Source organism: Carya illinoinensis, chromosome 8 (genome assembly GCF_018687715.1).
Source record: "Carya illinoinensis cultivar Pawnee chromosome 8, C.illinoinensisPawnee_v1, whole genome shotgun sequence".
Classification (NCBI taxonomy): domain Eukaryota; kingdom Viridiplantae; phylum Streptophyta; class Magnoliopsida; order Fagales; family Juglandaceae; genus Carya; species Carya illinoinensis.
This window is the reverse complement of record NC_056759.1, coordinates 26,643,101-26,715,189: the sequence shown is the minus strand read 5'-3', so window position 1 is coordinate 26,715,189 and position 72,089 is coordinate 26,643,101. Positions and strand designations below refer to the sequence as shown.

At 35.3% G+C, this 72,089-nt stretch overlaps 3 protein-coding genes and 3 pseudogenes across 5 annotated transcripts in view; 1 reads left to right on the top strand and 5 right to left on the bottom strand.

Moving 5' to 3' along the window:
* Positions 1–1,510, bottom strand: part of LOC122274236 (thiosulfate sulfurtransferase 18) — a 2,832-nt gene extending 1,322 nt beyond the window's left edge. The window contains exon 1 of one of the 2 annotated variants that reach the window (XM_043083255.1): positions 1,485–1,510. In XM_043083255.1, the coding sequence (XP_042939189.1) occupies positions 1,485–1,501 (17 nt within the window). In that variant the 5' untranslated portion in view covers positions 1,502–1,510. Of the gene's footprint in view, positions 117–1,484 lie in introns of those variants that run through there. The other variant, XM_043083254.1, reaches the window with a different exon arrangement.
* Positions 1,511–27,473: 25,963 nt separating this feature from the next.
* LOC122319337 lies at positions 27,474–34,209 on the bottom strand (annotated as a pseudogene).
* Positions 34,210–37,807: 3,598 nt separating this feature from the next.
* Positions 37,808–38,976, bottom strand: LOC122274558 (annotated as a pseudogene).
* Positions 38,977–43,174: 4,198 nt separating this feature from the next.
* LOC122274557 lies at positions 43,175–44,217 on the bottom strand. Its single transcript, XM_043083584.1, has 2 exons — positions 43,758–44,217; positions 43,175–43,593 (listed from the first exon to the last, which is right to left on the bottom strand). The coding sequence occupies exons 1-2, from the start codon at positions 44,215–44,217 to the stop codon at positions 43,175–43,177; spliced, it is 879 nt and encodes a 292-aa protein (XP_042939518.1).
* A 14,109-nt stretch (positions 44,218–58,326) lies between these two features.
* On the top strand, positions 58,327–59,169 carry LOC122274556 (annotated as a pseudogene).
* Positions 59,170–59,617: 448 nt separating this feature from the next.
* LOC122318345 (potassium transporter 5-like) lies at positions 59,618–65,203 on the bottom strand. Of its 2 annotated transcripts, none has more exons than XM_043135618.1 (9): positions 64,596–65,203; positions 64,406–64,504; positions 63,684–63,889; positions 63,332–63,557; positions 62,133–62,381; positions 61,713–62,024; positions 61,190–61,357; positions 60,835–61,089; positions 59,618–60,677 (listed from the first exon to the last, which is right to left on the bottom strand). In XM_043135618.1, the coding sequence occupies exons 3-9, from the start codon at positions 63,870–63,872 to the stop codon at positions 59,755–59,757; spliced, it is 2,322 nt and encodes a 773-aa protein (XP_042991552.1). In that variant the 5' UTR covers positions 63,873–63,889; positions 64,406–64,504; positions 64,596–65,203; the 3' UTR covers positions 59,618–59,754. The 2 variants fall into 2 exon arrangements, with proteins under 2 accessions (XP_042991552.1, XP_042991553.1); XM_043135619.1 differs by having other exon boundaries at positions 63,684–63,886.
* Positions 65,204–72,089: the final 6,886 nt, after the last annotated feature.

Sequence of the window (72,089 nt, the reverse complement as noted above, 5' to 3'; positions counted from 1 at the left end):
GCACTTGGATTTTCAGATCTGCAGGCTGTTTCCTCGGTTTGCCCCCAAAAACCAGCTGAAGAGAGAGAACGTGGGCTGGCCTGCAGCTGTTTCCAAACTCCCATGTTTCAGACTTCCTGTAGAAAGACGTGGATAAGGACCGGGTACCGAAGCTTAAGGTATTTTTGGATTTAAAAATTATCTAAATTTATTTTATTTTATTTTATCTCATTTAATTGTTATAAATTATTTTAAATTTTCATATAAAATATAATAAATAATTTAAAATTTTTAAGTTTTAAAATAAAAATAATATTATAATAATATTTTATTTAATTTTTAACATTTATTTCATTTTAGCTCAAAAAATTTCTGATAATATTAGTCTTATAATTTCATATTAAAAAATGTCTCAAATGGGTTAAACGAATATTCCAAAAACTACCAATATCATAAGCAGAATGCTTTCAATAAAACAGGAATCCATGACATCATGCTTACTATTGCCAGATAACTCGTTTGAAAAAGACTTCTGTTTAAATAATGTTGTTTTTCTCTCTGTGGTTGCTTTCGGTTAAGAAAGTAGTTAGCATTTCAAGCATTCAAAGGCCCTAACATTCTAACCATGAATTAGTATGCAATATCTTTTGAAGGAACAGAAAAAAAAAAAAAAAAAAAAAAAAAAGAAGAAGCGCCCATATGTGAATGGCATTTTTTTTTTTGCAAAAACGGTTTGAGTTATAAGAACATATAATTACTATGATACACATTGGCAATTAGGTTTTCTTTTTCTCTTTTGCTTTTGGGTAAGTAGTTTGATGAGCATTTTTAGCATTTAATGCACTCAACTTTGCAACTATATATCATTATGCGGGACATGTCATGTCAGATGTACCTATCAAAATAAAGTTGATATTTTGTTTTAAGATATATAAATTTTACACATTTCTTATAAAAAAAATATAAAATATGAGATTCATATAAAAAAATAATTTTTTTAAAAATAGATTAGACTCTTTTTTAAAGAGAGTGATCATAACTTACACATTCTAAAATTGTATCTAAAACGACTCTTTTTCAAAATAATAAAAAAAAACAGTCTTAAAATGTCACATTAGTCTAACTGTGAATGTCACAAAACTTGAATAAGCCAAACGTTTGAAAAGAGAATCAGTATCTGTGTTAGGAAGACAAAATTATCTCAATCCATCTCAAATCAATCATTGATAATTTTTTAACTTTTTATAAAAATTTAAAAATCATTTTAATGCATTTTATATATTTAAATACATATCTTAATCTATTTATACTCAAACAAAACTAAATAAAATCTTTAGCTGCATGAACATCAACGGTTACAACTTCTGCTCCCGAGCTACAAAAGACAAGGAGGAGAAGAAACAGAACACGAGGGAGCATAGCCGACGAAAAATCCATGTTAAAATTCTAAAGTGAAAGTTCTGAAACAATCCTGTACTGTGTGTATCAGAGAAGATGAAATCAACCTTTCTAAAGAGCCCATTTAAATAGACTCTGTTTATTTACTATATAGCACTTGGATTTTCAGATCTGCAGGCTGTTTCCTTGGTTTGCCCCCAAAAACCAGCTGAAGAGAGAACGTGGGCTGGCCTGCAGCCGTTTCCAAACTCGGCTCGTCTTTCAGATTTTCAGTAGAATGGTTACGTGGATAAGGACTGGGTAGTGGCCGGGTACTGATGCTTGAACTTGTTTGGATCGAGAAATTATCTGAATTTATTTTATTTTATATTATATAATTATTATAATTTTTTTTAAATATTTATAAAAGTATAATAAATAATTTAATATTTTTAAATTTTAAAATAAAAATAATATTAAAAAAATATTTTATTTAATTTTTAACTTTTATTTTATCTCATCTCATTTCAATTTACTGTACAAATCACACCCTCAATGTTATAGACTTGTAATGTCATATTCAAGAATGTCTCAATTGGATTAAACGAATAATCCAAAATCTACCAATATCATAAACAGAATGGTTCTAATAAAACAGGAATCCATGTCATTGCCACATAACTCGTTTGAAAAAGCAAGGGCTTTGATTTGAGGACTGATCTAGGGATCCACCGAGACTCCCACCCACCCGCCCCCCACCAAATTATGTTTTAGTTTAATTTACCCATTTCCCAAATGTGAAAGTACCCCTTTATTTATAAATAATGTTGTTTTTTCTTTTTTGGTTGTTTTCGGGTAAGAAAGTAGTGAGCATTTCAAGCATTTAAAGGCCCTAACTTTGTAACTATGCAATAGTATGCAATATCTTTTGAAGAAAAAAAAAAAACCCCTATGTGAATTTGTAAGGGTATGAAGGGAAAGTTAGTTAATAACGAGAAGAAAGAAGCCAGAAATTGAAGGGTTAAATGGTGCTCTTCAGTAATAAGTGAAACTGTGCATTTTAAAGTGATGAAGGGAGTCTGTCGTGGGGATTAAACGGTACATAATGAGTAAGTGATACTGTGCGTTTTCAATAGGAAGGGAAATAATGGTTTTAACTGTAAGGGAATCGATTTGGGTAGGGTTTTCATTGTAAAACATTGATGTTTTGTTCTTTAACTAGTATAAAAGATTGAAGCTAGTGTAATGCGATTTCATTTCCTATTCTTTAACTAGTATAAAAGACTGAAGCTAGTGTAATGTGATTTCATTTCCAAGTTAGTTTTGGAGGTTGGAGGTTCCTTGAAAGCCTCTTCCAAGAATCAAGAAAGTGATAATTGGGTTTCATTCAATCTGTTCTTGTTTGTGCATGTGGTTTTTGTGTAGTGTTAATCAATTTCTTGGTAATCTGTAGAATACCCATTACAATTTGTATCAGCAGCCATCGATTTTGTGATGGCAGAAGGCGCACGAGGAGCTCTGGGAGTTCAACAAGAAGGGTCACAAAGGCAGCAGGACATGGTCCAGAAGTAATTGGATAGTCATCAACAGGCCATTACAGGTATGTTTGAAAAATTACAAGAAGTTTTTGATGTGCTTGGTTCTTTGGTTGAGTCTTTACATGTTAATTCTGAAAGGGAGGTAGTTAATGAGCTTAGAAATCATGAAGATAGGACTGTTAAGAGAAGTTTTCGTTTGGAATTTCCAAGATTTAGTGGTAGTGATTCTATTGGACGAGTCATTAAAGCGAATCAATATTTTGATTGTTATCAAACACCATTTCATCATAAGTTGATGGTGGCATCTTTTCATATGGAAGGCGAGGCATTGGTTTGGTACCAAACTATCTTGAGTTTGTGACAATTCAATTCTTGGGAGTCCTTGGTTGTTGCAATGCAAGTTTGATTTGGGCCATCATCATATGATGACCCAATGGAGGCATTAACCAAGTTAAAGCAGACTGCTTCTGTCACTGTGTATAAATCACAATTTGAATCTTTGTCGAATAGATTACAAGGCTTGTTTGATAGGCATCTACTCAATTGCTTTGTGAGTGGGTTAAAAGATGAAATCAAGTTGGATGTGAAGATGTTTAATCCACTCAACGTTGGTGCTGCATTTGGGTTAGCAAAAATCCAAGAAGAGTACCTATTTGCTGTTAATAAGACATGGAGAGGGTATTCAATAGCAAGTGAGTCTGTGCTAGAGGCTAATAAAGTGCAAAGACCCCCTTTAGCAGTTAAGAAAGTTTTCTCTTCATAAATGGATAAAAAAGAAAGAAGACCCTTTGCTACCATTGCGACGAAAAATGGAATCTTGCACATGTCTGTAAGTCCCCTAAAGTATATCTGTTGCAGGTGGAGAACATGGATGATAAGTCGTTAGAAGTTGAGGAGGTTGTGACTGAACCTCTAGTGACCAAAGAACAGTTGGTGACAGAAGATGGAGAAGGATTGGAAGTGTCCATTCGTGCAATTTTCTGGTTGTTTTACAAGTAATGCCATGAAACTGCTAAGGAGAGTAGGAAGTTGTGTGTTGGAAATCTTGGTAGATTCAAGAAGTACACATAATTTTCTAGATCCACTAGTGGTGCAGACTGCAAAATTAAAAATACATGATGATTTGAAGTTACAAGTGAAAGCAGCTAATGGGGACTAGCTGATTAGTGGTGGAAGATGTGAGGAAGTCATTAAAGTTTAAGATTCTAGGTTCAGAGTTCCTTTTCATGTTCTGACCCTAGGAGGATGTGACATGGTCTTGGGAGTTCAATTGCTCAAGACTTTGGGGCCCATCAACTGAGATTTTAATTCAATGTATATGCATTTTTTAGTGGACAGTTCGAAGGTAACCTTGGATTGGTTGAAGTATGAGGGAATAAGGGTACAAAATGGGGAAGGCAGCCTCAAGTCATACTTGGTGAGACAACAGGGGTGGTTTTTACAAGTGAGGGCTAAAGATCAGAATCCAAAACCCGCAAGTTAGGTGAAGGAAGTGGAAGACTTGTTGCAAGAATTCAAACAGGTATTGGTAGAACTTGTTGGATTACCCCTTAACAGGGCATTTGATCATAATATTCCTCTTAAGGAGGGAACTGGTCCTATTTCTGTCAACCTTATAGGTATCCTCATTATCAAAAAATTGAGATTAAGAACATTCTTCAAGAGTTTTTGAAAACTAGAGTGGTTAGACCTAGTCAGAGCCCTTTTTCATCACCAATCATTCTTGTTAAGAAATCAGATGGTTCATGGGGGATGTGTGTGGACTATCGAGCTTTGAATCAGGTAAGAATCAAAGACAAATTTCCTATTCCTGTCATTGATGAGCTACTTGATGAATTGTTTGGAGCATCAGTTTTTTCTAAACTTGATTTGAGGTCTAGATATCACCAGATTCGTGTGAAAGATATTGACATTGAAAAAACAGCCTTTAGAACTCATGAGGGCTATTATGAGTTCTTAGTGATACTTTTTGGGCTTACTAATGCCCCTGCAACATTTCAAGAGTTAATGAATGATGTGTTTAAACCTTTTTTAAGAAGGTTTGTCTTGGTATTTTTTTATGACATTCTGGTCTATAGCAGAAATTTGGTAGATCACATTTCACATCCTTGAGCAGTTTTAGAAGTTTTGAGGTAGCATAGTTTATATATAAAGATGTCTAAGTGTAGGTTTGCAATGCAAGAAGTTGATTACTTGTAAGCTTGAGTTCATGGTTGAATTCTGGTGTCAAAGTTGATCCTTCTAAGCTTGAGTTCATGGTTGAATGGCCCATTCCAAAATCCTTGAAAGCCTTAAGAGGGTTCCTCAGCCTCACTAGCTATTACAAAAAATTTATCAAGAACTATGGATCCATTGCTGCTCCTTCAACGGTTTTATTAAAAAAGAATTGCTTCCATTGGACTGAAGAGGCATTTCAGGCTTTTCAGAAAATTGAAAGAGGTTGTTACTAATCCATGAGTACTTCGATTGCCTGATTTTTCTAAAAGCTTCACCATCAAATGTGATGCTTCTAGTATTGGTTTGGGGGCTGTATTCATGTAGGAGGGTCAACCTATTGCTTTTTATAGTAAGGCATTGAAGGATAAGGCACTGATTTTGTCTACCTATGAAAAGGAGTTGCTAGCTCTTGTTTCTGCTGTAGCTAAATGGAGACCCTATATGTTTGGGGGCAGGGGGGGTTTCAAGTAAAGACTGATCAGCAGGCTCTCAAATGCTTATTGGAGCAAAGGGTGGGTACATAAACTCAACAGAAATGGCTTTCCAAGCTATTAGGGTATGATTTCACCATTAATTACATTAAAAAAGAAAAAAAAGAAAAAGAAGAAGGAAAACAAAGTGGCTGATGCCCTTTCCAAGAAGTCTGAAGAGCAGTCAGCAACCTTAGCACTCATTACTTTTCCTACTTCTCTGTGGATAGAGGATTTAAAACAAAGCTATCAGCTTTGCCCCTTCACTCAAGAGATTTATGAGAAGTTGCAACAAGGATTTGAGGGTCCTAAACATTTTACCTTACAACAAGGCTTGTTGTTATGGGAGGGGAAGATTGTGGTGGTCTCAGATTCGACTTCCAAGACTAAGGTCTTGTACCACATTCACAATAGTCCTTAAGCTAGTCACATGGTTATCATAAAACATTACATAGGGCCAAACAATATTTTTATTGGAAAGGGATGCACAGGAATGTAAAGGCATTAGTAAGAGAATGTGAAATTTGTCAAGCATGCAAGCATGAAAATGTACATCTAGTTGGCCTCTTGCAGCCATTACCTATACCTTATTCACCATGGGCAGATATTTCCATGGATTTTATTGAAGGTTTAACTTTTTCAGGGGGTTATACTGTAATTTTTATTGTGGTGGATAGGTTCACCAAGTTTGGCCATTTCTTTCCATTGGCACATCCTTATTCAACAAGTAAAGTGGCTCATGTTTTTTCTCTGGTATCTTTAAGCTACATGGATTACCTAAATCCATTGTGTCAGATAGAGATGCAATCTTTTCTAGTCATTTCTGGAAGGAGTTGTTTAGATTGCAAGGCACTTCACTCAATTTCAGTTTTGCTTATCATCCACAATTCAATGGGCAAACTGAAGCCTTGAATGAGGTTGTTGAAGGTTATTTGAGGTGCTATACTAGTTACGAGCCTAAGGAGTGGAGTTTGTGGCTTCCTTTGGTTGAATGATGTTATAGCACCACTTGTCATTCCTCAATTAAAATCTGTTCCTTTGAAGCATTGTGTGACTACTTACCCCTCAAATTAGTTTCTTATGTAATAGGAACTTCTATCAATCCTGCAGTAGATCAACAACTCAGATCCAGAGAGCAGCTTTGGTTGATGTTGAGGAAAAACTCAGATTAGTTTCTTGGGTTGGTTTTTAAATTGATTGCGGGTTCAAGGGATTTCAATTTGAAAACCAACCCAAGAAAGCCAACATCAAGTCAAAGAAATTCTAGACTCGTTGAAAATTTGTTTCAAGAACCTAGATTACAGGGAAGAACGCCACAAAGGTTTTTACCTTTGATAAGTTCAAAAGTTCATTTAAGAACAAGAAGAGATAAACTCAACTCACAAAAAAAATTCATTCAATAGTCAAAAGAATGTAATGGGCGGCTACAATGAGTTAAATAACCCATCTCCCAAAGATAGGAGCGCAACATAAGGTCTTCCCAAAAAGCCCTAGGCCGGCCCCCTCTAATGTATATACATAAAAATTTTCCATAAAACCCTAGTTCATAAAAATAAGACATATGTGGGCCAAACATTCTCAAGCCCAAATATTCTAACCTAATTTCTATACTTAATAAAAACATACCTATTTAATGAATTAAACAAATAAAAAGCCTTCAATTACATAACATAACAATAGGCCTAAATAATAGACCCTAAGTCATGTTGCCCTATTCCATAGCTTGTATTACATGAATCAAAACTGATTTTTATTCTTTCAAGCCTAACTTGAATGTTAGATTCTTGCTAGCTTCATCCCAAGTGGATCGCACAAATTTTTGCATTACTTCGTTGATCTTCTTAGCTCTTGATCTTGTAATTGGCCCATATAGAACATGCAAAGGATTTTTAAGACTCGATCCATTTTGATGCCCATCACCAACTGCATGACCAACTCACTAGACTAAAGATGAGGGATTAGCCCAAGGCATCCTAGGCTCTCTCCCTGTGGAATGGAGGCCTAGTCTCTCCACGACATAGCTTGAGTTCTTAAGAGTTCCACCAGATTGGGATAACTCAACTATGTAAAGAAGGTCAGGTCTGCTTACAAATTTTCCATGGTGTCGTCAATGTCATCTCTCATCCAACGCGCTCCCTAAAAAGTACACAAAATATATGTGTGAGGAATAAATGAAGGAAAGCAAAGGAAACAAAATCAACAAGGGCCAACAAGGATAGCCAAGTATTGTGTCTCCATGAAGTTGCCCCAATCCTTGTCTCCATGGGCAAGGTTGATGAGAAGATTAGGGGCCCATCAGACCCACCAAGCCGATCAATGAAAAAGTGAAGGAAAAGTAGAAAGACAAGGTGCACGATAGAACACTGAAGAAAAATGCACATTTATTTGCAATCAAAGTCTTTACAAAGAGAAAAAAAAAAAGGAAAAAAATTAAATCTTCACAAAGAATATTACAATGCAAGAAACATAAATAAAGCTACGAAAGAAGGGCATCGAGATCTGCCTCGAGCGCAGCGGGGTCGACCTTAGGATCGTCAGGAGGAGGCTCAGGAGCTTCAGAGTCAGGAAGAAAGGCATCAGGGATCTTGTCTCAGCCCAAGTTGTAGCTGTGCTCAAGGGTATCAAGGTCTGGAGGGAGATCACGGATGTCAAGGTCTCTTAAGTGTGCCTCAAGCGCCCTCAAATCCACTTGAGGGTTCTCCAAGACGTGGTCCCATGTCCTCTTGAGGCCTTTAATGTACCCGTAAGCCCAAGCTTGGTTGCGACCGAATATGGCCAACCTCGACTATCCCTCTAATTGGGGAACGACTTCTTGGACCTATAACATGTCTCTCCGCAAGTCCTCGATGACTACGCCCTACATAGCTACCATTTGTTGGGTTTTCTCCAACTCCTTCAATGTTTGAGTAGCCGATAGTGAGTCCTCACACCCTTTTAGAGCATTTGAGAGGGACTGACATTCTTCCCCCAGCTGCGTGAGTCATTGAGCCTCAGAGTCTTGGTAGCCCCTCAACTCAGCATTCTTTTCTTGAATTGGGCTCAATGACTCCTTGAGGATTGTCACCTAGTGGTCAATTTATCAATTGACTCATGGGTAGAGCTGGTTGCCGCCAATGCAGTTATGACGTCATTGCGAGCCAACTCGACCTACTCCTTCGTCGTGGCTAGCTTAGTCTTCAAAGTCTTTTGCCACTGGCGAAGGTGTTCGATCCACTCTTGGCTCTGTGTATGGCCAAGCTAGGCAGCTGCCAGATCAATCTTTAGCAGCAAACACCAACAAGGTCAAAATGGGAAAAGAAAAAAGAGGAAAAAAAGGGAAAGAGATAGATCGACGAGTGAAAGTGACCTCGAAGAAGAAGTCCATTAGAGACTTAGTCACCTGTTCCAAAGACTCTATCCGAGCTCCCCCTACTTCAGAGCGAGTGGAGAGAGGGATATCCTCCACTAAGTAATCCTTAGGAAATGGCCACATGGTCACCTCCACATCCTCAACTGCACTTGCGGCCCCTTTAGTAAGGCCGATAATTGAAGAATGAGAAGGGCCCTTAGGGTTGGAAGGTTGCTCCTCCCTGAGATTTGAGTGCTCTCACTAGAAGTGCATGGGCCTCTTTCCTCGGCCCTATTTCCATGACCACCTCCATCTTGACAACTAGTGAGTTGACGGCAGGCGATTGAGAGATTGGAGCAATTGGCGCTTCAGCTGCGTGGTTAGAGACCGCAACCAAGTTCAACTCAACTTCTTCCCTAGAAGCTCTCTCGACCAGCTTCTCAATAGAACCCACCGCATGCTCAACAATTATGAGGACAAGAGTGAGACCCTCTTCTGAGGTTTGTGCAAAAGGGGGATCAATTAAATGCACATTCTCTCATTTGGATTAGGACCTTTGGCATGATTGTTAGTAGTGCCCTTAAAGACTTGACCCTCGATGGTGGATTGTGTAGTAGAGGGGGGAGAAGGGATCATCTCTACATCCACCTCGAGAAGAGGCTCCACTAGGGTCGATCAACGAGGAGTCAGCACCAGGAGGGCCCCATAAAAGTGCAACAAGAGTACATTGGCCCCTCGGGACATCCTACAAGGGCTTGTTGATGCGGCTGGAGTTGCAGGGCCTACCATCGCCATGGGCTCTATGACTACAGCAACTGCGGATGGAGGAACAACTAGCACGTCTGGAATGTCTCTCCCCTGCCTTTTTGAAGGATTCAAAGGCTGAATGGAAGGAGTTGGCGGCGGGATAGGTGTCATAGGTGGTTGTACCTCAACCACCTTTTATGACTGTCATAGAGGAAATTGAGGAGGGGACTCTAGGTGCCCTATCCCTCTTGTTGCGGGGCTTCTTCCCCTTGTCTATGTGGGGAGGGCTAGGGGAATGATTCCTCGCTAGGGTGGCTTTCAACCACATAGGAATGGTACGATCATCAAAGATAGTATGGTTTTTTTTTTTAGGGGGGGTGCAGATATGCCATTATATTTTCCTCCTCAAGAAGGGCTTCTAAGAGGACAAAGTCTGGGCGGTTCTTTACCCATTCCTTAACAATGGCGATGCAGCACAACTCGTCGGGAGAAACCATCGGTAGTACTGCTTTGTCATTGGGGACAACCCCCATATGGCCATGACCAGGAACTCCTCGCAATTTATCTGCTCGGCTAGAAATTTCAATCCTCAACCCAACATGAAAAAAAACTTGTTGGTCCAATTGTTGACCTTGCGATAGCGCGGTTCCAAAATGACGGGGACATGCATCACCCTAAGCTGCAAAGATTCCTCCCATGTTTTATAGATTGTGAGTGAGGAGAAATTTGCTACCAATGAGGTTAGCATGCTCTGAGTTTAACTTCAACAATGCGCGCTACCATAGATAGCAATAGCACATCAGGATCCTCCAGGCGTTCGGGTGAAGTTGAGAGGGTGCGAGGAAAGGGTAGCTTCAACCCATAGGAAAACATGTTGGGGAATAGGGCAACATCTAAATCAAAACCCTCGTCCCTGATGACCCGTTCCCATGGCCCAGGGATCTTGAAAACCATATTCTTTAGAACATGATAGGTGGAAATTAGCAATGACAAGAACTCAGGGGCAACCTTCGAGTGCCAATGGTAACTTGCATAGGTTTGCTTCTCAATGTGGATCTCAGCCCGTCTAACTCCCTATGAATGTTGGACTAAACAGTCTTCTTGGAAGCCATTAAGGGTAAGAACAAGAAAGGTGACAGGAAGAAGGAGGAGTCAAGTGGAGAATAATGAGAAAACTGGGACACAAGAAGAATGCAAATGTGGTAAATGGGGAACGAGAAGACAGGGTGTAACTTATAAAGGGAAGTAACGGTTGGCTTTCCGCCCCCATGAATTAGACGTGGGATATGGAACAGTTCAAATCTAGCAAAACTCGCGGCATGATGCGACCTGGTGGAGCTACTTGACACCATCAATGCAGAAGAGACAGAAGAAACATAATCAAGTGCTGAAATTCAACCATAAGAAAATGTGCCAATAAAGTCGGGAAGGGAACCGTCGCACATTGCATTAAATGACGAAAAGACCAAGTAAGGATGCCTTAGGAGCGAACACGTGGAAGAGCTGAGAAGCGAAATGGTTGCCCCTTCCGAGAAGAGAGGATATCAAACAATAATAGCTATGGGAAGACATGAAGACAAAGGCAAGAAGAAATTCCCATCGGACTAGTCCAATAGGAATTAGCGAGGTAACTGTGGAAATTTCTCCCATCGGGCCGAAGGCCTAGAAGACGAGCCCAAACATGTGGAGCCTAGCAGGATAGAATTCCCTATGTTTGGGTTATAGCCATAATCATGCAAGAAGCCCCCAAAACGTAAGGAAGGATATGACACATCACCTCGACACTCCCCTATGATGACTAGTCTCAGATAGCACCGAATAGATAGGTAGGCAGAAAACACAGGGAGCCATTGATCTACTGAAAGGTAAAGGAGGAGAAGTTTGATGGCATACACCCGCAGGATGGAAGGGACAGGGAACCACGCCGCATTAAAGGAATTTAACTAAAGGAACTGTTAAGGGAACGTATTCCCCTGACACAGGATATGGGTGGTTGACTACTCGAAACCTAGTATAAAAGCTAATCCCCAAGTATGAAGAACTCTCTTTTTCTAATTCTTCTATTCTCTTGCATAGACTATTAAGGTGATACTAGCTTAAGCATCAGAGACTCCCTAACCTGCACCAACGCCCTCAATTCTCTGCATTTTCTTTAAGTGTACAAACCCAAAATCGAAGACTTGAGTCGCTTGGAGCCTGGCCTGAGAGTGTGCGAAACACGATGTTAACAATATGCATATATTGGATTTACCCACACATATATTTATTAGCTCATGTCGTACGTGTCTTGATTGTGTGGCCTTTAATTAACATGAGGGCATAATTACTATGCGTAGCATCACATTAAAATCAAAGTACTCTCCTTTTTTCGTTCTAACAAGATCACCACATTAAAAAAATCACCACATGTGAATGATACCACATACATAGCCCGTCGGCCATATTGACATTGTGATCCTATATATACATAGTTAGTCAATCATGCCAACTTTGAGATAATTATATTTAACGTGTTACACTGCCAAAACCAAATCATATATGGCACTGGCCCTAACATAAATAGTACTATGTAATATAGCTAGCCCAATCAATGCAACCGTTGACATAATTAACGATCGAGTGACACCCAAAATCAAAATTATATATATTGGATTTGCCCTACTTAATTACTCTATTGAGTCTTAAGATGAGTAACAAAGATATATGCATGTATTTCCTTTCACATGAACTTCAACACTAAATTATTGCAGTAAACACGGATATACATCAATTCAAACGTGGAATACCATGTACATATCCCAGCCACAGCCCTTTGCTCGAAAAAAAAACTTGGGACACTTTTTAGCTTCCAGTCTTTGCCATGACTAAAAAACACCGTAGTCAACATGTAAGCCTCAAAAGCCCACAAGACATCATGTGCAGTGTGCACAAGGAGACTACTAGTACAACTTTATCACTATATGAATAATATCATACCTCCTATCTTTCACAATTCTCATACACATCCATCCTCAAGCATCCAAAACTTTACTGTTCATTTACTAAGATTAAGTTTTCATATATTAACCTCTAAATCTTTCTTTCGGAACCATTAAAGTTAAAAAACTTTCACTCTCTCGATCAAAGATGAACGAACTTTCACACTACTGTACATTTTGATCATTTTTGTCATCTCTGCAGCCATCTTAATGCGCAACATGGAGGCAACCAATATACTATGTCAGGATTTGAGTAGCTCTAATTATCAAGCTGCTGGGACATATAAGTAGGCAAAGTACACCATGTCATGTTGGCTACAATGATTGCCAACTGGGCCAAGTGATAAACGCAGCAGTCACTAATAAGTTTTATAGGATCAAGATCTTATCAAGTTCTTATATGAACTTAAGGGCCTCCAGTTTAGATAACAATATGAGAGAATCTTCTTCCTTTCCATTCTATGTAGACATATGTATGGGCTTATACTATTGTCAGGTACTACAAGCTTTAGTCACTACAACAAAAAATTGATTTTGGGACGATTTTGGTTTGGGACAAAATGAAAATCGTCCCAAAAAGTTAGATTTTGGAATGAAATATGAGTTTCATTCCCAAAAGATGATGGATTGTCTAGACCATTCGAACGGTCTAGTTAGGGACGAAATATTTTGTCCCAAATTAGTTAAACATTCAAACACTAAATATATACCATTCGAACGTATAAATTTTACGTTCGAACGTAATTTTGGTGCGTTAAGTCAAATTGTTTTAGAGGGAAACTGATTTTATAGTTCGAACGTTAATTTTTTATTTTTTATCGTTCGAACGGTGACCAGGGGTAACCAATTTTTTATTTTTTTATTTTTTTGTAGAATTATATTTATATTAACTAGTAAATATAAGAAATTGGTTAATTAAATAATAGGAATAATATAAATTAATAATTAGTTTAGAAAATATAAAATAATACTATTTCAGAGTTAAATACTGAATTTACAAAATACAAAATATTGTCCATACTTAAAACAAAAACTAAAAAAAAAAAAAACAGAAGGTACCAATTAAGACCCAAGTCTTTGCACACTTCCTCGACTGCAGCTATACGTTCCTTTATTTGTGTCAGTTGAGTACAGATGGTGACCTGAGTCGTAGACATGGCATCAATCTGTGTACGAAGCACAGACACAGTAGAATGGATCTCCGTATGCACTGCATCAATCACCGCTATTGTCTTTCGTTGATCCCTGCACGCACAATCTATGCCATCTCCTCACGAGTAACATTGTTTACTGATGCCTCGACCTATGTGGATGCCCCAGCAGCTGATACTCCACGATCTCCCAGCTCTGCATCTCTTTGAGGATCAACCTGATCTGGAACATGTCCACGAAGATGCAGTCTCGAGTGACACATGCTGTGTGAGAGGGTGGTGCTGTTTATCAGTCCCATCGGCTCCCGTTTACGCTCGGCAATATCAGGCACAACACCAGCAAACAGTAGAAATCGAGTGATCAGGATTCCAAACGGAAGTATATCCATCGAAATGTACCGAGACTCTGATCGAATCCTATCGAATATATACCCCACCAAGTTGATAGGAATGCCATGAGTGACCCGTATCATAAATTTCATCCGATCAATGCCAACCTCTGTCTTGTGCTGCCGAGGGTCAATGTTGTTGGCAATTATCAAATTCAAAATCTTGAAGAAAGAGGATAAATCTACCTGTTTGATGCTCTTCATCCCGTCATACGGTGGAGCATCTGGACCAACAACCAAATACCTCACCTCATGATCAACAAGGGTATTGACCTCATCAGTATAAACTGATGCCTCCTCCTCAGTTGTCTTCGCCTCAGCTGAAGGATCAGACTTTCTAGGCACCACATTCGGATATGCATCTGGCAACATAGGAATACCGAGATGCTCAACAAGTAGTAGCCGTGAAAATACAACAGGTACTCCTCGGACAGAGATCCTATAGGCCCCTCCGTCATCGAGGCTGGCACTATCGAGCTCTCTATAGAACTCAATAACAATATCAATATAGGAGATTGGCTCCCATGCTTCCTCTCGTGCATTTAGGATAGGTCCCTAACCACGATCACTGAAGACTGTTGGCAGTGAATGACCTTCCCAGACAAGACTCTGGAAATCAGAAATCTTTACTGGTCGCTCCAGTGAAACAGTCCTCTCCCTAACCGGACCACTACTAGTCTCACTAAGATTGCGTTGCTTACGTCCCGCCCTAGAAGAAGACATTATAATCAACCTGAAATTTACAATTAAAAATTAGATACACAATATTAACAATAAAAATACATTAAATAACTATTCACAGTACACATCAAGGAGTAACAATTTAATAAAGTGAGACATTGTGAACAAAATAACTTTTAATAAATAATATCACTTTATTTAATATTAATGTGATTAATATTAATAGAAACATTAATATTAAATTTTATATTTTTAAATTATGGCATTAATTTTATTATAATATAGAAATTATTTTTAATTAAAATTGATTGGAACTATAATATGGAAAAAAAATAATTAACAAATATTACTAAAATAGGTTATACCGTTCGAACTTTTGGAATAGTGATCGAACTGTAAAACTGTACATTTGAACGTGTAAAACAACGTTCGAATGTTTAACGTTTACCGTTCGAACACTCAACGTAGAGGTTGAATGGTCCATCTAATGTTCGAACGTCTAAATGAATGGTCGAACGGGTTACTACTTGGCCCAAACGTTTGAACGTCTCAAACAACGTTCAAACATTCAAATACCGTTCGAACGGTTTGGATGAACGGTCGAATGGTTGGGATGAACGTTTGAACACCCAACCAAACGTTCAATCGGTTAGTGAATATCGTTCAAACGCTTTCTGTAGCGTTCAAACGATATTCAAATCGATTTGGTTTCCAAGCCGAGTTGACTCAGCCATTGAAATCCATGGAATCCTTCGATTTCATAGATTTTTCACCCAAATAAATCAAATGCAAAGCTAAATAAATATTCATACAAAGGATTAAAGCAAATCTACGGTGAGTATTGATGGAAAAATGAGTTTATCCTAATTCAAACAAATAATCCATCAAAACCTAAATATAAATGATAAAATGCTTTGAAAAAGAAGAATACCGGTGCGTAGATCGATTGGCTTCAAGTGGGTACTGTTTACGTCAGAGAAGACGGCATTGAATGGAGGAGAACGTACGAAATGCACACGTTTGGCTTTCGTGAAAATGATGTCCGCAGCAATTTATATATGCAATACCGTTCGAACAGTATTAACTTACCGTTCGAACGTATTAACTATAATTTATTGCCTAATTACGGTTATTATTAAAAGATTTGTTTATTATAGTAATAATTTTTCATTATTACTATATTTATTATTTATAATATAGTATATAGTATATTTTCATTTAGGAGATAATATTATATTATATTATATTAACTTATATATAGTATTGGGAATATGATGTAGTATAATATAGTATACTATATAGAGTTCTCTATATAATAATATTAGGTAACATATAATAGTGTTATGGTAAATGCATGTTATGAGTTGTTTAGTATATTAACCTAATTATATTTTAGTTATAAGCTAATTAACTAACACTTTCTATTCTAGCACTATAGATGACATTATATTATATGATAGTATATATGTTATATATATTAGGACATATTAACATATTAACATATATAGTAATATTTGATTTTAATATATAATCAAGCATATATATATTATAGCTATTGATGTCAAGTTGTTCATTAAATTAAACAAAAAAATTGTATGTCAATTGTTCTTTAAATCAAACTAAACAATCGTATGTCAAAGAGACTCTGCAGTGAAGTGCGGTCTCTGAGATAAGATATGCATTTTTTAAAAATAATTTTTAATCATTGTCTCCGAGATAAGAAGCTTGTAAGTATTCTCTCCATCTTATTTAGTAATTTAACATTATTATTTTACTTGACATATCAAATTTGTAAACCTAATCAGATAAAAAACAGTTCATTTCGATTACATAGAATGTTTTAAGTTTTGTACTCTCGGAAAGAAATGCACTTTAATTTGATTCAGTTTGGCTTGGAACTTTTATAGGACATTAGTAGCTATAATCTAGTGCAAATCTAATTTTTAATCGAATAAAAATTTACACTGAATCTGAGTTCGAACATCGTTCGAACGTGTACTATTATGCGTTCAAACGTTTTTGTACTCGGGATATTAACGTTCGAACGTAATATTTCACGTTCGAACGTTAAAATCACAGGGAAAAACTTCCCGCAAAATAATTTCATGTTCGAACGGTTAGTAAGTTACCGTTTGAACGTAAATGTTCTACATTTAGACCACAACACCTCACAATCTTGCGCTCGCCTCACCGCTCCCAAAATAGCTCCTAGTTCATTTCCCATATAACCAGCGCCATTCTCTCTCAATCCAGCCTCTAAATATTATTTGCATTCATCCATCTCGTATATTTTTGGATTAAGGGGTTATTTTTACTGTTTTTTGAAGAGCTTTTTCAAGGTTTTGGGCATTACGTATACTCTTGCAATTTCATCTATCAAAACCAGGTATTTATGCTATCTTTGACTCATTTTAGTTTGAATATAAGTGTTTTCGTTTGCTGCACTGAGTTTGTGATATTGTGTGCTTTCGTTTGATGTAATGAGTTTAATATATGTTGAGATTTTCAGAGGTTGAAGACGACTGGAATCTGTTTTAGACCTGTTCAAATGGTACATGTTTACCATTCGAACATGTGTCATATGTTCGAACGGTCAAGTTCACTGTTTGAACGTTATGTTGGTCAGTGTTAAAATGTTAATTACAAATTAGAATATCCAAGTTAATCTTGAAATCTATTAATTTCAATATTAATTAAACTATAAATAATTAAAATTCAATAATAATTAAATATTTAATTTTTAAATTAAGTATTTGAATTTAGTTTAATTGTCAAATAATTAAGAGTTTATAATTCAACATATACTTAAAATTTAAATTAATCAACTGAATTTAAAAAAAAAACAAATAATTAAGATTTAATATTACTTAAATACTTAATATTCTCCATTAATGAATTGAAGTTTAATTAAAATACAAATAGTTAAGAATTAATAATACTTAAATACAAATATTCTAGATTTAATAATACTTAAATACTAACTATTTAAATTAATAAATTTAAAGTTTGGAATTAAAATACAAATAGTTAATTCCAATAATATTTAAATAGTGACTATTTAAATTAATAAAATTATAGTTTGGAATTACAATACAAATATTCTAGATTTAATAATATTTAAATAGTAACTATTTAAATTAATAAAATTAAAGTTTGGAATTACAATACAAATAGTTAAGATTTAATAATATTTAAATAGTAACTATTTAAATTAATAAAATTATAGTTTGGAATTACAATACAAATATTCTAGATTTAATAATACTTAAATAGTAACTATTTAAATTAATAAATTTAAAGTTTGGAATTAAAATACAAATAGTTAAGATTTAATAATATTTGTTTACTAACTATTTAATTTAATCAATTGACTTTTAATTAGCATATTTTGCATTGTTTGTAGGATACATGTTAGCATATCTTGTATTGCTTGTTCATCAAAATAAACCTTAGAACCATTCGAGAGTTATCAATCTGGATGAATTGAGATTGATTGTGATGACCCGCTTTTACGTGTATTTTCACTGAAGGGTTTTTTTTAATTTAATTAATATATTAGTTTATTTATTTTAAATTAATGTGTTTTAATTGGTTTTTAATTTATTTGAGGTGGTGTTTAATTTATTTTAGTCGTTTTACGGTTTTTAATATCGTTTTCGGCGGATCTGTTTTTGGTTTCCGGAGTGAGGATTGGATCTCATTTCTTTTCTTTTCTCTTTTTCTTTTTCCCTTTTCCTTTTTCTTTTTATTCTTTTATTCTTTTCTTCCTTTTTTCTTCCTCTCCCCGCGCAACACTTCTCTCTTTTCTCCTTCCCGTTGCTGCCCCTTTGACCGCCCAGTTCTCTGCCGTCCGGCCACCATTTAGTGCACCGCCACCACCATTCTCTTCTCCCTCCACCATAGATCATCCCCACCAATTTTCAGAGCCATCGGACCAGCCGTTAGCCTTCGAGAGCCGCCGGAAGTCGCTGCACCTGCTCTATTTTTGCCCCTGTCGCCGGTTGCTTTCGCAGCCTAGAACCACCGCTCGCCGGCGGCGTGGCCTACACCACCCACCCAGTTTTCTTCCCCTCTCACCGGTGAACATCTCCACCAAATTTCACCTCCATCCGAGCCACCGTTAGCCGCCACGAGCTCCTCCAAGCCATACAGTTTTTCACCGTTTCCGGCGCCGTCGCACTACCTCTGGCCACCATCTTTTCACAGCTTCTTCCCCTACCTCTTTCCGACCTAAACCACCCATTTCCGGCCTCGATCCGTTGTCGGAGCAGCTCCCATGAGCTCAACTCCGTTCAGCCCCTTTTTGGCATTCAATCGCTATTTCCACCACCACCCACGGCCAAAACTCATTTCCCTTAGCTTCATAAATATCTCAAGGCCATTCCCTATCAATCCCGAGCCTTGGTTTGTCCTCGTTCAAAAGTGGGTATTTTACAACCCACGGCCACAGTGAATTTGCACTGTTACGTTGCTTTCCTTTCGCCGTTTGCAATGCCGAATGTTTTCTAAAAATACCATATAGCGCTGTAAGTATTTTTCAAACCCTACTTTTAGATTTAAATATATTTTGCTCATTCAATAATTATTTATCTATTGGTTGGCTGATTCCGGACTGAGTCCGAGGAGTTCGGGGGTCGGATGGATGGAGGACAGAGTTGCTTGTTTTATTAGTTTATGGATGGGTGTTTATTTTTGTGCATTGATATCGCATTTACATGGTGTATGCACATGCATTTTTATTTAATTGAGAAAAGCCTGTTTTATTGGCGTAAGTGGATTTTCGGGTGCGTGTGTATCACGACCTTAAGCCGGGATGGGGTATTATCTCGGTGGAGCTCCTCTGGTCACTCGGGAGCGGAATAAACTGAGTGACGTCCCCTGAGTTGTCGCTGGGCGATGACGGGAGCGGGGGCTAGGGGATGCTTGGCTATGAACGCACCGGGCGCGGAACCGGGCATCGCTCTACGCACCGACTCCGTGGCCCTTCGCTGGCGAGGGCTAGAGGATGCTTAGCTACGAACGCGCGAGGTGTGGAACTGGGCATCGCTCGTTAGGTGTCACATGCGTGGTCATAACCTGTGGTGTGGCATTGGAGCCAGGGTGTGCGGATGACCCCTGGGGGAGGTCATGGTGCATACGGATTAATTGGATAATGGGTTGAGATGGATATGGGCCAAATGTGACTTTTGGCATGATATTTGGAAATGATATATTTTTGGGCCAAATGGAATTTTTGGTGTGCGTGTAAAAAAATATGTTTTTATGGGTTTTGAGATGTGGTTTATGAGACATGTGCATTGGGCATACTTCATGCATATTGTTTGAGTTTTATATGTTTTTATCTAGTGGTGTTTGGATTTTACTTACCTGCGGCGCCATTTTTTGGTTCCATAGATTTTGGTGCAGGGTTCGAGGAGGAGGAGGAGGCTGAGCCCGAGGATGCAGCTCCGCCGGAGTTTTGAGTTGAAGTTGTGCTTTGTAGCTGTTTTTAAAACTATATTTGTGTTATGTAATATTTTATTTATGTATGTTTTAAACAGCTTGTATTATATTAAGAAAAATTCTAATACTTAGTTATATGACTTTCGTTATCCGCTGCGTTTCCTTTTGCACATTTGTTGCTCTTACACACACTTGGCACTCGTCTTAGGGTGGTGACCCGGGTTGTCATCATCCGGACGTCTCGATTTCCTCGTGTCCGTACGTGGGGATTTGGGGGCGTCACATTGATAACTCTTGAATTGTCCAGAGTGGACAGTTTGGAATTGTAAGATCATTCTCGCAAACTATCGATCTATATTTGTTATACGTCCAGCATTAAGATTTTAGTATATTCATTCATCCCTTGTTCTCTGGATATGCATGATGGTGATGGTGTATGGACGTGTTAAACGTCGGTGCACACAACTAGACGAGCATATTTGGAGAACTATGGGGAGATGCTGCCGAAATTTTGTTGGACGTGACAGATTATAGAGGATAGGTTTGTGACTATGATCTTACAATTCCAAGTGGGATAGGACCAACTACCCGGTGTAAGGTGGCATACTCCTTGATTGATACATGATACATGCTTGTTTGTTGATGCACACATGATTGTTTGTAATGAAGATAGTCAAGATGGATAAGAGTTGGATGCAAGTTAGCGATCGATTGGGTCAGAAGTACAATGTATATGCTGAAGGTGTTAAGAAATTCTTAGAATTTGCATTGGGTACATGTGATAGTGATGGGCGTATTAGATGCCCATGTAAAGAATGCAGGAATTTGCACTCTTATAAGATAGACTTGGTGAGAGAGCATCTGTTTGTGAAAGGTATTGACGGGGGTTATACTGATTGGGTCTTACACGGTGAACCATATTCAACTTCATTCGATGTTCCACATGAAAAAGAAGAGATCGATGAAGATGTACAACCATATGTTGTTGGAGATGAATATGATAAAGATATGGAGGAAATGTTAGGTGACATCGGTGCGGGAATGTTTATGAATGAAGGTGGCACGGACACATCAAGTTCAAATGATGGGGGTCATAATACTTTTGCACGATTGTAGAATGATTCACAACGTGAGCTATATCCAGGATGCAGAAGACACAGTAAGTTGTCATTTACCGTAAGACTGCTTTACATAAAATCAATGTGCCGATTATCAATTAAGGCTGTCAATATGTTACTCGAGTTGTTTAAGGAGGCACTTCCATCAGATAATACTTTACCTCGTAACTTCTATGAAGCAAAAAAATTGAAACGAGGACTTCGATTTGATTACAACGTAATACATGCATGTAAGAATGACATCATATTATTTTGGCAAGAGAATGAGTAGTTGAACGAATGTCCCATATGCTACGAATCAAGATGGACATCTGACAAACAAAATGTGCCGCAAAAGGTAGTATGCCACTTTCCATTGACACCTAGATTACAACGATTATATATGTCTCGTGCAATGGCTGCAGACATGATATGGCACTCATCAGCCAGAGTTAGAAACGATGATATTTTATCACATCCTGCTGACTCCCAGGTGTGGAAGGAATTTGATAAGGAACACCCATGGTTTGCAAAAGAACCACGTAATGTGAGACTTGGGTTGGCAACAGATGGATTTAATCCGTTTGGGAACATGAGTACTAGTCATAGTACTTGGCCAGTTGTACTTATGCCGTATAATCTACTACCGTGAAAGTGTATGAAAGATCCATATTTCATGATGAGTTTGCTCATTCCAGGTCCAAGATCATCGAGAAATGATATAGACATACACTTACATCCATTGATTCCAGAATTGAAAGATTTGTAGAGAATGGGGTTGTCACATTTGATTCATCAATAGGCAAGTCGTTCAAGAAGCATGCTGCCTTTTTATGGATAATAAATGATTTTTCAGCTTATGGAAACTTGTCATGTTGGAGTACTAAGGGGAAAATGTCATGTCTAACTTGTAACAAACATACTAAATCTGAATGGCTCACTTACGGGAGAAAATTATGTTTCATGGGTCATCGTCGATTTCTACCTGGTGATCATAGATGGTGGGGAAATTCACAAATGTTTGATGGTACTGTTGAATGGGGCCAACCTCCACCATATTTGTCTGGTGAAGATTTACTTGCACAATTTGTAGATGTTGGTTGTAATGAATTTGGTAAAAAAACATCGAAAGAGAAAACGAGCTACATTTGAGTTGAATTGGACTAAGAAGAGTATATTTTTGGATCTTCCATATTGGTCAAAGTTAAAATTACGGCATAGTCTTGATGTTATGCATATTGAAAAAATTTTTATGCGAATTCGTATTGGGAACATTGATGTCAATTGAAGGAAAAATGAAGGATACATTAAACTCAAGGAAGGATTTGAAGCGGTTGGGAATAAGACCGGAAATGCAATTGCAAGAAAATGGTTCGTCCGTTTACATGCTGATTGGGTAATATACATTGTCAAGGAATGAAATGGCTACTTTTTGTGAGTGGATAATGAAAATTAAATTACCGGACGGTTATGCCTCAAATTTGACAAGGTGTGTGTGAACAAATGATTGGAAAATAACTGGGTTAAAAAGTCATGATTGTCATGTCCTTTTGCAGCGTATCTTTTCTATTGGTATCCGTGGGTACTTGACTAGAGACGTGCGTGTGGCTTTGATTGAGTTGGGTTTATTTTTCAAAGACTTATATGCACGGACATTAAATGTAGAAGCTTTGGATCGAATGGAACTGGAAATTTCCATAATATTGTATAAATTAGAAAGTATTTACCCACCGTCATTTTTCGATGTCATGGTTCATCTAGCCGTCCATTTGCCACGTGAGGCTCGACTTGTAGGACCAGTTCAGTATAGATGGATGTATCCCATTGAATGATTCCTTGGGAAGTTGAAACGAACAGTTGGTAACAAGGCTCACCCAGAAGGATCAATTGCAGAAGCATATATTGATGATGAGTGACATACCTTCTGTTCCAAATATTTCCATGGAATTGACACTAGGTTTGATCGGCCAGAAAGAAACTTTGATGTTGACAGAGCAAGACAATGAAATGTGTTTTTCGTGTTTTCCCAACAAGTACGTCCACTTGGTGCAGTGCGTGCTTATGACTTATATTGAAGAGAGTTTGAGAAAGCTCAGTGGTACATGCTGAACAACTGCCCTGACATAGAGAATTACTTGAAGTAAGTACTAATCTTTTCTTAATTTAATATTCGCTCATTTATTTTCGCAAAATTCTAAGAATATAAAATACATGTGGTAATCATCAATTTCAGTGATCATATTAACATGCTCAAGGAACTAGGAGTAAATAATATAGACCAGAAACATGAAGAGAAGTTCCCGAGATGGTTTGAACAATGGGTAATGACATTACATATGCTTTCCTCATCCAATACATCAGAAAATATTGATTGTTTTTTTTAGTGATATAATAGAAGCTTTACTCAATATGTAGGTTGTACAAATGCATGCCAATAATCCAAACGATATATCAGATGAACTGTATGCATTAGCGCGTGGCCCATCGAGAGATGTGCTACAAGATATTCTGCATGTATTTCTCGGGGAAGTAGGTATCAAACAGTAGATCGAGATCATTATAGGAAAATACAAAATAGTGGTGTCCTAGTTGAGGGAACTCATGATGGAAAAAATATTGATTTTTATGGAGTGATTGTTGATATAATTGGAATGAAATATTTGGGGGAGCTTGCAGTGTATCTGTTTAAGTGTGATTGGTGGGATTTAAGCAATCCTCGAACTGGAGTCCGTGATGATGAATATTTTTTGAGTATTAATACATCAAGAAAATGGTACGAGGATGATCCAAATATTTTAGCTTCTCAAGTATCTCAAGTATTTTACTTAGATGACCCGAAGTTAGGAAATCAATGGCGAGTAGTACAAAAATATTCTCCAAGAAATATATATGATGTTATCCCTCAGGCAGAAGGGCGAGATGAAGAAGAAGATGATGCCTCTACTCAAGAAGCATACCAAGAGAGTCAGCCCGTCTTTAATTTGTTTGTGGATTTGAGCCAGTATGAGATGATTCTATTGAATAGAGAAGATATTGTGGCTGAAATTGTTGATGCAACACTTGAGCAAAATGTTGATTCATCTGAAGTATCTACAGATGATGAGACTGAATTTTCAAATGATACTGATACAGATAGTGATTGACGAATTATGTTTTCACATTACGTGATGATGAACACTATTTTACTTAATGAATATTGTATCAGTTTTTTGAAATTATGCTTCCGAAGAGAAATGAAGTTTGCAACCCATCTCCACCTATTCCTAGCTCTCCTTCAGACTCACCATTAGAAATTGACTCTACAGAACAAGGTAAAATTCTAATAGTCATAAAAGTTATTAATTAAGGTTATAATAGAAAATTGATTACAATGTTATATATCATGATGACTTCATAGTACAATCTCGTCAAGGTCGAGGCACTATGAGAGGTGTGATGTTGGAAAAATATCGTAAGGTGGGTAAAATCAAGGATAACATTCTTGACGAACATACCAGAGGCAAAGGACAACCAGTAGCTTGGCTCGCATCGCATGTGGATGTTCTTACACGAACTTATTCACCTTTGGCAACAAGTTCATGGAAGAAAGTCCCCCAAGATGTTAAAGAACTTATCAAGAAGCATTGTTTGGTAATGTTTAAAACAGATAGTGAGTTGATAAATTTTTTTTATGTTACTTAAAGTTAGAATATTATAAATGATAATATGTTTGTCTAAATTTTTTTTTACAGGATGATTTCGAATTAAATTTTGGTCGGAGAGAGGAGCGTAAGACGATGGAAGAGCTTAAGAGTAATGCATTCCGCAAATATAAGGCGAGGTGTCATGAGCACTATAATAAGTTCGAGAATATGGAAGATGCACGCAAACATCCTTTTCAAGATGTCAAACCTTCTGATTGGGAAAAACTTTGTGACATGTTTGAGGATCCATCATATAAGGTATAATTATATTAAATATTTTAGTTATCCTATTTTTAATTTCACTTTCTAATATTTTCAATTCTTATGTAGGAGCGAAGTTCTATAAACAAAAAAAATAGATTGAAACTGAAGATTACTCATCATGCAGGCTCAATATCTTTCCACCGCTTCTCTAAGAAATTGGTATTGCTATTTTTTTTATTTGCATATAGTTAACTGAATGTATGAATCCTAATGACTTTATATCTTAACAAATATTTATTATAGCAAGATTCAGATGCCAATTATGATCTGATAAAATTATATGTTGCATCACATACTAATCGTAATGGAGAGTGGAGTCATCCTGATGCCCGTGAGAATTATGTAAGTATTATAAATTTTTCTAAATAAATATATTAGAATATTTATGATGATATTAACTATTTATTATGCGTAGGATAAAATGGTTGCTATATGTGCTGAATCTATGTCAGATCAAAACTCCTCAACAAATGAAGTTGAGATTTTCACACAAGTTCTGGGTCAACGTTCAGGATATTTGAGGGGTTTGGGTCGCTGTGTCAAACCTTCCCCCTCTTCCTCTTCTTTTGGGTCTGCTTCTGCGGCCTCTATAGCGCAAGAGAATTTGAATCAGAGAATCGAAGAATTGGTTGCAAGGCAGCATGAGTTTGAGGCTCAATTGGCGAAACAAGGAGAGATGGAGACGCGCCTCAAACAACATGAAGAACAACAAGAACAGTTTAGGAGAGAGATGCAACTCCAAATGCAGCAGCTTATGCAACAGTACAGGCCTCCAAGCAACTGATAGTTTTTTACGTATAGATTATGACATTATCTAATTATGTATGAACAATGTCAATCTCATGATTATTTATTAGTTCGCACTTATTATAAAACTTTCTTGAGTACTAAATTTTTTCTAATGTATGTTTTTCAAATCTTATGAATATCAAATTGGTTTTTTATTATTACGGGATTTTAATAAAATAGTTTTCGCTCAAACGACCATGTAACGTTCGAACATTATTGATATAGCCGTTCGAACGAAACCGGATTGGTCAAAAAACGTTCAAACGCAATTCATTAGCTTACCGTTCAAACATAACTCAACACCGTTCAATCCATTTACTGTTCAATCTCTTCTTTTAACGTTCGAACGGAAATCTCTTTTGTACCGTTCGAACGTTATCAAAATTTGGGATCGTTTGAACGTGTTTTCATAACCGTTCAACCAATATAATTTCGTTCGAACACACAATGTATTGCCATTCGAATGTCATTCTGGAACAAAATTGATCCGTGACAAATAACTAGCCCGTTCGAACGGTATCGAACTGTCAATTTCAAAATCGTCCCTAAAGATATTTTCGAGACGAAATGGTGATTTTCGTCTCAAAATACCTTCTGGGACAATGATGTTGGGACGACTAAAATATTTTTTGGGACAAAAAACCTACAATTTGGGATGAAATTTTTCATCCCAAAAAAACGTTTCTATTATAGTGAGTTACACCAATAAAGGATTGAGGAATTATATCGTGTGTACCTACGTTTTGGTTAGGTTAAAAGGAAAAAAAATTTAGCTTGTAATTTTCAATATAAAAGATAATTGATTTATTCAAGTTTATTTGCAGATTTGTTATGTCCTTAACAATATGAGCTTGTAAACACCACTTTTTTTGAGACTCATAATAATTATTAAAATAAAAAATAAAAGAGTATCATTATATTTAGTTTGTTAATAAATAAATTCATAAATAGATATTTTCAAAAGCTGGCTGACTATTCCACGCTGAGAGCTACAAAAGAGATAATTCAATTCTATCATGGTGAAAAATGCAAAGTTAGAATAAAAACAAATCATTTATCCTCTTTTTGAAATCCTCTATTTTAGCCAGCATGTCCCTTCCAAATCACGGCCTCCTTTTGGTCCTACTGAAACCCCTTTTAGAAAGAAGTCCAGACTGAAAGCATGGTGGTATAATTAAAATATAATACTCTATTTCTTTTATTTATCAAGCCATTGAATGCCCAATATTAAAGCTACAGGCCATACAACAAGAGATCATATTAAATCTCTTTCACCCTTATTAACTTTTAAGACTAGGATGCGACTAATTGATTAATCCTGAACTCTGCCAACTTATTAATTTGTTGGCATTAATATATCTTTATTTCTTGTTTTAATAAGCTCATGATACACCTAACAACTCTGATTATCACCAGGAGCAACATTGAGCTGGCTGCAATATTGAGTGTAGTACTTGATACGAGATTGGACTGCACCGGTGTTTCCACCGTTGCATTCAATTGCACCATTGATGGCTCGAATTGTTGCACCAAACCCTTGGCCTATAACTTGGTGAACATTGGTCATCCAAAACCACAAGGCCGTCTTAAATGAAATAGTGGGATCTGTGGCCACAGTTTCAGGAGAGTTTAATCCGTCGAATTTAATGCTATTTCTGGCTGCTCCGTAGTTGTAATTCCAGGTTAATTGAAGTGGTCCATGACCAAAGTATTTTTTGTTTGGATTGCATGGATATTGTGTGTTGCTCTCATCATAGTAGTCCTTCGAGGCACCGTCTATCTCTTCTAAGTAGCACAAAGCTGCCCACAAATGTGTAAACTTGCTTCAATATCTATAAGGTAATTAACTTGTGTTTTTTGGTGCATAAGGTTGTATTGTGTGTGCATGTATAGGTTAGAGTGGAACTATAATATCTTAACTGTTAGACCTTTTGGTTTTCCTAGAAAAGCTTTGTCTTCCCTAAAGTGGTTCACTTCATCTAAGATGATACACTTCATCTATCAAGCATAGATAATTGCTCTTCATAAATAAAGTGGTGACTCTTGCTATTTTTTGATGGATGAAATAATGAGGGTAGTCTAAAGGTTGTAAGAGTAATAAATGAGGGTCCCTAGTCTTGCCTATATAAAGGGACTTGTGTTTTCCAATAGAACCACCCATAAAGTTCTAAGGCAAAAGGCTAGAAGTTCCTTCCCTACAAAATCTCTAGTCTCTTTTGTAAATTTGAAACTTTCCAGTTATCAAGCACAAATGACCGAAGGTAAAAGATCATATAGATCTTTTTATTCATTAAAGTTATTTTCTTACATTTGGTATCAGAGCGGTTGCCTTTCAGCTTTGTGCTTGAATTATTAGTATTTCATTTTGTTCATATAATCGGCTTTTGAAATCTAATTTTGTTCTTTGCATGATCAATGAATTTTGTCATAATCTATGTCGTGAGAGAAAAGTCGGGTTATGATTTCAACCTTTTGTGGGCTCAATTTCAAGTTTTATTCATATTGTTGGGCCTTTGGGCTAATTTACAGTTAATATTTTTAAGGAGATGTCCAGTTGTATTTCTTTTAATAATGAAGGTAATGCCACAACATCCTTATTATTTAAAAGAATACATATAAAAAAAAAATTGGAATCTCATTGTAATTAAATCATAGGTTTTAAGGATTTATCCCCACAGGGAAATCTTTAATTTTTGTGATTTAATTAGTATAAGAAAATGATTTTCGGTATTGATAGTTAAATTTATCTTCTGCCTATAGGTGTGGATAGTTTTATTTGTTAATATTTGGAATAATTTGTCTTATAAATAAAGATGAGTAAATTTATACTGTTATGCAACCTTTTCCCACAGGAAGGTTAAAATTTACTTGAATTCATAGCATTAAAGTTTTTCTTGGTTTTGCAGCTGTTGTACCACAATCCTTAACTGATAGTATTTATTTTATTCCAATGCTTGATGGCACTAATTTTTCTAGCTGGAAAGATTCGGTTCAATTTACCTTGGGGTATATGGACCTTGACTATGCACTCCGTGTGGAGCAACCACCTGCTGCCACGGATACGAATGCACAGGAAGTTATTGAAAATCGCCAATGGTGGGAGCGATCTAATCGCCTAAGTCTAATACTCATAAAGTCTCGCATAAGTAAGAGCATCAGAGGTTCTATTGGTGATTGCGCTACAATTAAAGAATTAATGCAGGCAATTGAGGAACAGTTTGTTCGCTCTGACAAGGCTTTAGCTAGCACTCTTATCAGACAATTCACTATTAAAGCCTTTGACAGTTCTAAGGGTATGCGTGCATACATTACATAAATGAGAGACATTGTTTCTCAACTTAAGGGCTTAAAGATAGAGATATCTGAGCCATTCTTGGTCCATTTCATTCTTGACTCACTGTCATCTGAGTATGGACCTTTCAAGATCTCTCATAACACACATAAGGAAAACTGGTCAGTTACGGAACTTCTAACCATGTGTGTGCAAGAAGAGGAAAGGATGAAGCATGATCGACCTGAAAGTGCAAATATGGTCGTGAATGATAAAGTTAAGACCGAGAAGGGCCAAAGTGGACCTCAAAAGAAAAGGAAGCATAATGTGCCATCAAAATCGAATGGATCTAATGGCAAAAAGGTGACCTGCTTCTATTGCAAGAAAGAGAGACATGTAAAGAAGAGCTGCATCAAGTATAAAGAGTGGCTTGAAAAGAAAGGTAGCTCTATATCTCTTATGTGTATGAATCTTTTTTCATTGATGCTCCTAAAAATTCATGGTGGATTGACTCCGGTTCTTCAATTCATATTGTGAATACATTGTAGGGTTTTCTCACCAAAAGGAAATCAACAACAAGTGAATTTTGGGTTTTCACCAGAAATAAAGGGCGTTCACAAGTTGTTGCAGTTGGAGTTTTTAGGGTGGTTCTCAAATCGGGACATGTTTTGGATTTAAATAATGTTTTTTATATTCCAGAATTTTGTAGAAATTTAATTTCTGTTTCCAAACTTGTTATCAAAGGATACAGTTTCCTTTTTGAGAATGTTATGACTGTTTTTAAGAATAAAATTCATGTTGGTTCTGGAACTTTAATTGATAACTTGTTTAAATTAGATATTCATCTCGATTTTTAAGAGAATTATCTCTCTCTACATTCAGTTGGCATTAAGAGAAACCTTTTGAATGAAAAATCTTCTCTATTATGGCATAAGAGATTGGGACACATCTCTATTGAGAGGATGAGACGGTTAGTAAAAGAAGGCGTCATACAGGATCTTGATTTTACTGACTTCAAGAATTGTGTGGACTGCATAAAGGGTAAGCAGACCATCAATAATTCTAAAGGTCCAATAAGGAGCTCAAGTGTTCTTGAGATTATACACACAGATATCTGTGAACCATTTTCTATCCCTTGCCTAAATGGTCAGAGATATTTTATCTCATTTATTGACGACTATTCTAGGTATATGTATCTTTATTTTCTAAATGAGAAGGCTCAAGCACTAGATGTTTTCAAAACCTATAAAGCAGAAGTAGAGAATCCAAGTGAAAAGAAAATCAAGATCATAAGATCTGATAAAGGAGGGGAATATTATGGTAGGTACACAGAATATGGAAAAATTAAGGGTCCATTTGCAAATTTCCTTCATGAAGAAGGCATTGTTGCCCAATATTCAATGCCTGGTACACCATCAGAAAATGGTGTTGCAGAAAGAAGGAATCGTACGCTAATGGATATGGTAAGGAGCATGATTAGTAAATCTAATATGCAACTTTCCTTGTGGAGTGAAGCTCTTAAAACTGCAGTGTATATATTGAATAGGATTCCATCCAAATCTGTCTCTAAGACACCTTTCGAGTTGTGGAAAGGGTAGAAACCTAGTTTAAATCATATACACATATGGGGTTATCCTGCTGAAGTTAGGATTTATAACACTAACATAAAGAAGTTAGATCCAAGGACAACTAGCTGTTTCTTTATTGGGTATCCAAATAACTCCAAAAGATATAGATTTTATTGTCCCAATAATAGCCCTCGAATTGTCGAATCTAAAAATGCAAAATTTCTTGAGGATGTTGAACCTAGTGGGAGTGTGAATCCTCAAGAGGTCACTTTTGAGGAAACACCTGAACATGCTACTTTGCCTTCTTTTGGAGAAAGAATGGTTGTCTTAAGGCAAAATAGATCGCAAGATCATGTAATAATACCAATTCAAGTACAACATGTTCCCATAAATGAGGTTCAATGAGTTATTCCTCATTTACAGTCTGAACCAATTGAGTCATCTCCAAATGATGAAGTAATGGCTCTAAGAAGATCCTCAAGAATACGTAGGCCTGCTATTCCAGATGATTACATTGTATACCTAACTGAGTTTGATTTTGACATTGGACTGGAAGACCCAATTATATTTTCACAAACCATGAGTGGAGATAAATCTACATTTTGGTTGGATGCCATGAAAAATGAGTTAGAATCCATTTATAAGAACCAAGTCTGGGATTTCGTCGAATTACCAGAAGGGGCGGCAACACTTGGCTGCAAATGGGTTTATAAAACCAAACAAGATTCTTCTGGTAATGTCGAATGATATAAGGCTAGACTTGTCGCTAAAGGATTCACTTAGAAGGAAGGTATTGATTATCATGAAGCCTTCTCTCCAGTCTCTAAGAAGGATTCGTTGAGGATAATCATGGCTTTAGTAGCTCATTTTGATTTAGATTTACATTAAATGGATATGAAAATGGCTTTTCTTAATGGGGATCTTGATGAAGTGGTATACATGAAACAACATAAGGGTTTCAGTGACGACAATCGAAAAGTATGTAAATTGAAGAAGTCTCTTTATGGACTAAAACAAGCTTCCCGTCAATGGTATTTAAAATTTCACAAGATTATTATCTCATACGGTTTTATCAAGAATCTTGTTGATCAATGTATATACTTTAAAGTCAGTGGGAGCAAATACATTTTGTTAGTCTTATATGTAGATGATATTTTTCTTGCAAGCAGTGATTTGGGATTGTTACATGAGACTAAACAATTTCTCTCCCAAAACGTTGAAATGAAGGATATGGGTAAAGCCTCTTATGTCATTGGCATAGAGATTCATAGAGACAGGAAACAAAGAGTCTTAGGACTGTCTCAAAAGGCCTACATTGAAAAAGTTTTACAGAGATTCAATATAAAAGATTATAAAGCCTCTGTAGCTCCCATAATCAAAGGTGATAAATTTCATAAAGGACAATCACCTGAAAATGCATTGGAACAAGAGCAGTTGTAAAGTGTACCTTATGCATCTGCAGTGGGTAGCTTGATCTATGCTCAAGTTTGTACCCCGTCCAGACATATGTCTAGCAGTTGGATTATTGGGTCGCTATCAAAGTAACCTAAGACTTCAACATTGGATAGCTGCAAAGAAGGTGATGCGGTATTTGCAAGGAGCCAAGAATTACATGCTAACTTACAGGCATACAGAAAATTTGCAAGTGGTTGGCTATTCAGATTCAGATTTTGCTGGTTGTGTAGACACCGGAAAGTATACTTCTGGATATATCTTTCGTCTTGCTGAAGGAGCTATATCTTGGAAGAGTATGAAGCAATCTATAGTTGCTACGTCTACTATGAAGGCAAAATTTATTGCGTGCTATGAAACAATCACACAAGCCATGCATATGGTTGAAGAATTTTATTTCTGGCCTTAAAATTATTGATTCCATTCAAAGACCAATAAAGATTCTTTGTGATAATACCGCTGCAGTGTTCTTCTCAAAAAACAATAAGAGTGGAAGCAGAAGCAAGCATATTGACATAAAGTATTTAAATGTGAGAGAGAGCATAAAATATAATGTGGTGTATATTGAGCACACTAGTATAGATTTGATGTTAGCTGATCCAATGACCAAAGGTTTACGATAAAATAGTTTCAGGATCATGTGGATCGTATGGGCCTAACTAAAATGTAATCTCTCATGTTACTGTATATTTCACAAAGAATAAAATTGAATTCAGTTCCAGTTTTGCACATAAAGTAACGAATTCGTCATATCCATTGGGTGATTAAATTGGACCCGAATGACTTTTAATAGTTGTTCATAAAGTATTTTTAAGGAATACTATGTATTGTGACACATGGAAGGGAAATGTTCACTATAAAGAGCAATACCACCATGGTTCATATATAGGATACCTTAACAGAATTAAGGGCATTATTTTGGTCATTTCGGTTTTACCTATTAAGTGAACCAAGTGGGAGAATGTTAGACCTTTGGTTTCCCTAGAAAACCTTTGTCTTCCCTAAAGTAGTTCACTTCATCTAAGATGATACACTTCATCTATCAAGCATAGGTAATTGTCCTTCATAAATAAAGTGGTGACCCTTACTATTTTTTGATGGATGAAATAATGAGGGTAGCCTAAAGGTTGTAGGAGTAATAAATGAGGGTCCCTAGTCTTGCCTATATAAAGGGGCTTGTGTTTTCCATTAGAACTACTCATAAAGTTCTAAGGCAAAAGGCTAGAAGTCCATTTCCTACAAAATCTCTAGTCTCTTTTGTAGATTTGAAGCTTTCCAGTTATCAAGCACAAATGGCTAGAGGTAAAAGATCCTATAAATCCTTTTATTCGTTAAAGTTATTTTCTTACACTTACATCCTTTCTCATGAGCGACGTTGGCAAAGAAAGCTGCAATCTCACGCTTGGAATCATCAGCAGAATCAGTCTTGCCGAATTGATTAAATGAATTAACAACATCAGGAAATGTAGCTCTTGTGTAGAAGCTCTTTCCTGGGCAATTTCCATTGGCCTGATTAAGAATCCCGTTGAAGAAACTTGCTGTCACGATATTGGCCACCGAAGCACCATTAGTATTAGGGGTCGTAGGTGATGAAGTACAAGGGCCTTCTTTGCACCCAGGGCCGCAGTACTCCTTGCTAGTGCCACAAAAGCCAAACTAGCTACAACATAGATTTGGTGCACAACCATAGTTTTGACCCTTCACATTGCCAGGCACAACTCCTGCTAAGAGTATTCCGACTAGAATAATTTGCGTTAGAAGATTTTTTGTGATTCTGAGTGAAACCATCTTGGGAAGATTATCTTGTGAAGGAAGGATGAAACCAGAAGATGATGTGCGATCAAAAGCAAAGCCAAGCATCCGATATTTATAGTCATGCAACATAGGGTGGGAGATTTCTGGAGGTAGCTAGCTTAGTTAATTTTCAATTTCACCATGATAATTCCTAGAAGGCGTGTGTGACACAGATGTTGCTGTTGGAATTTTGACTTGTTAGTAGAAAAACTAGTTGTCGTTACGTTCTTGATTGAATTAGGTCCAAGATAGCAACCTCAATGGTTAATTTGGTCTCATGTCTATCGCTTGTCGTGGGTGTATGCTGTTGTGTCTATGTCCCAATACTTGCCAATTACTTATAATCATGTGGGAGGTATCGATCATGGCAGCATGAATATTCTTTCAAGATGTACGTATAGGATACCCTGACATGTTTAAGTTGATGGGATATAGCCTAGTATTTTCCCATAATGAATTTACACGATGATGATGATACTTGTAATGGAATTTGAGTTTTGAACTTGCATGCAACCAAAAAAGAGTTTTAAACTGGCACGGTGGTAACTCCCAATCTAGGCCGGCTCAAGGGTACAGGGCTCCAATGTCAGAGTTGGAGTGTCTGACGTCCAACTCTGACTTTGTCAGAGGTCGAACCAACATCTGAATCCAATTTGCCTAACCTCCGATCTGCCTTCGACTTGTTGGAGCTGAGTTGGAGCATAGTTGGATTTGAGCTTTTTTATTAGGCTTTTTTTCTTTGTCCATTTGACAATTTTGGGCTCTTACTAATTCCATATTTTGGTTTTTTTAGCAATATATTTTTTCAAATTTCAACTTTATTAAAACATAACCAAAATTGACAAGATAAATCATTATACAAATTAATGTTATCATATATTAGTATTTTATGTTATTATATATTAATGTTTATACATTAGTATTACATCTTATTATAAATTTATATATTTGTGTTTATGCATAATGCATGGAAGTAATAGTTAATAGTACTGTTTTTACATATACTCAACTATTATTAGTCAATTTAGTCTATATATATAATTGTATAATTATATTATTTTATAATAGTTTGCTCATACTAATATATTATTGAATTTAACTAATTGTATAAGTTATAGTTATATAATATACATATATATATGATTAATATAGAAAGAATACATATATTTTTATCAAAATATATAGAATTTCGGAGTTAGAGTAGGACAATCGAAGTTGAAGTAGGAGTTAGCACATTTGCTACCTCTGACTTCGGTACATCGCTACATCCAACTCCAACTTTTTTGGTGAAAAAAATTTCAAGTCTGATTTCAATTTATCGCTGCGCAATCGAGATTAGATTTTCGAATTTTTGCTCAGCCTTAAAGGCCATCAATATTGCCTAAGGCAGTTGCAAGACCCGCAAAAGAAATTTTTTATTTTAATATTTTTAGAAAAAAATATAAAAAAACATATCATTAAATAAAAATTCAAATAATTTTTATATTTTTCAATATGTATAAGGCCCCATGAAAGTAAATTTAATATTTAATATAATGAATCATTTATATTTTTAAATAATTTTTCTAAAATCTTGCTGAGGCATATGATTTACACCGAAGCTTCATTTTAAATTATTGTATTAAATATAAAATCAAAAACTTATATTTAAATATTTTAAAAAAAGCTTTATTTTATCAAAAATTTTAAAAAATATTCAATGTAATAATTGATATTTTATTATATTATAATTAAGAGTGATTTACTTAAATACTATCTTAGGCTTCAATTTATATTAAGCCGTCCCTACCCCTATCAACGCCTGAATCGGCTGGTTGTCTCGAGCTTGGAAACTACTGGATAATGTATTATGTATATCTGTAGTAGGAGGCCGGCCTAGCCGCCATGCACATCAGATACATTTAATCTAGCACCGGCAGCGATACATATAATTAAACCCCCGGCCCGTAAATGGCGCGGGCAGAACTCCTTGTCAATAAAGTAAGCTGTAAGCTCCCAAAAAGTCACAAAAATAAATAAATAAATAAATAAAAACATTAATCAGTGCAAGAATATAGATCGAAGACTCACTACGATTACAAGGTCGAATTCAAGTGATCCTTTGCCTCGGGATTGCATGCGGCTAAATAAATGCCGTCATAAGTGGTCGAAATTTGCGATAAACTTGGATAATTATAAATCCTAATTCCCAGGTGAGAACACATGCATATATATGGTATGGAACCTACAATCTTTGTTATAATTATATACATCCATCTCTTTGAATTTGGGTTTTGTTACATACAGTCAGCAAATATAGTCGACGTGCAATTGGCTATACAGAATAAATAAAAAAAAATTATAAATTTTTTTTTTTATATTCAGGAGGACCTACATGAATAAAAAAAATTAAAAAAATAATATTTTTTTTTTTCATATAAGTCTTGTATTAATTCACTTTTTTACAGCCGACTGCAAGCCGACTGCAAAAAATATTTCTCTTAAATTTTGCAGTAGAATTTAAATTGAGAATTCTAGAAGATCTTGATATAAAGTTTTAATATTTGGACTTCTAGCTAATTACAAGAGCTTAAATTAAAGTCTTGGACCTTATGTGAAAGAGAAATATATATTGACATATAAAATAGATTTTACGACATTTATTGTTATTTGTATAGATGTTTTGGGTAGCCTTAAATAAGAAAAAAAGTACTAAAGAATAATACTAGTCTCATCGCTTGCTGGGAGCTATCATTGGAAAGTTTTTTATATTTTACTTTTTTTTACTTTGTGATTAAGAAAGTACTTTTTTAATAATGTTGTAAATTTTTTTAAAAAATATATATGTAAAAAAAACTAAAATAAACACACAAAAATAACTAGTGGTAGTACTAAAACTCATGACTTTTAATGTGTGTGAGAGAGAGAGAGAGAGAGAGAGAGAGAGAGAGAGAGAGAGAGAGAGAGATCTATCCCTTTTCACTTGAGACCGTCACGCTCGAACTAATGGAGAGGATCCTTGCCCATTTACATGCATAACTATTAATTCCGGCCTGTTTCACCTCAAATTTAATGCTACACTTATATTAGAGTTTATACCACCGAAACTATATCTGGGAGGACCCGCTTGCAGCTATATGCTAGCTAGGAGGATTTTCTGGTGCATGCAGGCCAGATCATATTGACTTTTCCAACTCATGACCAGGATTTTCTGGTGCACGGTATTTGAAGGATTCGCTTGTATGCTAGGAGGATTTTCTGTTTGTGGTGCATGACCAGATCATATCGACTTTTCCAACACACGAGTCCATGACATCCTAGTACATATAGTAGTTTTGTTCTTTCGCAGAGTCAAAGCTCAAGCACAAATGACTTGACTCTCAAACATCAAGTCTAGGACCAAATGGACAATATTTAATACTTTATCTAAGACCATTTCCCTTTGGATGATATAGCTTAACTTATAGTACTCGTTATAATATAGCAGAATTATTATTTATGAGGTGACTAATAGGAGCAAATTAATTAAGCTTCATGCTTTGAAAAAATCCAGCTGGGAAAAGAGATTGATGGCCGTAATGACAACAAACACTGCAGGCTGTATATATAGAAGTTAATTTGGGATATAATTCATACTTATTATAGCACACTTGCAAGTGAGATTATTGCCGGGATCAACACCCAATTGGTTACAAGATTCAATATCATACCGATGAACACGTTTCTGAACTGGTTCAAGGACCCAACCATTACACTAGTGGATACCATTAATGGCTCCAAAATCTTTGTCTATGAGGAAGCTGTGAACAGAGTTCATCCAATACCACAAGGCGGTCTGAAATGAAATAACCGGATCATTTGCTACAGTTTCTGGAGAGTTTAACCCGTTGAATCCAATGTCGATCGTCTCCTGCTCGATCGTCCATAGTTGAAATTAATTCTAAGATAGTTGCATTGGTCCACGACCATAATAAACTTCGTCAGGATTGCATGGATATTGATCTGTGTATTCCTCATCATCACAGTAGTACTTGGCGGGACCAATATATCACCTCTATGTAGCAAAAATCTGCACAAACAAAAAATCTTGCTTCAATATGCTGTGCGTCTGCATGCATGCTGCATGTATGAACATCATATAATAGATGTCTGTGTATGCACATGCATGATGATTACAAGATTCAGAGAGAGCAAGATCGATCTTACGTTTAGTCCCATATATAGGTTACATGGCCAAAGAAAGCTGCAATCTTAAGAGTCATCAATGGTACCAGTCCTACCAAATTGATCATATGAACTGAGAGCTTTACGAAAGGCTGCTCGTGAATAGAAGTCCTGGTTGAGACAATATCAGGCACCGAGACATTATTGGGTTCTTGGGGATCAGGCACAATGAGGGCCCTCTTGGCACCCCGTGCCAGGGTGGTACTGGTTGGTAGTGCTGCAGATCACGTTGCACCATTCACCTGTGGCGCAACAATAATTTTGAGCCCCTAAATATATTGGAAAGGCCCCAGCTATAATTCCTACCAGAATAAGGCCGCTGACCAAATGCTTCTTCATGCTAAGGGCCACTATAGCTGCTAGCGTTTTGGGAGAGTTTGTGGGTGATCTAATGTTGGAATTAGAGATAGTGTGCTTAAGAAAACTAAAGTCATGAGGTTGGATATATAGTACTGCAAGTTGAAGTACTACTAGCTAATGTATGTCAATCTTAATTTATGATCAAACTACTTACCTTGTAGTGTTGCTTACTAAAATTTTTGACGCAAAATCTATCATGGTGCTGCATTGGGAGTTTTTTTTTTTTTTTCTTTCAAATAACATGCAGAAGGGAGATATTTATATAGAAATTTGGGAGAGGGTGATGACCAGTTTGAGTTGGACTCGGTTAAAGAGATTTAACGTGAAGATGACTTATAGAGTTGTATCCGGCCTGTTAGGATAGGATGCTGATAAGTTTGAGTTCGTGTTAGACTTGGTCACGATCATTCAAGAAAAGAGTCTGAATTTACAAAATATGATCTAGTTGTTCTTTCAATGTAGGATTGGTAGTGATTGAGATTGCGTAGGAGATTTCAATCAGTAATGATTTTAAATTGAAATAAATTTCTAATGGCCGATTTTTAAATTTTAAAAGGAGTCTAACTCGTTCAATAAATAATAAATGAGATTTAACCTAGTTATTGAGTCTAATTAAAAGTCATAATCAATTTCAATAATTTGTCGCTCCTGAGCTAATCCAAATATGGCTCATTAAATATAATTTGGCCCAATAAAAGTTATTAATATCTCAACTTTAGAATTATTGGATTTGGTTGTTACAACCTAAGAGATTTTTAACTAAATTTATTTTAAATGATGTAAATAATAACAGGAGTGCTACTCGCCCCGCCCCACCCCACTCCCACACATGAGTGAGGGGGTGAGTTAGGCCCCTAGCACTGCCCTGGCTCAACCTCCTATCTGGATGTTGACGGGCGGATTGATCCCTCGGGCCGTTTGCCCCCTGTGAGCCTCAATGGGTCAAAACTTATTTTTAGGCCAATTTTATGCCTAGAAATTGGGCAAAAAACTATTTTCACTTCAATTTTAGCCCAAAAACCTGTTTTCAACTTTTCACTTCAATTGAAATTAAACTTATAAAAGATAAAATAGAAATGTTCTCTAAATATTAATAAACATAATAAAGTTGCTTACTAATAAGTCTAACCTATTATATGGAGTATTAACAATTACTTATTAGTCTAAAACTATTCTAAATAATTTAAAAATATTATAATTGTCAATTAGCTTGAATTTTAGCAATGGTGTTACAACTGAAACAAATATACATTAAAAAAAGGAAATAAAGGTAGCATAGCAAGCATTTGGGCTTTTTGAGTTACATCATAAAAGCTAAAAAGAAAAAAAATAAGGAGAATATGAATAATATTATGTCTCAACAATAGAAGTTAACTAACAAAATTAACAAACCAACGAATGTGTATAAAGTCAAATTGCGACTGATGTAGATTAAGATAGAGCCTTTTTTCCCGAAGCTGTCCTTACAATAACAGAATTTGTTATAAAGTTTGCCAAATAAATATAACACAATCTATCATTAGCAAAAGGAAAATAATGAATTAAGAGTGATTACCGCTTTCAGGCTGATTATCATAACTTTCCACAAAGTCTGCCACATTTGGAACCTGAATTGACTTTCTTTGATTCAATTATAAGTGTTGGGAAACAATGAACTCCGAAATGGATCCTATATACACCTCCAGTGCTAATTGCAAACACTGAAGCTACGTTAGAAATAGAGATGACCAAAATAGTACGGACAATCTCTCAATTTGAAATCCCAAAATAACTGAAACCCCAAAATAAATTGGGTTAGGGGTTTCATGATGAGTCTCTAACCTAATTTAGGGTTTCAATTTGAAACCCTAAGACAAATTAAAGTTTTGGATTGAAACCCTAAAATTTCATTACAAATCTTATTCTTTTTAAATTTTTATATATATTGGGTTGAGCAGGCTTGTGGCAACCTGAGCCCAACCCTCTAGCACCTATTGTTTGCGGGCATATGCCCGCACACCCACCTTGTGCTAGTGGGCCCCTCTCGCTGCAGGTGGGGGTCAAACGAGTGGGCTAGATATGGTAGCCTTCCTCCCATTCCTAGATAATGAAATATAATTTATTAAAATTAGTATTATTATTGGGGTAACGATGATTAGGGATATAAAATTTTCAGTCCGGACTAGAAAATTTGATCATACTGGATTGAAAACTTGTTTGGCCGGTTTCGATCCTCCATTTGTGGGACCGAATTTGGTTTAGTCTTGGGGTGGGGTTTTTTTAGCCCAAACCAAACCGGACTAACTGAACTACAAATATATATTTTAAAATATTTTTTTATAAATTATATATATTATTTTATGTAGTAGTTATATAAGTGAATTATGTAATTTTCATCTAACCTATGACTATTGACAATATAAAATGTTAAATATATAATTATTGATTAACAAATATCAATTAACTAATATATAATTATCAATTTTGATAATTTGAACAACTTTCTTTAAGCTATTTTTAAGTAAAAAAATGTGCAAATAAAGTTAAATAGTTGTATATTTAAAATCATAAACATTGTGGGCTTTTTTTCTTTTTTTTTTAATACTAATGAACTGAAAATACACATTACGGGTTTTCTTGTATTTCAAGACTGATGGGCTTTTTTGTATGATTAGGCCCCCACATTTCAAAAGTTGTTTCAGAAAATTGTAAATACAATATACTAAGAGCAAGCAATAAGATAACTTAATAACTTTTCATTCAAAAAATAAAATTACATGTAGGAACACTTTTAAACACTGTCAATAATGTTTGATACCATGAACTAGAATTAGAAAATAGCAAAAGATACAAAATTGATGCCTATTTTACATTCCTAGAGGTCTAATTGTCACGTCATTCGAGCCTCCATGTCACTCATTTGATCAATGATAGGCATCATGATCATATATTGTACCCCAGCCTATGTCTTTCAATTCAAACTCGATACCTCTTCCCTCCCAGATCATGTTGCTAAAGTCGCTCAACCTAACTTGCATCAACTAGCAGGTCGATTCTGTGCATTGGAGGATGTTCCCTCCTATATACTACATTTTCTTCCTCTATTAAACATGATTCAACACAATCTACGCATCATGAATAGAAAACAAAGCCTTTCATAAATATATAAACATGTATGTAATTGAAATTTTAAATAATTTATATATACAAAGGTATAGTTCAAACTGGAAAAATTATTGCTCGAACATAAAGAAATGGTTTGAACGGTTAAAGGCAGGGTTTGAACTTATGAAAATAACCTTCGAATAATAGTAAAGAATGTTCAAACAAACTATTAACCAAATTTGAACATAGTAGTTATAAATTGGGCAGAGTCCCTTATTTGTTCGATTGCTCCTATGAGGTGTTCAAATGGTAGAAAATTCTTGTTTGGCAATTTAAAGTCATTCGAACGCTTTGAGCCTAAGTTTGAACAAAGAATTCGAGAAGACATCAATGACTGAGTCAAATCGTTCCTGAAACCAAAACCAATGAATCTTCAAGATTCAATGGTTTTTCTCCCACATTCACATGGTCATCCACCATGTGTGGTGGCCGGAAAAGTAAGGAATTGGTTTCAAATCTATTAATGATATATATTTACACACACACACACACACGCATATATATATATATATATATATATATGTATATATATATATTTATGGTGTGTTGTATGATGCTTGGATTGCTTATTAATTCTATTCTAAAAATATTTTCAAGGGTGAGTTTGAAATTAATTTCAGGGGATGAGAGAAGCAAAAGGCCGTTGATAAACTAATGAATAAAATAGTTTATTCATCCATTCCAGTGTTGGTGGTTAGAGAGGATAGGACTTTAACTAAAACTATAGGAGAGACTTCATTCCTCAGGAGGTGATACAAGCCATTCCTCACTTCACCCATTCCAGTCGTTTTCCAAGTTAAAAGATCCTGAATCAAACAATTTTCAGATAGAAAAATAAGACAACATCTTGAATTTTTGACTAAATTTTCTAGCAGATATGAAGTTAAAAGAAAATGATGGAACACAAATCACCATGAGAAACATGAGAGACATTTTGATATCTTCATTGTTCCAACATGAGAAACATTGACCATTTCACCATTTGGAAGAGCTACAGAATATGTGGCAACACTTTTGATCTGAAAAGAGAGTTTGAACAAACCATGTGGTCTGTAGCCCTCGTGTCTATTATCGAAGGTGCATTAAAGGTGTTGTGTGTGTTTATGCTACAAGTTTAGAGACAAAGTGAGATACCGGATATTTTTGACATGTCAGATTCAGAATGATTGACGGAATGAACTTAATTAAGTGAAGGTGTATGAAAATGATTGGGTTGTGATTTGAGTAAGGCAATCAGCTGTGAATGTTGCTCTTAAGTGAGTGCTGCTTGGTTGTTGTCGACCTGCTCTTGTCCAGATGGCATAAGGGTAGTGACTTGATTGACAAATGCTGGTCTACCCTTCCCATGGAGCTTGTGGCCTGGGGGATAACCATGAAGTTTAAAACACTTTTCTGCAACATTGCCAGGCATTTTGCAATTGCAACACACTGGTTTCTCAAGTTTAGCTTTAAAACACCTTTCTAAGGAATGTCCAAGCACTTTACAAAAAATGCAGTAATACTTTCTCTGAGAAGTGATATTCTTGCTTCCTACATCTCTAGCAGTTGCTATCATAGCCATGGAATCACTAACTAAAGTGTCTATAGAAATCTGTTGCCTCTTTTCTTCTTGATGTATTATGGAGTACACTTCATTTAGACTAGGAAAGGCTTGATTAGAAGTATCTGAGCCTTAAGGGTTTTGTATGTGTCATTTAAACCTATAAGAAACTTAATCACCCAATCTCTTTCTTGGTTATCTATTATTGTTTTCAAACCCCCACATGTGCAGTTAGGAATAGATTTATAGTTCATCAATTCATCTAACAGAGTTTTTAAATTAGAGTAATACATACTTACAGTGTCTTGGTTTTGCATTATTGTAGCAACACCTTGCTTTACTTCATAAATCTTAGGAGCATTTTGTTGTGCAAGTCGTTGTTCAAGTTCCTTCCACAATTGGTGAGCAGCCTTAGCATAAAGGGTGCTACTCTTAATGTCAACAAACATTATGTTTTGCAGCCAGGTGATGACTATATCATTGCATTGAAGCCAATGATCCATCAATGGACTATCAGCCTCAGATGGTTCACAAATGCTTACATCAACAAACCCAAGTTTATTTTTTATGTGAAGAGCTATTTTTATTGAATGTGTCCAAGAGTGATAGTTGCTTGAATCAAGCATTTGAGTGACAAGGACTCCAGAATTATCATTGGAACTAATAAAATAAGGGCTGTTTGGTTGGGATGGATAAAAAATATTTGAGTTTGGATTTGCATTTTGATTGGCATTGGAGTTAATGGAATCAACCATGCTTTGATACCATATAAGGAAAGGGAAACTAGAAAAACAGTAGACACTCTGCTGCTATTGAAGAACATAAAACAAGTAAGGCAATATTAGAGAAAAACTTTTCTCTGCTCTTCTCATTGAGCTATTTCTATTTGTTATGTTTTCTACACATTCGAGCTTCGTATTTATATAGAAGTAATGGGGACACTTGATGACAAAACCTGTACAAAAGCAACAAAAGAAAACAAAGTTTTGTGCTGTACATGAAAACAAAACAGAAAAGAACAAAAGAAGAAATTCGTTGTTGCCTCTGCATATTCCAACTTTAATCCATTACTCCCATTGCTCCCACCTTCTTTTCTTTTTCTTCTGAGCCATTTTGGACTTGTTGGCTGTCCAATTCAGCTAGATCATGGTCATGTTGGTGGCACTCACCTTGCATTTCCTTTTGTGCTTTCAGTAGTCTATATATGTTGGAATTTCTATATGTAAATGTGGGCTTGTTGGCTTGCTGCGGGTATTATTCAACTTTTCATATGATTAAAATATACAAAAGACTGTTTGTGAAATTATTGCTACACAAGCTTGGGAAAGGCATTGAATGTACATTGATGTTTGTGCATGTGAATATGTATTTTGATTTCTCATTGTTTCTTATTGAAAAATGATTATGTAAAGCATTCATTTCAACACTTGTTAATACCAAAAATTGCACAATAGATCAAAATGAAAGAAAGAGTCATTCCTAGTCTGTTCTGATGATTTGAGCCTCAATCGGTGTAGTATGAAGCCGCCAAGTGTGGTCTAGAGCAACTATGCATACATCCATGATAGTGAATGAAAAATAAATATTGAGAATATAAAAGAGAGATGGACACACATATTTATGTAGTTTGGCATATTGCCTACATTCATGGGGTTTTTTGGGAGGAGAAATCCACTGATAAGCTTATTTTATAGTCTCTTATAGTCTCTCATTTCTTACTGTATAATAGAGATCTTAAATATATTTGTTGGAGAATATGTTCTTGCTAGAGCCCCTTTCGAGAGGTTGAAGAAGCTGAAGAAGAAGTCGAAGTCCCCTTGGAGTTGTGTGGTCATTTCCTTTTATCTGACTCCTCTTTTTACGTGCACCTAAGAAGTGGTGAGGATTGAGCACCTTTCCCTTGTATATCTGACATCTTTATTTCCTTTCCACTTTTTTCCTTCCCCTCATATCATTTCTTGACTTTTCTTCTAACTTCCTCCCTCTTCTTCTCTCTCTTGCCTCCTAGTGGTGGCCTTTAGGTGAGTTGGGCATGGTCTTGGGCTTGCGATATTTTACCCCCTTCAATTGTTCACGATTCTTAAGGTCGATATGCTTGAAAATAAGGCCTTGAGAATCTCTAAGATAAAATAGACAATAGAGGAAGTGTGCAATAATCTGTAATGAAATAAGTTTGCTTAATGGGTCCCCAGTTCTCTATTCTGCTTGCATTAAGCAGTGAAGATTTCCCACTCCAGGATTAGAAGTAAGCTCCACATGAATGATGAGCACGGACCTCGGCTGAAGCGAGAGGTGTACTACCTCATAACTGGCTAGCGTGGAGCTTGGTTGTGGTAGGAGATGTACTCGACTGCGTGGTTGGTGAGTGTGGAACTTGGCTGAGGCAAGAGGTGTACTCGATCACGTAAATTTCAAGTGCAAAACTCGACAGTGGTGGGAGATGTACTAGACTACGCAAGTGGTGAGCACGGAGCTTAACTGTGGCGGGAGATGTACTTGACCAAGTAAATGGGTATTCATTCGACACTTTTGTTTTCGATGGTTTTGTTGAGATTTTTCTTTTCCATCATGAACTACTAATAACGTTTCTATTTTATTGTCAGTGTTGGAGTTTGTATGTGATAACCCACACAGAGGGGTCAAGGAGCCCATCGACCCCTTGGATCCACCTTAGGCAGTTGCTGAGCCCATCAACTCATTTCTAAAGGTATCATACGCAAGGAAATTTTGGAGCTTAGAGGCTCGTTAACTCCAAAGACTTGTTCCCGAAGGAGACTCACTGGCAACAGTTATGGCATGAGTACATACACTTGGCGTTCGCTGGTGGAGATGTTCTCTTGTGGTTCTTCTTTATCGCCCTTGTGGACTGAGGAAAGGGAAGAGACAAGCTCATAGAGATGCGGTGCCCGGCTCCCCTGGTCTTCTCTTTGCCCTCATAGAATAAGGAAAGAGATAAGACAAGCCTATCGAGACATGGTGCTCAGCTCCCCTGGTCTTCTCGTCGCCCTCCAAGATAGAGGCAAGCCCATGGAGACACAGTACTCAACTCCCCTGGTCTTTTTGTTGCTCTCATAGACTAAGGAACGGGATAAGGCAAGCCAGTGGAGACATGAGACTCAGCTCCCCTGGTGTTCTCGTCGACCTTGTAGACTAAGGAAATGGATGAGGCAAGCTAGTGGAGACACAGTGCTCGGCTCCCCTGGTCTTCTTATCTACCTCGTAAACTAAGGTAAGAGATGAGGCAAGCCCATGGAGACATGGTGCTCGGCTCCCCTAGTCTTCATGTCGTTGGAAGTTCAAGAGTTGGTAGAAACCATTGGGGCGCTTAACCGAGCTACATAAGTCAAATCAGTTAGCATAGAAAATTCTCAATCATAAGCGTGAGGTTTATACACATGAGTTGTCCCATCAGAACATGACGATGGTTTAAGGCATCTTGGCGGGAGATGCGAGTAGCCATGTTTCGGCCATGACGGAGGTCTAGAGTGCCAACATGCAAGTTAATTGTTAGAAATAAGTTTTTATGAAGATTCAATAGGACATCTGAGCGGTGTCATACCGGGGTTCTGTAGTCGGTGTTTAGAGCTACAATAATCAATTTCTTTAGTAGAAATAAAATTCACATAAATTTTGAGAGAGACAAACCAGAGAGTTTTGGTTGCTAAAGTTGATATTTGCTTCACTGAAATTACCCATAGCTTGTTTCTTCTCTTCTTGCTCTTCTTCCTTTTTATTTTTTATAATTTTTTTATTTTCTCTCTCTTCTTTTTTTGGAAACTTGTGGAGCACCATATAACTTACTCGGGAGGCAAGCCTTGACCACGTGGTTGGACTGGTTGTTGCATGGGTCATGCAAGTCCCACTATGGCCCGATGAGTCTCGTGCAGCCAAGGAACTGTGCTCAAGTAATGAGTTCCATGCTACCAAGGAACTGCGCTCTAGCAAGCAGTTCATGTGTATTCGAGGAACTGTGATCAAGCAGTTGGATCCTGTGCTTTCAAGGAACTATGCCCGAGCAAGTGAGTCTCATGCATGTGGCAACTAATATTCAGGTCTACCTGCACGCTTGACTAAGCAACTTCTAGCTCAGATTGAGGTGTATGTGGTCGGGTGGAGTCGGTGAAGAATTGAGTACTAGATTATGGCGAGAAGCCATTGGTCGAGAAGTTGATTAGTGGCCGAGGAGGGCATTGACAATACTGGTTGAGGAACCCATTGGTAGAAGTTTGCAATGTGGCCGACGAGTTTGTTCTAGGTGAGGAAGATGTCTGAGGAGCACGTGAACGAGGAGTGTCTGTCCAAGGAGCATGCATGGTTAGGGGGAGTTTATATGAGGAGCCCGTGGTTGAGGAGAGTTTGTTCAAAGAGCCACTGGCAGAGATACACATGGCCAAGGAGTTTGGGCAAGGGATGGTTACCCACGACTTGGTGGCTGAGCAACTACATGGGTCGTGGAGGTGGTTGCATGCCACCAATTGGTCGAGCAACTTCTCGGGCCGTAGAGGTGGTTTCTCACCACCTAGTGGTCGATCAACTCGAGTTGCAAAGTTGGCAATACCTGGATGTGATCCCACCAACTAAGCTAGTCATGTCCATGGAGGATGTCTCGATGCGTGCATGATGGTCACACTTGTTGCCTGCAATGCTCCATGGTGCGCACAGGCGTTCCGGTGGGGACATAAAACTCTAGTAGTCCACATGGTGACCGTCGGCACCACTATCATGCCATGGTTCGCCTGGGCCAAAAAGATTCTTGACATATACAGTCCCGTGCACATGGTTGGCATGACAAGGCAGCCTCCCTAAAGGGAGGTCTTAATCCGACAGAAGATGCCAGTGGTCCTAGTACTGATTGTTGGTGGGAGCTAAGGCTCATGGCAGTTGCAAACTGCCGTGGGATGAGGGGTTGTGCATCGTGCATGGCACTGTGGTCTTGTTTTCCCACTGTAGATCTGGGCACTTCGGCAACACCCTAGCAAGGACAGAGGATGCCGAAGGTCTGCATGGTGGCCACTAGCAATCTTGGGGTGAGAAGATATCAACCATATGCAGTTTAATGAATGTGGCCATGGGGAGGTTTCTATGGACTGTCTTTGAGGAGAAATATGGCACCAGGGGTTCATACAGTGGCGGCCGACTCAGATCCCTAGCTATGCAACAATACAGTAAGGCCGTGGCTCATTTAGGCAAAAGCTGCTGTGCACCGTTGTGCATGACCCAAGCACTGGGTATGGCTCCACGAGTGGGGCCTATCATGCATTGAACAGAAACTACCTACGGTCCATGTGGTGGTTGCCGACGGGTTATTGGACCTCCCTGTAGGTGCAAGGCTCTAAGGTGCACGACGACGTGCACCCGTTGTGCATTGTGCATGCCATGCACAGTTTGGACATGCATGGAAGTGCATAGCTACCTGCTTCTTTGTGTACATACTTATTTGTTGGATTTACTATACATTTAAGTGCACAATACACTTAAAGTGGTCGGATAATTTGGGCTCCCAGCCTCACACGCCAGGTTCATAAAAAGAAAGTGCTTTAATTGCACAGCACACTTAATTACTTGGGCAAGGAGAGGTACACTCGCTAGATTTTTTGTAGCAGTGCCATTTATAAAAAAATAATAAGGAAGAAGCTAAGAATACTTATCTAGAAAAGAACTTTATTTGCTCATCCGTGGTGTTAGGGATAGACCTTATTATGGCCTAGTCTTATACGAAGTTGATATTAATAGTGCTCATCCAGTATTCTCCACACCTATATATAGAGACAACAGATAACCCTTTGATCATCTGATTGAACACCCTTAAACTATCATCCTTAATTTATTATTGACTTAGGCATCGGAGATGTCTCAAGCACATCTTGTCGTTAATGTTACTAGTTGCAGTGAACGATCATAACTGGTGGTAGGACATGTCCTTCATAATGGCACCATCTATACCATCCAATAATCTATGATTTTAGTTTCTCATCGAACTTCAATGTGATTTCCTCATGCTGACCATGACACATGCTCAAGCAACTCGTGATGCAGACGCAACACCTACACAGATGGAAACACGGTTAGCAGTGATAGAAGAAAAACTAAAAATGGCGTTGGATGCCATTGAAAACCTGAGGAAAGAGAACGAGGAACTAATGTGCCACAATATTGAGATCAGTGACACTACCATGCCCAACTACAGTGAACATGGAGAAGGAGAAGCACATAGCAATGGAGGAGTGAACATGGAAAATGTTGAAAAAAAGACGCTGCTTGACGAGCTACGTAGCCTTGCCGGCAAGTATGAGGAGATGGCGAAGAAGATGAAACGATCTTTCTCAGTGGAATAGCTATTAAGCCGCATAGATTTGCGTTATAGAGCGGAAGTAATGGTAGTGCCACTTCCCCCTAAGTTTAAAGTGCCATAGATAGAGATGTATGATGGGTCCAAGGACCCAATAGATCACCTAGAGAACTTCAAGGCACATATCACACTCCACGATTTCGCAGGAGAAATTGCTTCTCAAACTTTTCCTATGATCCTGAGGGAAATGGTGAGAGGATGGTTTGGAACATTCCTGCTGGGATTGATCGATAGATTTCAAGTGTTGGCTAGACAATTCTTAACACAATTTATGCCTAGTAGAAGGCATAGCAACCCAGTGGCATACTTCTTGACCATTAAGCAAAGAGAAGAGAAGAGCTTAAAGACATACCTCACCTGTTTTAATAAAGTGAGGTTGACAACGGATGATCAATACGAGAAGATTACCCTAGCTGCCCTATTGGGCAAAATATGGCCATGTAGCCTGTTCATGGCTAAATTGGCTAAAAAGACCCTCTTTACCCTGAGAGAGTTTATGGATAAGGCAAATGACTTCGTCAACACCGAAGATACATTACAGGATCTTGTAGAACTAAGGATAGGGAAGTCGATAGCGGAGTGCAAAAACAATACAGGCGACACGAAAGCTGCACTGAACCACCAAGATAGGAGGCGTGAAAGGCAACAGGAGCATAACACCCAACTCATCCACAATAATTTGAATGTGCAAGAAAATGAAGAATCAGAAAGAGAACACCGCCAACTCAAAACTGGTAGGCAGTATTGCAAATATCATCAAACGGACTCATACTGGACAGAGAACTACATGACTATGAAGAAAAGAGTGACTGAACTAACAGGCACTGGAGAGTTTGAACGAATGGTCGCAGAACAAGCAAAACCCAAATAACGATTTAAGGACACCACCCACGTAGAAGTAGCAGGTTGGATAGGCAGTGCCCATCGAGGGATGACTCCTGTAATAATGACAAGGACAAGGCACCTCAAAATAACAACAGGGACAACGCGCCCCTAGGTGAAATCAAGACAATAGCAAGCAGATTTGTTGGGGACATTGCATCATTGTCTAGCAAGAGGGCGCATGCCTAAAGGGTGAGATACGAAAAAATCTATGTAGCGGATAGGCTGCCCAAGGACCAAAAATGCTGCTCCTCAATAGCTATCTCTTTCAAAGAAGAGGATTGTGAAAGAGTATTATACCCTCATGATGATGAGCTAATGGTAACCCTTTCGGTCACTAATTACACTACCAGGTGCATCCTCGCTGACAATGGAAGCTCAGAGACATACTATTTTGAGAAGCTTTCGCAAAGATGGGCATAAACACCACTAAGCTAAGACCATCTCTAAAGGAGTGAAGAGGGATGTGCACTGCGACCACCATGACCGACTTTTTGGTTGTAAAGGTGCCTTCCTCATTTAATGCTATACTAGGGTAGCCAACATTGAATAATCTAAGGGCGGTCATGTCCACATACCACCTCAAGATGAAGTTCCCAATTAAAGGAGGAGTGGGAGAAACACAAGGCGAGAAGGCTCCATGACAAGAATATTATGTGTAGGAACTGAGGGGTAAAGGGGCAAAAATATGTACTATTGCAGGCATTATTAAAAGAATAAGCCATCTTTTAATGCTAACATATAACTATATGTAAGATAAAATTTATATAACATGAAAGATAGATTTCTTTTAAAAAAAATGATAAAAATAAATACTATACATTTGGATCAATCAATGTTAGATTTTGGTACCTTAATGGCGAGTGTTGACTTGTTTGTTTGGGGGACTTGTCTTCCACGATCATTTTGATTTTTTAATTTCTTGTATTTGGAGAAATATCTTTTATTGATGTATAAATTGTTTATATCTTGGAAGCTATTAATCTACAAAAAATATAAATTTGTAAGTATATTAAACACAATTTGATATTAAAAAATGCAATAAATTAAAGAACAAAATAACAGTTAAGCTGAAGAGAATTTGTCTTGAAGAATTGCAATAAATTAAAGAATACAATATTAAATATACACAAAAGAAAATGAAATTAAATATGCAATTTTCTTTCAATAGTTTGATTCAAATTTTACAATTGAATTTAGTTACCTGTATAACATTAATTGGAACACATTAATCTTAACAATTTTGTATATATTATATTTTTTGTGCATTTATTTTTAGATTCTTCAGTTGAGATTAGGCGTATTAAAATCTTGATTGCAGAACCAGTCGTAGCTCTTGATAAAATCACATATAATTGCCCATCTAAAAAGAGGTTGAGGCAAATATATCCCAACGAGATCTAACATTTGTCCTTGTGACTTATTTATACTCATTGCAAAGTTTAATCTGATAGGGAACTGATTTCGTTTGAATGGAAGCCACTATTTTCATCAACATTCAATAAGAATGGGTTTCTTAGAACAAAAACCCTTTTCCACTATGATGCCCAACTACAATTTCTACATCAATAACATTACGATCAAAATTGCAACAAATTAGACACATTTCATTGCATAACCTTGTTGAGGGATTAATGTTTCTAAGCAACATGATGAGACAGTTTTTTTTTTTTTTTTTTTTTTTTTAAGAATTAGTTCATGGGGAGGAAGTCCATTTGGGGTCAAAGTATTTAAAAAATCTTTCATAACTGCTTGTTTAGATATCAATTAATTCATCAAAGCTATAATATTGTTTAAACTACCAGGAAACCTCTGAATTAGTAAAGCATTTATTTCATCAATGTAATTATTCTTTGGTGTTAATATGGCTGGAATCCGATTCATTATACTTGAAATATTTACTGAATAATTATGAATATCATGAAAAACAACATTTATTAAGTTATCCAAAGAAGTAACATCATCTTCATATGGAATGAGCATGCCATCAGGGATTTTTATTCTTTGATCAACTGTGATTGGTGGCATCTCATTGCCTAATTCCAATAAATACTTTGAAAAGCTTGGATCTAATCTTGCCCTCATATTTTCAGTCAAGTGAATCTTGATCAATGTAGGCCATAGATAGGAAGAAACCAAACTAGTACCAATCTGTTCTTATCTTGTTCCTTTGCGAATCATAGGTAAAAGTTTGGCAAAAATCTCCATCAAATACAATTGAATCATTGATGTATAGGAGCATTTTATCTAGTGTTTCTATGACTTCTTTTCTTAACATGGAAGTTTCATCCCATATAATCAACCTGGTTAGACACAACAACCTTGTAGATGCAAATTCTTATTTTTATCAGGTAATTCTGCTAATACAATCTCGTCAAAAGATTCAGGGGCATAGAGCTTCTTCCCATTGTAATATAATATAATATAGACATATGCTGTGACTTTTCTAAATATTTTCCACTTGAATAATTGATGCTTTAATTCCTTTAATTTTTCTCAAAAAATTTGTGCAATTAAATCAGGACGATTCTATGTCTCTACACGCGGTTTCAATTTATTTGAAATTTCTTGCAAATTTGGATTACATGTCATTATCAAGAAAATGTTTGATTTACCCTAATGTTAAACTAAAGTCATTGCTTCTATATATTTCTTGGATCCCAATAAAAGACGAAGGCAGAATAATATGTAACCCAATCTTAGAAGCATTAGTTTTTCCAAGTGTGATGCTATCAACAATATTTTAATACAACTCAGATTGAATATATTGTTAATTACTATGGAAATAATCCAACCTTGACTTTTCAATTGGACATCATCATTTGACACATCATCAACTGACACAGTCATTTGATCAACATCAAATGGAACTGAATCTTTCAACTAAATCAAATTGCTTTTAGAGGCTTTTTTCGAGCATATCTTTCTCTATCTTTTCAACGGAGTTCTTATTTTTTCTATTCTAGCAAATCTCTATATGGGAATTTTTTCCTGATTATTTTCCATGGTCTTAAAAAAATGTTTTTAAAACTAAAGTTGTAAAAATTCTATTTGATTCTGTCTACAAACAAATCTTGCATAACTCGTTAATACAAGCTTACCACTTTTCATTATGTTAGTAAAGGAAATGATAGACCCAACAATTGGATACTGCGTCATAGAAGCAGGGCCAAACGATTTTAGATGCTTTAAAAAATTTATTGATTCCTACATTGAACTATACATAATATATAATTATTCATAGTTTAAATTAGCAATGAATTGAATGTGAGAAAGTAAGATAACAACGAAAAAAGTTCAGATGAAAAAGGAACAAATAAAAACCACAGATTAATATCACATTTCATAATTCTTAAGTTGAATATCTACCAAAACTTATCAGCTCCACGAAATGAATTCTGGGCAAAAAGTACAATAAAAAAGCATCACAACGAGTTTGTACTAATTTCATTTTGGAAAAATATAGTTGCAAGCATAATTGTACACTAATCTGTGCACCAATATGATGTGATTGGTCAAAAAGTAGATTTTATTGAAAACAATGTTAATTTAAATTTTAAATATGAATGAATCAGTATTAGTACACAAATTAGTACGCGATTGTGCTTGTATATAGCAAAATTCTTTGATTTATTAAGTTTCTATTCCTTTTGTTCCTTAACCAATCATATATATATATAAAAGATACTTAGGTTAGGTTTGGATACTGAGTTGAGATGAAAGTTGAAAGTTGAATAAAATATTATTAGATGAATATTATTTTTTAATATTATTATTGTTTTAGAATTTGAAAAAGTTGAATTGTTTATTATATTTTGTGTAAAAATTTATAAAAGTTATAATAACAAAATGAGATAAGATAAAATGAATTGAGATTTCCTTTCAATGCAAACCAAGCCTACAATTTTTAAATTCAAGAGCGAAGAAGTTTTTTGTGTTTAGATCTTTTGATACGAAGAATAATCGCTATTTTTTAACACAAAAGTCATCGTAAGTTTTTTTCTCAAGGCAAAAATATATATAAATATAAACAAAACAAAACATATAAAAGAAATATATGTAACTTTTTAAGAAAGACACAATAGTTCTTTAAAAGAATGTGATAGAACAAAGAATGACATCCACAAAAAGAGAATAGTATGAAATATAATAAACTACACTTGTTCATTGAGAGTACACATTGGCTAAATAATAGTTTGGATGGATATATTATTTTTGCACAATTAATTTACTTCGCTGAAGAGTTTTTTTTTATTGTTTATTTATTTTTATATGGAAACATAGATCAAAATTCTTCTTAGACTTGCCTTTTTTATTTATTTATTTTTTTGTAACCTACGTTAAGTATTTCTAAAGTGCAAATTAAAATTATATTTAATAATGTTTTCACAAGTCAAATTTTGCAAATATCAAAAAGCCTCCAACCTTGATCAATCAATTTTATAATTTATAGGAAGATAACCCAAAATTCTCGTTAGGCTCGATGATTTTTCTTATACACTTTGTTCAACTACGTATTAATCTTTTTTTCAAAAAATAAAAAAAGAAAAGAAAAGAAGAGGAAGAAGAAGATCAGGTTGGTCATGATTTGTAAATCCTACTAGGAGCATTTTTAAACATGTTTAAAACTGAATATCGTTGCTATTAGTGACATTTTGTGACGATTTCTTTTGTGACAAATATAAAATCGCTACAATCGACCCTTTTTCTTGTAGTAACCTGAAACTAAAAATTTGAAAATGCTATTGATCATAGAGAGATGTTTAACATAATGTTAATGTTTAGAGCTGCAAAAGAGTTGAATTTGAACAAAAGGTTGCGGCAGTTTGTTTATTTTTTAGTCTGATCCGTTGCAAAGTTGCTTTTACAATTTAAAAGCATGTTTGAGGTACATTTACCTACAAGCAATATTTTAAAATTGTGAAATAATTACTTAATCCCATGAAATGTATATTTTCCCAAGAACTTGCAGTAAAAATCCAAACATGTCAATAACACTAACACCATTTTCAAGGTTCTTGATAGCTTAATGTTTAAGTGAAGAAATTTGTTTAAAAAAATATAAAAAAAATTGTTTAAATTCTTGGGAGTATTTTTACATGAGCGAGCAAATAAAAATAGAGATAATAAGAAATTACATACATGAAATTCAGCATATGTTAAGCTTACAATCAGATTTGTCAAAAACATTTTATGTGCAGAATTTACTTTAAAATTTTTAACTTTTTTGTAAGAAATTACCTAATGTAGAAAAAACTAAAATCTTTCTAATATCCTTAATATTAGAAAGATTAAGTATTGGCACATAATAGCTAGGCGCCGCCACTGGTGCATGCTCGTCCTAATTTTTAGTTTCTAATTCCTTAAGTTTGGTAATCAGCATGTGTTCCAACATTTATTAATAAGCATTTTCCTCTCTTTTTTTCCCTTCATTTTTCAAATACCTTTTTCTCAAAAGCAAAAACTTTAAATCCTCCACCACCGATATTGTCTACCTCTACCACTCACTCTTCTATTGATCTAAAAGTCCTTTGATCTACCAATTAACAATTACAGAGTTTTTCACTATTATAGGACCATCCTCAATCTATCAATGTTTACCATCTAAAGACAATGCCATCTTGGCTAACAAATGAGCCACCTCTTTTCCTTCTCTGTATACAAATTTATCCTCCAATTTGGTCTTAGTTTTAAAAATTACTTCATGCTCTTAATTAGCTGACCATGTCAAGCCCAAGTTTCCTCAGCACTTAGGACTGCTTTGATCACCACCTACGCATCACCTTTCAAGACAACATTGTTGAATCCCAGCTCAGAACATAGATTCATTGCAGCCCAAAGAGCGTTACATTCTACTATAACTGATAGCCCCACTCCCCTTATATGATCACACGCAATAGCCAAGACCTCACCTTCATAACCTCTAATAATAAGTCCAATAGCATTAGTCTAATTCTTGAAATTGAAAGTTGCATCAAAATTTGTTTTAATAAAACCCTCTCTCATGTTTCTACCATAATGGAGATGATCTTCCTGTTCTCACCTATGTCTCCAGTCCTCCCTATTTCATCCGAGCTTGTTGGAACTCATACAAACCTTTCATTTTTGTTTTTATTTAACCATTGAAGGGCTATCAAACTTGTTATAAAAAATGAATCTATTCCTTCTTTGCCCTATACCTCTCAAGGTGAGCATTGCACTTCCCAGTTGCTCTTAATTTAATAATAAGCACATCCTATCCCATAGCTGCACAAAATCATTGTAGTAGCTAGACCACTTATGAACTAGGCTTCTTTCTTCTGCTCAAACATTTGTAGCAGCAGTAAAACTTGACAAAGCATGAATGGTTGATTCTTCTTCATATCGAAAAAAAGGACACAAAGGAGTGTCTAAAATTTTCCTCTTTTGTAGACTCATTCTGGTTGGTAGGATGTTGTGTCCAACCTTCCATAGAAAATGCTTTGTTGTCTCAGGTATATTTAGCCTCCAAATTCTTTTCCACCTATCATCCTTTTCATTATAGCTAGAGGATTGACCATCCACTTCTTGTAGTTTAGATTGTGCTAGATGATAGGCACTCTTTACATAGAACCTCCCATTTTTATTAAAATTTCAAATTAGCCTATCTTCAGTTCCAATCTTGCTGGTTTGAATGATGCAGATCAATTGAGCTTCTTCTTCCATAAAATTGGCTTGAACTAAATCTGTACCAACTTCTGTTTTCTTCATCCAATAGTACACTCACCTTGGCTTTAGATCCTAGGTGTGTAGTAGGTGATTGAACACAATAGGAAGATGGCTTTGGCAACCATTTATGTCCCCATATATTTATCTTTTTTCCATCCCCTGCTCGCCAAATAAACTCTTCTTGTAGGAGCTTTATAGCAGACCACACACTTCTCCAAATAAAAGATGGGGAGTTTCCTAGTTTTGTTTCCAGCAACTGTGTTTTATTAAAATGCTTGTTTTTGTATACTTGAGCTACTAATGAAAGAGGATCTTGCATAAATCTCCATCTATGTTTTGCTAATAATGTCAAGTTAAAACTTTCTATATCTCGAAAACCTAGCCCCCCTTTGTCCCTTGACATCCCCATTTACTCCACTTCTTCCAATGGATGCCATATCCCTTATCCTTACTACCCCACCAGAATCTAGCCAACATAGATGATATATTATTACACAATTTTCTTGGGATCTTAAAAACACTCACATGTAGGTAGGGATGAATTGCAACACTTCTCTAATAATAACTTCTTTGCCTAATTTGGATAATAATAATAATAAAAAAAAAAACTTGTTTTCCAATGATTGATCTTGTTCTAGATTTTGTCCTTTATACTCCTGAATGAGTTGTGTTTTGATCTACCAACTGAAGCTGGTAAACCCAAATACTTCTTATAGCTACCACTAAAAATGGACCCGGCTTCATGTATAATTAAGGCCTTGGTTGATGTAGTTGTATTAATAGTGAAAAAAAATTGAAATTTTATGCCTATTGAGAGCTTGACCTGAAGCTTTTTCATATCCTGATAAGATAGATTGTAAGTGTTTCCACTTTGTCTATTTTACTCTATAGAATGTCACACTATCATCAGCAAAGAACATATGATTTATTCTAGGAAAGAGATATCATGGCTACAAAACTAAAAAAGGCATCAGCCAAAGGTAGCAATGTTGAATAGAAAGTTAAGAAGAAGCAGGTGGGGGAAAGAGATCTCTCAACTTTCTGCTGAACTTGAAGAAAAACATGCTGCAAAACTTACTTCATTAGGCTATAGTAGTACGCGATGGATTGTCAATTTGGTGAAAGCCATTGCTAGGGGTTTCTGTTCCAGTCAACCTGACTAATCAAAGCCTAGCAATAGTGCAAATAGATGAGGAAAAAGAGCTCAACAAGAAGCAGAAAGCGAGAGTTTAGAACTCAAGAGGAGCAGAGCAGAATTGTAAGTGATTGAATGATTGAAAATGAGAAAGTAGAAAGAAAGCTTGAACCTCTTGGTTTGGCTATAAAATAAAATCGGATGGTCACTATCTTGACTAAGCTGTTGGGGACCAATTAACCCTTCTATATGCTAGTTTATCTCCATATATATATATATATATATGAGGAAACATGTATCTGATTTATTTCCATTTTTCCTCTTAGATAATGCAAATGCAATAGAAGGAGATTATGATAATTCACTGGTAGAGAGATTTGAGAATTACTGCAAAGAATTGGAGTCAACAGCAGTGTGGGGAAGGAAGGAGTACTACATAACATATTTGATATTTGATAATTAGAGCTCGGTGCTTTAACTCCCTGCTTTATAAAACACATCATGATATACTTAAGGTCATTCTCTTATGTAGAGATGGGGAAGGAGTACGTATAAGATGGTGGGAATGGTTCATCAAATTCAAGTATCATGCTATCATACCAAAGGCATGCATTTGGCCTATGTGAGCACTATGATTCTGTGATCCCTATTTGATCGAATAGATATGTTTTGAATCATGACTATTAAAATTAGTAGGAGAGGTATTGTGTTGTTGAATCGTAATGACCCTCCTATCATAATATGGTTGTTTTAATTTAAAGTACGTAATTTTTTATGGAATTTAAAGTGTTGGTAGAACTTTCTTATCAATAAGTTACTCTTTGAGATTGATTTTTCCTCCCTGAATGGAATTACTCTTCTTTTCTGCTTTGAATTGAATTGAACACTTGGATTGTTTATTTGTTATTTATATATGTAAATGTAGGTGTAACCCTGATGCATGGCCATCAAACTATCATAGATATTTCCAAATCTGAAATTGATTTGCAACAAAATTCCTGATATATCTCTTTGTTCTTTTTTATTAGATATTTCTGATTGAATTCCGTATACTTAAGAGAAAGCAGGATGAAGTAATAATAGATGCTACCCTCTACAAAAATTGATGATACTATGCGCATAATCCACTTTATTCAATCCACTTTTTACTCCTTAAATTGTAAAATATCCTTCACATGAGAAGTCTAATTAACAAAATAGAAAGAGAAAAACCATACTGAATTGATCAAAACTCTAATATTAGACATCATAAGTCATCCCCACTTTGAGAAGTCGCTTGCGAGGAATCATAAAAACTTCATCAACCTGCCTCACACTTCTTCGCAACCAATTATAGGCATAGTTTATAACTAATTTCTTCAAGAAGCTTGAACCTTTTGAAGCAACCACCTCATTTTCACCCATAAGATGAACAATATCCCCAACATTCAAAGCTTCATCCACTTTCTCTACCTCCCTTTGAGCTATATCTTCAATTCTCAACCTTAAAACTTCGTTATCATCTGATTCGTGTGAAGCCATATTTGTAGTGTGTGGCAGCCTAGACATGAACACATCTTTTCTTATGAAATCCTTCAACTGAGTTGTCAACATCTCCTTAAAAAACTCCCACTCTGTTCTTGAATCCTTGTATCCATACCGCACGATACATCGAAAAATGCTCAGCTCACGAGGCTCCACTCTTTTGAACAAAAATCGATCTTCTAGAGGTACTGTGCAAATAGGTAGGGATTTGATCGAGATAAAGACAAGAACTGAGTGCAGAGCTGGGACATTGGCTACATAATGTGTGAAGATTGGGGAAATGCCTTGGACAAGCTCAGTGTAAAACAATGCAAGACCTGGGATCCGGTGGATGCTAGTATCAGAAGCTATCTCAACTAATTTTACCGGAGAGACTTTGTTATCAAGCTCATAAATGTACTTCTTGCGGTAGCCATAATTCCATAAATACATAATTGTCATCGTAACCATGGCAAATAACAAAGGAAGATACCCTCCATCCATAAATTTGTAGAGAACTGAGCTCAAGAATAGGAGTTCCAAGAGCCATATAGATAGGGCATAGATAACTATCAAGCATATGTTTGTCTTCCATATCATTACCATCACAAGGACAAGAAATGCAGATGTGATTGTATATACAAATGCCACAGCAATTCCTGTGAACATAACAAAAACAGTGAAAATGGCTTCAATATAGAATTAACAATTTATATAATTTTGACAATCCATTCGAAACTTCAAAAAATTACAAGCATACAAAAGATGATAGCTAAACTTGAAGCGCTCAAAAGAAAAATCATCCATTGTGTTTACCATAAGCGTTACCAATCTTCAATGTGTTTTTGAAGCCAAGAGTGACACCCACACAAGCCAACATGAGAATGGTGTTGATCTCGGGTACATAGACTTGTCCTTTGTATTTAGAGGAAGTGTGCACTACCTTAACCCGTGGGAAACAACCCAATGCTAATGATTGTTGGATAATGGAGAAGGAAGCTGAGATCAAGGACTGACTAGCAATGATGGCTGCCATTACAGCGACAACAAACATAGGCCAATATATTGATTCTGCATATTTATAAGAGATAGCTAGTCAAATTAAGTAGATAAAATGCAACATCAATGACAAATTTAGAAACAAAGTTTGTTGTAAGGCCAAGTGATGTACTTGGAACTGAACTATAGAAGGCATTGCTAGCATCTTGACTATGTTGGCGGAGATAGGAAGCTTGGCCAAAGTAGGCAAAAATAACAGATGGAAAAACTATAGTGCATGAGCTTATCTGAATTGAGCGAACACTGAAGTGACCAAGATCAGCAAAGAGGGCTTCAGAACCTGAAATTGTTTGACCAAACTCAATATATGAGTGAAGGCAAAGTTGATTGAACAAGATGATCGGAAAAAGTAGTATCATGTTTTGGTACAACTATATATATTTTTTAATATAGAAGGTTTAAAGAAAAATTACTTCAAGTAAAGTTTTAGCTAGTAATTAATTGACTAGAAATTTATCGAACTTGAAATTATAGACACATTTGAGTTTGATTGTGTCAAATATAAACTACGATGTTTGTCAAAAATAATTCTAGTCACCCAACTCACAAATTTTTTGGACTTGAAACTTGAAATAATACCTATGTCATCTAATGACTACAATAGAAAAAGTTAATTAATACAGCATGTTACTCACCTGTTAGGCATAGGACGACGCCTCCAAGAGAAATCCATGCATCCTTCTTATTCCTCTTGAAGTATTGAATGATATACATTGGATTAATTGCCTTGATAACACCTGGATCGTACTTAAAGAAGTTGTACAAGCCAATACTTCCAATGAAAATAAACCAAATTGTGAGTATTGGAGCAAAACTATATCCGATTTTATCTGTCCCAAACCTTTGAACTTGGAACAAAACAATCAAGATTCCCACTGAAATCCACATGATCATATTATCAGTGAGACCACTAGCTGCTTCCTTAACTCCTCCCACCGCCGACAACACTTCACGAAAAACATCATGATATATATTGTTATCACATATTGATGAATAAACTGATTAAAAATAAATTAGTAGATACAAAATTGTTTACTCTCTAGATATCGTATTACCTGAAATGCATGGTGTAAGGATTCCATCTCCAAGAACCATGGAAGTGCCAAGCATGGTTATGAACAATATGAAGAACTTTATTGTTTGGCTATTTTCAAGCATGGATTTCACAAAGGATGCCCTCTTGAGCCGTCGATTTGGCACATCTAGTCGGTAGTTGGACACTTCTTGGTCTTCAGCCTGCTGGTTAGGTGTCAAGCTTGCCTTGGCATGGCGGCACAAGAGAGAATACAGAGCAAACGTTCCTCCTATATATGATTTTCAAAATATTAATTAACAAAAAATACTTTGACGATGAGAACATTGATTACATATTTTCTGTTAATTAATGAATAGAAAATACGTTGATTTCATACATTGTTTACATAGACATATATATATATATATATATAGATACATATAATATAAAATCCTCATGTGGGGAAGCTTGTAATAATTTATTGAATAATTAAATCCCGTGACTATTCGACTAATTGGTGCATGCATACATTAAATAATTAAAACTTGCTAGTTGGAATATTATGCATGCATGGGATAATTAGTTATGTTATCAAGTCTGACCATGTACAACTTCATATGATTAATAATTGATTTCATAAAAATAGTCCCAGATTGACGGTTTGATATGGTACTTTAGATTATATAGTATTTTAGATTATAAATTTACTTTTATTATAAAATAGATAAGTATATTAGATGAAGTTACATCAATTTATGGATTTATTTGTATGAAATATCTTTGTGGTTGTAGAAATACTATGACAAAAAATAAATTACAGACCAGATCATGTGATCATTGATATTACCCTTGGTAGAATGCCAATCAAATATAATATAATAGTTTTGACTATATACATGAATATATAAACAAGAAAATCATAATCATTAGATATTTTGCCAAGGTGGTGATAGGCAGATGTGATTGTGACCTTATTGGATGAATTTTTGGGGGTAGCTAGACAAATCAGAACAGGTCTCTTTAAATAAAGTAATACTGTGTGTCGAAAATATAAAATGTGAGGGTCTCGAGAAAAATGTAAATGCATGAAAAAAAAAAAAAAGCTTAAATAACGGAATTTATCTCCAATTTCAAGAAATGAAATGCATAAATCATATACCTAAAATATGCTGTCATCAAAGAGGAAAATAAATGAAAATATTGATGATGATAAGCATATGTAGGAGATTAGAAGATTACCATCACCATTATCGTTGGCCGCTAGCACAATGAAAACGTACTTTATCAAAGTGATTAACATGAGTGAGTAAAAAATAAGAGATAGAACCCCAAATATGTCATCATTGTGCTTAATCCCAGTAGGAAAAATTCCCGGTAACACATACAAAGGTGAAGTGCCCAAATCACCATACACAACACCAATGCTCTGAAATGCTAACTTCATGATTGTTTTCCAATCTTCAACCTACAATCAATTAAATGTCTTATATCTCATATATGAAGAAAATTGAAAATTAATTATTATAACATGCAAATACAAAAATAAAAATCTAAAAAAATGAAAGAAATTAAAACAGAAAAAGTAAATTACCTGAGACAAGTCTTGGTTTGTGGTGAATCTACTTGCCTCTAAATCGAAAGAATCATGAAGAGCCAGCTTTTTGTGAGATCGCATGTTCTTACTTTTGAATATGTCATCTTTTTGTTCTTCTAATATTTCTTGATCTACGTTATGTTCCTCTCTTGACCTTTCTTGTTCCATGGGACTACCAACTTCCATCTCTTACAAACAATCTACTATTCAAGAAATAATGTTGATTTTCTTAGTGAAGTGTTTAAAAAAGTAATGCTGTTTTTAGAGATAGAAGCATATATATTCAAACTTCCATGCGTGCAATATGCATGCTCGGAATTTTGCATGCGGTATTACTAGCCAAACCAATAGCAAACGCATCGTTCATGTAGACTTAATATAGAACCCACCTAAAGACAGGATTTTTGAGGAAATAACCATAAAATGCATACATGGGATCTTTGTGGGGTTGAACTTTACAAAAAGAGTGATGCTACGCTTTCTGAAAATTCGGTACCGAATATATATATATATATATATTTTTTTTTTTACTTTTATTTCCATATATTTTTAATCATTTTAAATATTTTAAAAAAATAATCAAATTTATAAAATAATTATAAAATATTTTCATCAAGTAAAAATAAAAATAAAAACACAAATTCGGTATAAACTGTGGGAATAGTATTTCTCTTACAAAAATTACAACTAAAAAACCGTGCGACAGAGACTATGCTCACCCAGAGAGAGTGCAACTCGCTACAGAGAGGGAGGAGATTAGCGAATCTGGGATGACGGTCCTTCCTGTTGGCCGTGGCCTCCGCTTCGTGGCGGTGGAGCTGTGCGGTCAGAGAGAGAGAGAGAGAGAGCGTGGTTAGAGAAAGAGTGAGAGACGGAGAGGAAAGAGAACGTGGTGAGAGAGGGACTTACATACGGTGGTCCCGGGAGTAGCACGACCAAGCTGCGGCCGTGTCTTGTGGCCGTTTCCAGCGAGAAACGGTGGCTGCCAATGGAGGGACGTGGGGTCTTGCTTTCTTGGGCAGTGCTCTGTGAGCGGAACGTTCTCACGGTAACGGCTGTTGCTGCGGCTGAGGTTGTGAAGAAGGTGGTAACGCACGGTGAGGCTTTGGGCTTTGGTGATGGTCGTTTACGGTGGAGAGATGGGCTACGGTGCAACGGTGGTTGGGTTGAACGTGTGGCTAAGACGGGGGTTGTTTTACGGTGGTTGGGGCAAGTCCGGTGGGCAGATCACGGTGGCTGGGTTTGTTGGTATTGGGTCTTCAAGCGGTGGCCACTGGGTGTTTGGTTTCGGCGTGAGAGGGTAGAGTTCGATGATCCCTTGTAACCGGGGTTACTGCCGATCGATGGATAAGCTGAGGTGGGGCTTGGGAAGCAAGATTCACAGAGAATAAGAGAGAGAGTTCGGCTGGAAGAAATGATTTCTGGAGGGCTGTTGGCCAAAGAAGAAATAGAGAGGTAGAGGAAAAAGAAGAGAAACCGATAGAGGGAGAGGAAGAAACGGAGATGTGGAGAGAGAGCAAACTGAGAGAAAATCTGAGTGGGGCACGGAGAGCAGTTGTGGGGAATTATAGAATTTGAGAGGGAGTTTGCGAGACGCGAGGGAAAGTAGAAACGGGGAGTAGAGGAAGTCGGAAAGGATAAACTGACCTCCAGGAACGACGTCGTTTCCTTCTCAACCGGCTTGGGTGTTATCTTTCCTGTTAATATCATCCGTAATTAATTTTTTTTTAAAAATGGTTTGTTAGTTCAATATTTTTCAGATTTTTTTATTATTTTTATTATATTATTTTTTACCTTGAATTTAAATTGAAAATTGATTAGATTATTCTTTTGAATTTTGAATTTTTCAATTTTTTAAAATCTTATCTTATTTTATCTTTTAAATTTTGATTTGATTTTCAAATGATATAAGCGTTCATTTAAAATCACATCTTTATTTCTGATAAAAGCCTCCGACCTTGATCAATCAAAATTCTCGTTAGGCTCGATGATATATATATATATATGTACATACTTTGTTCAACTATGTATTTAATCTTCTTTTCAAAATTAAAAAAAAAAAAAAATCAGGTTGGTCATGATTTGTAAATCCTACTGAGAGCATTTTTAAACATGTTTAAAACTGAATATTGTTGTTATTAGTAACATTTTGCGACGGTTTCTTTTACAATTAACATAAATTGTCATAATAGACTATTTTTCTTATAACAACATACATGAAATTAAGAACTTGAAAATGTTGTCGATCATAGGGAGATGTTTGAAAAAGCATGAACATAATATTAATGTTTAGAATTGCAAAAGAGTTTAATTTCAACAAAAGATTGCGGCAATTTGTTTATTTTTTAGTCTATCCATTGGAAAGTTGCTTTTACAATTTAAAAGCATGTTTGAAGTATATTTACCTACAAGCAATATTTTAAAATTGTGAAATAATTACTTAATCCCATGAAACGGATTTTTTCCCCAGAACTTACAGTAAAAATTTAAACATTTATGTCTATAACACTAACACCATTTTCAAGGTTGCTGATGGCTTAATGTTTAAGTGAAGAATCTTGTTTAAAAACATATAAATAAATTGTTTAAGTTTTTGAGAGTATTTTTAAACATTAATGTCTCATTTGGTTATAACCAAATGAGAATATAATATAATTTGTTGGAAGTTAAATAAATTGTTGTTATAATAGGATTTTTTAATATTAATTTTAAATTAAAATTTAAAAAAATTATAATGATTAATTGATATGAGATGAAGTGAGATAGTTTGATATTTAATAACCAAACGGGGCTAATTAAGTTATCAAGAAACTTGAAAATGGTATCTGTCAAATGATCACGTTTGAAAAGTAGAAACAGAATCTTTACATTGAGGACATGACCAAATAAGTTGAATTTCAATAGAAATTTGCAACCGGGTGATTTTTTTTTTTCCATTAATTAATAATTTAATTATGTTTCATTAACCAAAAAGGATTTATAATTTGAAATAATTGACATTGTCCCAAATAAAATAAGGCATATTATTATAGCAAAACAAAAATGATATTCTTCTTGTGCCCAAAGAAAATAAAATAAATGAAAAAGATTTGGATAAATTTTACAACGTAAAATTTTCCAAAACACAAAAATTTATTTCATCGTATGCTCTTTTTAGGGGACAAGAGGAATGTGTTTGGTGTTTTTTATTTCTCAATTAATCATAAAACCTTTAATAATTGCATAAATGAAATGCACCAAATGCTTTCTTTTTAATGTGTATTGCCAAATGCGATGTTTTGAAATTGTGGAGTTACTTCATTAGTTTGAATTTTTTTTTTTTTTGACAAGTCACGGGAGAAATTCAAACACGACAATGACACTAACACCATTTCCAAGATTCATGTTTCAGTGCTAAAATTTGCTCAACAAAATAGCAACAAATTATTTAATTTGTTGGGAGCATTGGTAAATATCAAGTTATCAAGAAACTTGAAAAATGATATCGATCATGTTTGAAAGGAAATATTATGACAACATGTGTAAGTGATGTGTCTTACCACCAAATGTAATCACTAATATGTAAATCAGTCTGATGTCTAAATCAATGAACAATAATATACAATAACTCAAGTATATATTGAGAAGGGTTTCAGAGTTACTTGATATTCATGTATATACGTGTAGGAAAATATTGGATTAGCATCCTGATTAGATTACTTTCACGTTATATTTAGCCGTTAATCCTATTCCAAAATAATAGGAGCAATTTGCTTGTCATATTAGTACTTATATGCTATTTTAGTCAGCAGAATATAAGGTCTCCATGGGCCTTCAGCCTCTAGTTTGGACTGTATCCATCTTCATAATTTATAATTGGGCCGTTGGGACGCTATTGGGCCCTCCAACATGTTCATAACAAATAAATGTTTAGTTATGACAATAAACATAACAAGAATAAATTCCAACACAAAAAGTATGCAACAACTCAAAAGGAAAAGTTTTATAATGAGAAATATTGATTACATTCTCCGCAAGCAAACAATACATATTGTTACGATAAAACAAAGTATATCCAAAAAATTTCTCATGTTCCCAAAAAGAAAGATAAATAGAAAATATTAAAATAAAATAATATCGTGCAAAATATAAAAACAATTTCAACGCACCTCATGTATTATTTTATTAAAAGCTTTTTAATTTATTTCATTCTTTTTGGGAACAGGAGAAACTCCCTGGATATATTTTATTTTTTCATTACCATATGTTTTGTTTGTTTGTAGATAACGCAGTGAATTTTTTTTAATTATAAAACTTAGAAGTTTTAGTAAAAACAAATTTACCTTAGCGGGCAAATAAAATTAGAAATAATAAGAAGTTGCATATATGAAATTCATCATATGTTAAGCATACAATAAGATTTGCCAAAAACATTTTATGTGCAGAATTTACTTTAAAGTTTTTAACTTTTCTGTAGGAAATGACCTAATGCAAAAAAACTAAAATCTTTATAGAATACTTATATTGAATGGTTTTCGTTTTAACTGTTCATCATTGACTGATTAGTTGGTGCAGAATTTGAAGAATAGTAAGCAATAATCACATTAAGAACGTTAGACGTCTTGGATTTGAATGAGAGTCTACAACTGTTTCACTTTCAATTGAGATATTACATTAACAAATTGCTAGTTATCATTAAAAAAATGATTTATAATTTGACATATTTATTACATTTTTTGCTAAAAGGAAAACTTATTATAACAACAATTCCAAAGTACTGAGAACTTTCATCCCTTCAAAAAAAAAAAAAAAAGATAAATAGAAAAGATTTGAATAAAATAATTAGGGGATTTTTTGTAATCGATTGTTAGGATGCTTGGCAAATGTAAAAATAAAAATAAAAAATAAAAAAAAATAAAATAAAATAAAACGCTTTTTGTGACAATTTCCCATCCTTTTATAAAAAAATCTTTTAAATTATATCTTCTTTTTTGGAAAAGGAAGTATGTTCCAAATGTTTTTAATTTTATTATTACAATATATTTTGTTTTCTTCTTAATAATGTAATAAATTTCTAAATCCAAAAAACCTCAAACCAAATAGCTCAAAGCCCTTTGTTGGCTGATTATTATGTAAAGTTTTATTGTTTCTTGGCAAAGTTGTGGGGATTGTACAATAAAAAAAAAAAAAAAAATTAAAAAAAAAAAGGTCGATCCAAGTATCACCCCATACGGTGCACTCTAAATATATAAATCCTGGTGACGAAATATATACTCATCATGTCTTTGGTTTCATCTTTTAAATTTTCTTAAGAACTTTTATTTAAGAAATTTTTATATAACAATACTTTCTTACCAAGCAAGAAATTACAATGACAACGTTAGGTCGGTTGAAATTCCAGAGATATGCGATTTTTTTCTGATTGTTGCCTGCAGACTCGTTCTTATTAAAAAAGGGAAAAAAAAAAGATTTTATAATTCAACATATAAAATGTTGGTTCAAATATTTTTTTGCGAACATTTTAGAATAATGAAAAAAAAAAAAATTAAACCACTCTTATAGCTTTTTTCTATTACTTTATTCAAATCTTTCTCATTCATGATCTCGACCTATTTGAGGACACAAGAAATTTTTTAGACTTTTCTTGTTTCCCTACAATAATATAATTATAAATTTTTATAAATAATGCAATAAAGATTCTAGATTATATAATCTTCAATTTTGGAAGAAGTTACCTGAATAACTAAATAAAATAAAAGTAGTGACAAGTAATTACATCAATGAAATTGACCATATGCTAACTTACCATTGTAACTTGCTAAGAAAGGCTTGTGTTTGAAATTTTATTGTATGCTTTTTAACCATTGCTATAAAACTACCCAATGGTCTGAATCAATAGTTTTTCTTAAGAATTCACATTTAATAAATTTTTCTTAAAATGTTCTTTACGAAAAAATTTGGTCAGTTGCATCTTTGAAATACATATGATCATATGTGTGTGTGTGTCCTGTTGTTTCAAGCACAAAATTGGCTAAGGTAAGGAGAGTAACATTTGATTTTATAATCACAATGAAAATAGTGTAAATCAATGAAATATAAATTTTTCAAAAACATATACCCTTTTCAGGAAATAAAAAAGAACCAATGAAAAATAGCCAAACACAAACACGTAGGAATCTTTTTTCCATTTTTTTTTTTTTTTAAAACTCTAAACATTGTTAACTTGAGTTTTTAAAGTAGCAACTATACAATTTCTCCTCTTTTTCCTGAAAGAGTAATGTTAAATATAGTCTTAGAATATGCAAGACATGTGTACTCTATTTGAAAAAATGTAGGTCCATCATTAAAGTTAATTTTTCTTGTAGGTTCTATATTTATCTGCTCGTTTCAAATCGAGTGTGCGAGACATACATATTCTAAGACTGTAAATATTACACACAAAAGACTGTAAACATTTCCTGTTAATTTCATCCGCAATTAATTTTTCTTTTAAAAATAGTTTGTTACTTCAATATTTAAATTGAAAATTGATTAGATTATTCTTTTGACTTTTTAATTTTTCAATTTTTTAAAATCTTATCTTATTTTATCTTTTAAATTTTGATTTGATTTTCAAATGATATAAGCGTTCAATTAAAATCACAACTTTGTTTCTGATAAAGCCTCCGACCTTGATCAATCTATTTTTTTAGTTCAAAGGAAGATAGCCCAAAATTCTATTTTTAGTTCAAAGGAGCATTTTTAAATTGTCATAATAGACCATTTTTCTTGTAACGACTTACATGAAACTAAAAACTTGAAAATGCTATCGATCACATGAAGATGTTTGAAAAAGCATGAACATAATGTTAATTTTTAGAGCTGCAAAAGAGTTGAATTCAACAAAAGGTTGCGGCAGTTTGTTTATTTTGTAGTCTGATCCGTTGGAAAGTTGCTTTTACAATTTAAAAGTATGTTTGAGGTGCATTTACCTACAAGCAATATTTTAAAATTGTGAATTAATTACTTAATCCCATGAAACGGATTTTTTCGCAAGAGCTTACAGTAAAAATTCAAACATTATATCAATAACACTAACACCATTTTCAAGGTTGTTGATGGCTTAACGTTTAAGTGAAGAATCTTGTTTAAAAAAATATAAACAAGTTGTTTAATTTTTGGAGAGTATTTTTAAACATTAATGTCTCGTTTGGTTATACAGTTCAGATAAAATCAGATGATATATTTTGTTTAAAGTTAAATAAATTGTTGTTTAAAAAAATATAAACAAATTGTTTAATTTTTGGAGAGTATTTTTAAACATTAATGTCTCATTTGGTTATACAGATCAGATAAAATCAGATGATATATTTTATTTAAAGTTAAATAAATTGTTATTATAATATAATTTTTTAATATTAATTTTATATAAAAATTTAAAAAAATTATAAAATTAAATGAGATGAGATAGTATATTTGATAACCAAACTGGGGCTAATTAAGTTATCAAGGAACTTGAAAATGGTATCTGTCATATGATCAAGTTTGAAAAGTAGAAACAGAATCTTTACATTGAGGACATGACCAAATAAGTTGAATTTCAATAGAAATTTGCAACCGGGTTTATCCGCAGGTTCGTTTTCATTAACAAAAAGGATTTATAATTTGAAATAATTGACATTATCCCAAGAAAAATAAGGCATATCATTATAGCAAAACAAAAATGCCGAGAATATACCTCTTGTACGTGCCCAAAGAAAAGAAAATAAATGAAAAGGAATTGGATAAATTTTACAATGTAAAATTTTCCAAAACACAAATTTATTTCATGGTATGCTCTTTTTAGGAGGAATGTTTTTGGCGTTTTTTATTTTACAATGAGAATATCTTTTGTGTGTGTGTGTGTGTCTTTTTTTTTTTTTTTTTTTTGTGTGTGTGTGTTCGTGAGGCAATAAATTTCTCAAATTATAAAATCTTTAATAATTGCATAAATGAAATGCACCAAATGCTTTTTAATGTGTATTGCCGAATGTGATGTTTTAAAATTGTGGAGTTACTTCATTAGTTTGAAATATGTTTTTTGCGACAAGTCACAGGAGAAATTCAAACACGACAATAACACTAACACCATTTTCAAGATTCATGTTTAATTCCTAAAATTTGCTCAACAAAATAGCGACAAATTATTTAATTTGTTGGGAGAATTGGTAAATATCAGGTTATCAAGAAACTTGAAAAATGATATCGATCATGTGATCACGTTTGAAAAGAAATATTATGATAATATATGAAAGGACGTGTCCTACTACTAAACATAATCATTAATCTATAAATTACTCTGATGTCTAAATTAATGAAAAATAGTATACAATAACTCAAGTGTATATCCATAAATGTTTTAGAGTTACCATCACGACTAAATTACTTCCGCATGATATTTAGCCG

Excerpts from the sequence above, each read along its gene's own strand:
- LOC122318345 (XM_043135618.1), bottom strand. The coding sequence starts at position 63,872 with ATGGAAGTTGGTAGTCCCATGGAACAAGAAAGGTCAAGAGAGGAACAT. Across the intron at positions 63,558-63,683 it reads CAAACCAAGACTTGTCTCAG|GTTGAAGATTGGAAAACAAT; the intron begins GTAATTTACTTT and ends AATTGATTGTAG. Across the intron at positions 62,025-62,132 it reads CCTTACACCATGCATTTCAG|TGTTGTCGGCGGTGGGAGGA; the intron begins GTAATACGATAT and ends TTTTTCGTGAAG.
- LOC122274557 (XM_043083584.1), bottom strand. The coding sequence starts at position 44,217 with ATGGTTGATTCCATTAACTCCAATGCCAATCAAAATGCAAATCCAAAC. Across the intron at positions 43,594-43,757 it reads GCAAAACCAAGACACTGTAA|GCTCAGATACTTCTAATCAA; the intron begins GTATGTATTACT and ends AAAACCCTTAAG.